A 72,089-nucleotide genomic window follows, 5' to 3' on the forward strand; every position below is an offset into this window, starting at 1 on the left:
CCAGGTTATTCTCGTTACTTATCCCATATGTATAAATCTAAGTCCTTTAATGCTTTCTCATTATTGTTCATCTTTAGAACGATGGTCTAATCTCATCTCGTACTTTGTGACTTTTATCCATCCATTGTTGATTCACCTCAATATTGATATACTATATACCACTGATAACTTGAAACTTCTTACGTAAAACCTTGCCACTAGGGCTTACGTTGCATCGAGGAATATTTGAAGTGATTTCCATAATCGTATTTCATAGTATCTCGATGTGATTCGCCTTATGGGGGTATTCTGATCTCATGCCGTTCGCGAAATCTTTTCTCCTTCTCCCCTTTATTTTTCTTTCTTCAAATCTTTATTCAGTCGAAGGCCCAACCGTTATCTTTTATCTGTCACAATTACACCTTCATTTCACTACCCGGGCAGCATTCCATCTCTTCTAAATGCTACTAGTCTTAGACTCCTTTGAGTTCATTCAGGCTATACTGAGCCTTCTATAACTTAGAGAACCCATCGGCTCTCATGTTTTCATAGGCTTAATCCCGAGAACTGACCTATTCTCGTCATTTTCTTACTCGCCCTTTCTCATCCTTACTCCTGTCATAAAACCTTGTCGCTTTACTATACTTTAGCTTGCGACCTCTACGTATCTATTTATACTATTCACAACCTTTCTTCAACTTGCTTGCGCCATTGATTCCCTTATGTTATTCTGGAACATTAAGCGAGACATCATATCATCTCTAACTCTTCTTTACTCTCTTGACTAGATCTCTCGGTACTTAGAAACCATAGGCTGGAAGGTACGCCACTGACGATGCTGCTATCGTTCTTGGATATTGAATCCCAGTGCTTCTAGCCTTCTATCCGAAGCATGGACTATTCACGATCTTCTACCTTTGAGTATCTTGTACGTTGTTCACCTTTACCTTACTTACCTTAAAATCTCGCATCGTATCTTCTATCTCTTTCATGTCCTCCCTTCCACATAGGTATAATTCACGTCCATAACTTGAAGCTCTATTATAATACTTGTAACTCTGGTGTATACACAATCCGGTAGGAGTTTCGTACTGACTTCTTATGAGGCTGGTACTTTTCTAACCGGCTTTATCGTAGGGCCGTTATAGAATATGGTTGTTGTACTATCCCTCTGCTACCTCTGATATTAAGAATGATCCTGTAATGTTCTCAATCACGATTTCTATAATTTTCTAGGTCCAATAATCAGATTCTTGATTTACTTTGTTGATATAACTCTTTAGTTTCCTCTTTCTTCTGATCAGCCTTTATGTAAGCTTCAACTATCTCTTGATCTACGGCTCATGGTATTAGTTATCACGTTTAGCATTTCATGGGCGCGGAGGAATGTCCATGATATAATCCTTTAATAATACAATCCTTCATCTATGACCTGGTCTCAATTCTTTCTTTTAACTTATACCGAAATCTTCTACGGCTGTATATGCTGCATGTATAAAACTTCCAAACTCTTAAGTGCGTTCATAACGTAACTAACTCTGGATCATGAATCTAATAATTCTTTTTGTTCCATCTCAGCTTTCTTCTCCTGGTCTTTCTGCCCCCTTTTTGCGTGCATACTTAGCTTATCTTCGTGCCCATGCATATTGGAATTCCATACAACTCATATGATCTTGAATATCACTTCTGATTTTACTTCCTGTTCATTAGCTACAATAGGTGCTATTTTCTTATGGAGTGCATACAATGTTGTTGTGAGACTGTTGTTATAAGACCATTTCCTCCTTAGGTCACCCAGCTTAGGTTAAAGCTTCCTTCCTTACTTTCTCAGCCAGTCTCTGACTCTTGTAAAGCTACGAGCTAATTACACCGAATACTTAATGTCCTTTCTCTCCTATAATTATCTGTAGTTACTTACTTTGACGCCCTTGTGCTTGTAGGGTTGTTCTGGACTGATATTTTGACTATCTTCCATGCCCTTGTGCTTGTGGGACTCTCTTTTATTTCCCTAACACTCATACGGTACCTTTACTACCCCGACTCCTATCTGAATATTTTTCAAGTATCACAATGTCATACTGCGAGACTGAAGTCCCCATGTTAGGATTCACTATATTCATCTTGCACAATCTGTTGATTCGTCTGTGTCCTCTTGTTTAGCCATAACTAGGCTCTTCCTGGATCAACTACTGACTACTCGTTGGCCCATTCTCATATCAATAATCCGCATAATCTTTCTTGGGTCATTTCCTTTATCTTAACTTACGTCTCGCACCTGCTCCTTATCTATCAATTACATCTTAGGCAGGAACCCTTACTTCCTCTCCTTGACGTCGTGCTTGCATAATATTCTGGAATCGTAGCACATCTGTAGGATTTGAATATGTGCAATCTCATCCCCTTTTTATTTTTGTCGCACTCTTCCTTTACCATTCCATAGTTACTAGAATTACTTAATTCCGACTTAATGCCACGTAATCCATATTCCCCCTTTAGGGGAGTACTAAGAGCTGAAGCCACGAGGATCTACCTATAGATGTTTTACCTCTTCATCTTTGGCGTCGTTTCACAACATCAATGACCCTTACTCGCCTTGCAGCAATCCTTCTGTACCAAGGATAACAAATTCCCTTACTCGCAATGTTGACACTTAGTGCAACAGGCACATACAATCCCTGAAGCTTAACTTTGCTCATATTGCTTGCTTTAGGGAAGCTTCTTTCTGAATGACCATTTTCTGAATTTCTCATGAATCGTCTTCTGTTGTCCATTCTATTATCGCCGGAAAGAAAATATGAAATTCTCGTGATGCTGACCATTATCGAATCATTCAGTCCCTAATTCATACTTACTTTATCTTTTTCACCAGTCCATACTGATTTTATTACTCCGAGATCTAACTTTTCCTTCTGTAAACCATGTTAGAGTTGCGAACTTATCTCTCGAAATGAGGATGTGACCGTATGGCCTATACTCTTTTATACCTCTCGTCTCTTTCTTTATTTGACTATAGATTCTGTAACACTCTACCGTTGCCATTCATGTATCACATCTTACTCATAATGCTTCATTATCCCTCTTCATACTTCCCTGCTAATATTTCTACCTATTACTTTATTCTGAAAACTTTAACAAGGCATTCTTTCGCTTTTACCTCCCCTTGCTCCATCTACTGGCTCTTCGGGCTGCCTAACATTCTTCCTTTACTAGGGACGGGATCCACATTAAGATAATATTTATCACTTCCAGGCTTTTCGTGCCTATCTTTGTAGTATTCATATCAAGTTGTACTATTTTAGAGTGCACCATTTGGGTGTCTCACAAGGTGATCTATTAGCACCTTTATAATATCCTTCGAAAATGTCAACTAACGCAAATAATTCATCCACATTTTGGGTTACTCTAACCCCAGCCAAATCCTGATATCTCATCCTTCTCTTATACTACTTTTGTTGACCCCCATGGGGCATAACTAGAATGGGTGTGACCAATTGTACATACCTCTGCTACCATTTAAGGTAACTCAAAATGCTTATATCTCCCGTCATGAATGGTAAATAATGATAGTCTTCATTAACTGGGCGCCTCGTACCCTTCTTCACCTTGCTGCATTTACTTGTTGAGACTTGTACTATCTTTTGAATTCTCATTGCCTTTCGCCAATAGGGGTGGATAGATATCCTTTCCTTAAGGCTCCTTATCAAGAGGCTTATACGTTTTAGTACACACATGATCTACTGAAGACCTTACATTTTCTCATCATAAGTATTATGAAAAATCGAGTTCCTCTGACTCAACTCTTTCATATCCGTATTCAATCTCTTACCAAATGGAGGTATCGTCATATTACGGATAAAATAGAAGCCAGGAGTTTGAATTCTTATAAATGAGCTCTACCACACGATCTAGAGTAAGGAGAAAGAGTGACAGTCCAAAATGCCCTGTAGCCTCCTGCTTATAAGTGTGGTGCACGACACACCCATAAACAAGACTCTACTAGACACGGCTTGTAGACTCTCTAGGACAGAACTGCTCTGATACTACTTTTCTCACGACCCAAACTAATGGGCCGCGACGGGCACCCGGTACCTTACTCAACCGAGTACCAACGTAACATATCTTTCTTATTACATCATCATATACACGTGACATACGGGCCTAATAGGACAACATGATCATTTATAAACTCAAAAAATAGGCCGACAAGGCCGTACAATCTTTCACGTACACGGCATATGTCTACAAGCCTCTAAGGATACAGAAATATCATAAAGGTCGGGACAGAGCCCCGCCATACCAAACAATACATATCTATATCATACTAACCAAATAAGCAACTCCGAAGCAAATGGAGTGCACCAACATCTTCCGCTGAGCTGATCGCCTACTTGGAGGACTCTCGGCCTGTCTATCAAGACCTGCGGGCATGAAACGCAGCGTCCCCAGGCAAAAGGGACGTCAGTACAAATAATGTACCGAGTATGTAAGGAATAGAAATCAGTAAATAATAGACATGAGAGAAACATGGAGTAAAAGACTCGACATGTATGTCTGCATAGCTATGTAAACCATTTCATATAATAATGTCGTGCATATGCGTATAAATGTCATACCATGCATGGGTATATGCGTTCATAACATCATCAAGCCTCTGAAGGCATCTCATTATATCATCTCGGCCACTGTGGGCAAATCATCAACGTATACCAGCTGATCAGGTGGTGGTACATATATAACGACGTAACCTTTTTCCATATCCCATATACATATATATACATATATACGTGTATATAACGACATCTGGTCATGGGTCAATGTATATGTATAAATGCATGAAATGCATAAGAAATACGTTAATAATATTTTCTCGGAATGTCATAAAAATAATATGCCTTAAGAAATACGTTAATAAGATTTTTTCGAAATGTCATAAAAATAATATGCCTATCGGATAAATTTTATCAAATATGTATTTTTCTGAGACCCATGAATAGAATATATAATAATAATTCACATGGAGAATCAAGAATATAGACACCCCTAATATTTCTATGAATAGAGTCATTTATGGAAATTGTACATTTGCTCGTTTCGTATAGATCATGACAAAAGAAAAGAAGGGATATCCTTAACATACCTGGAGTAGGAAAAAATCCGCACGATATTCTTGAAAAAGGTTGCACCTACTCCCTTGGAATCGCAAAATCCCATTGTTATTGTGCAGTGTAATTCCGTATGAATTGCTTTACTAATCTAAGAGTAGCTGTTGCTACTGTAACATGAAGTCTTATGTGAGCTTCCAACATCGCCTCCAAAAATGAATTTGATATCAATTGAATATCATCTGTAAAGATGACTAACTTGAAATTTCTTCTATGTTTTTTTAATGGCAAAGTGTAGTTTCCATGTGTTATCTTGATAGATTGCCCAACGACCCCTTAATGCCACCTATCCTAATGACTAATAAGTCATCAACTTGGACTTAATTTGCTTCCACCTTGAAGTGTAATGCTTATCCAAATGTGCTTAATTAATCACCCAATAATTTTTTAATTAACTAGATAATCTCCCATTACCCAATAATTAATCAATTTCTCATATAACTAAGAATTATCTCAAATTACTTAAAATACTACTTATTTTTAATACACCCTTATACATCATACTATTATGGTCATATGGTACCTTGTATGGCACTAGTCCATAAATACGAGGTATTATAGCTTGGACCGTATTTTATCCCAAATTGCCAAACTTCGGCGAAACTCATTTTCTTCTATTTGCTTACCTTCTCTCCTTCACGAATTTACTCATCACGTGTTTGAAATAGAATAATGCTTATAATCCCAAAATAATCTCAAAATAATCTCATTCCCGGACTTACGTCGAAACTTAAACATACGAAAATGCGGGATGTAACATCTCATTCCCGAACTTTCATCAATTCACTTATGGTATATTTTTACGTATGAAAACATGGGGTGTAACATGGTGTAACTAAATCATCAGGTTGACCATTCTGTTGAGTTGATGAGGATCGTCGCCTTCTTTGTAGAGAAGTTTCTCCATCATCGTCGATCATCACGGTGTCTATGACCGGCCCGGGAGAAGGGCTAGTCACCATAACTTTCGGAGACGACTCGAGGGCAGAAATCTTCGCCCTCTTATTCTTTTCCCCGACCGCGGAGCATCATCTTCTTTTTGGTTGCTTGTCCTCCGGCCAGGGACTCCGTGAAAAAAATACTTATACCCGAAGCAGGCCTGGAGACACCTGTTCGAGTAAGCGCCTCCTGAAGCAGCCTCGCCGGCTCAGCAGGATCAACCAAATCATCCTCCTCGGGGATGACAACCGAGCCCGTAGGTAGACCTGATTCCAGAAAAAAGGGAAAAAGGATCAATCAATTTCCTCGCATAGAAAGTAAAAACGAGACGAGTCTAAGTTATCATGATTTTTGGCCTTTCACCCGTATTTGAGTGCCAGTTCTTTCCATGTGCGGGTTTCGGGTGTAGTAACGTCCAAGATCTTCTAGACCTAATTGACCAAACCTTCAACCCTAGATAGAACCCATCGAGTTTCTGAAATAGGCGAAAAGAGAAGGATCGGTCTGGATATGAAGAAATTTCTAATAGAAGAAATATTTAAAAAGGAGCTTACGAGTGCGGTTCCATGATTCCGGAAAGGATGAAGCCGTTGCCGGAATGATATCATTGGTGGCAACTGTAACGAACCGTTCCATCCATCCACGGTCGTTGTCATCATCCATGCTAGATAATAAAGCATGGTGACCGCGTTTGCTGAAGTTTACCATTCCTCCGCGGAAGACTTTGGGGGAATAGAGATTCATCACATGAGCTAAGGATAGCTCCTCTCCCGTATCTTAGCACAAACGTCGGAGACAAAACATTGTCCTCCATACAGAAGGACTTACTTATGCCAAACACACCTGGTAGAGGAGGCAGAACTCCGCAATAACGGAGTCAAGCTCTCCACTCAAAGAAAACATACCCAAAGTAAAAGGATACGTGTAAAAATATGTAAAACCTTCCCTGGGTAGGATTACTCGTTCTGTTAGATCAGGAGAAACAATGTCCCAATCTTGGCAGCGACAATCTTCCTTCACAACAGAAATACTGGAAGGACGGATGGAAGAAGGGTATCTTCCAATGGCCCACGTGCGAGGGTTAGCCGAAGGAAATTTCTCTTCGAAGTTTTTTGTTGTAACAAGACTTCTTGGAATGATGGTTCCCACTGTTGGAGGAGCAGCGTCCTCGGCTTTGCTCTTGCTCTTTGAAGCGCTGGTGTTTTTTGAAGAAGAAGCCATTATATGTTATGGATGAAGGAAAAGCTTTTTCATTTGAAGGAAGTTAAAGAAAGGTTGAAGAACAAGAAAGATAGTTTTAGGAAGTTTAGAGAGTTATGAAGAATGAGTGAAGAAGGAGTATGAGTGAAGAAGGTTGATGCGTATAAGTAAAGGTTTAGGCGGCTAAATTCGTGGCCATGATTACCTTGATAACCGGCAAAAACTATGTTGAATGGTGGGATAACACGTGTTCGGGACATTAAATGTGGAGAAACGTGAATCTAATCAACCGTCAGAAGCTTTTCAGAAGGAATCATAGTAGTTCCCGCCAAAAAGAGTGTTTCTACCAACATCTCGGTGACACAAAGTTATGTCACCAGAAAGTAGAGGGACTATTTGTATACGGTAAAATATGCTATGCTAAGTTTTTGCTTAAGAGAGTGACACGTGGAACTTAAGGCGGGGGATAGTTAGAACCGAAGGCAATTATCCCATTTGTCACCGGAAAGAATGACACCAGTAAAGATACAACAAATACCCTTCGGCCGGTAGCATTTAATGAAGAATATTCCACAGCATTTAGCGCGTTGTCCGTTACAGAGAATTTGTCATTTATGCCCACTGTCAGTGTTTCAATAGGCGTTTTCGGGACGAGCCCCGAGGCGAGGCGTACCAAAAATGCCCCAGGGCGATGGTCTGGGGCGAAAGTTTCAAGAGGCGTACGCCCGGACGTTTGAGACACGTTTTTTAGTGAGGAGTAAGCCCCAGAGACTTTTTCAAATAAAAACAAAATTTGTTGAATAAGTCCTTCATATAATACCCAAATTCTCAAAAGTTTATTTGCTAATTACTCAAATGGTTTAAAAAGGAACTCAAAAGTATTAAATTGTAACCCTAATTCATGGTCTTTCCCACTCCTTTATCTTGTCCGCTAGTCTACTAATATCTACAACGAATATTCTCCATTCTCGTTCATAGCAACAAGTTCAAAGTTCAAATTACAGGTTAATCATCTTTTTTGTTCCTTCATGTAGAAAGCTTTATTCTTTTAGACTCAAGTTACTTGTGCTTGTAAGTAGCGTATAATAAATTATTTTGACTAGTTTTTTGAGGGGATGGAGAACAAATATATATATATATATACACACACATCACATATTTATAGTTTTCTTCAATTTTTATGCAATTTTACCTGTTTATGAATATTTAGTGTCATTATATTATTTTATAAAATATTAAAAATTAAATACCTATGGGGCTTACGCCCCATGCCTCGGGGCTTACGCCTCGCTGAGGCATATGTAAAACGCCTCGCCTTACGCCCACGCCTTTTAAAACACTGCTCACTGTTACACCTTCATCAATGGCCCTCATAATTGACATTAAAGAAGGGCACGGTCCTAGGACCTTGTTCCCTAGGCGTAACTATAAATAGTGAGCTCTGTTATCATTGTTGAGGATACGACTTCTCTGGCAAACTTACGCTATAATCGATTAAAAACTTTTTTCAATTTTACTTTTTTGTTCCTTGTTTCATCACTGCTGTGCCCGAAAGCTTTGCCCCCGAAATTACTATTTTTCGTAATTTTATCTTCATTTCAAGGCTAAGTATTGCGTATTGATTTAATTATTTTATTTTTTTCAGGATCAAATTAATTCACATGTCTAGAAATCACGTATAAATTCAAATGTAGCGTTTTTCGAGTAAACAATAAAGTTATAAATCTAACCCTTTTTTCTTTATATCGTTAATTTTGCCTAACTTATTTCTAAACCAAACGACGGCGTACTAGGATCTCAGTATGCCCACTGTGTGCGCTGTGCATCTATTTAAGTTCGGAAATACTTGCAACTACCTCCTGATAGCGACCTCTAGTTAAAGGTCGAACACGTTGCCTCTCACAAGCTCAAGCTCTTCCCCACGTAAACCCTCACTTTAGCGCCTTATACGCGCGTTACACTCGAGCACCGCTTCGCTTACGTAAAACTTGTTCGACTTTTACCCTCTTTCGAACGGAATCGCCGAACCAGTCCTCCAACCCTGTTAAAACTCGAACAATTTCCCCCGAATCTAACACCGGCCCAGTCAAAGACAAAAAAAAGCTACTACGAACCTCAGGTTCGGTACCTTACTTGACAGCCTGTTTTGCTATTTTCGGCTTTCTTCACTTTGATATTCGTTAGTTTTTCTCACTTTTTTATTTCATAGTTGAAGCTCTCTTCAGTAGGAATCTTTTACGAACTATGAATGATGAATTTTCTCGAAGAGGAAGTTGAATTTTGGAGTTGAATTCTTCAGAATTAGTGTCTGTGCTTACGTTTTCTCCCGTTGATTTTGTTAGAATTAATGTTCGATAAAGTGTAATTTGATTGAAGTTTATGATCGAGAGTACGGAATTCCTGATTGACGGTTTAATTTGAGCTTTTCTACTCGAATTACTCTTTCGTTGAGGTAATTTTCGGCTGGAGATTTTTTTTTCCACTTGTGTTTCAGCTTGTTGAGCTTGTGAACTGATTTTTGAATTCGTGAATTAGAATCCCTGCTGGTGTTACTGTATGATTCTGGAGTTGAAATTTTCTTATCGATGAAGAATTTTATTTTTATTTTATGAATTTTGTTAATTCTCTTGTTTTTACGGCTGAATTTCTGTGAATTAGGGTTCTTTTTGGGAGTTTTTCCTTAAATCAGCAATGCTGGATTTGATCTTCGTAACTGGTAAAGTATCTGCCTGAGGAAAATCGGTTCCGTTTATTCTCTGTTTTTGTTTTTCTTTTACTTGTAATTTTGTTGAACTTTTTTTATGCTAAAAAAATTGTAGCTCCGTGATTGCTGTGGATATCGTAGTTTTGCTGGGCGGAATTTCCTGCAGAAAGTGATCGGGTGAAGTCATGGCGCAGAGTAATTGGGAAGCAGATAAGATGTATGCAACTTCTTCCTGCGAGTCAGCTCATTGTAAATTTTCAGTTTCTTTGTTAAGGATGGAACGGGGACGTGTTAAACGTTTATCATCCATGCTTCACTACCAAAGATTAAAATATTGTATATTTTCTTTTATAAGTTAATTAAGTGCCAAATTCTCAAAAATAGTCGAAATAACAAACAAAACTTTCCAATCTTTCAAGTTCTTACTCGAGGGGGAAAAGTAAAATTCCTCCTCATTAAAGAGTAGTACTAGTTATGCGTGGGCAGAGTTACTCGGTACTTGTGCCGGTGGGAAGTAGCAGGTACCCTGTGGAGTATTCAGGTGCGTGCAAGCTGGCCCGGGCACCACTTTCGTAAAGAAAAAAAAAAGAGTACTACTTGTTTATAGTTATGACGTTATTGATTTTCATCCTCTGTTGATTTTGTTGCGTTGCTAGGCTTGATGTTTACATTCATGACTATTTGCTGAAAAGAAAGCTGCATAATTCTGCAAAAGCTTTCATGACGGAAGGAAAGGTTGCTACAGATCCCGTAGGTAATGATGTTAAACAATTCTCTACGTGTCGAGTTCTTTCTGCTCTAATTATTTCTATATATATATATATATATATCATATTATCTCTAGCTGTTTGGCTAATTAATCTGCAGAATGGATCATGCTTATTCTCATTTTTTGTAAATTCTACCCATATGAGGTGTTCATAATTTGATTTGTCCTATTGTAGCCATTGATGCACCTGGAGGATTTCTATTTGAATGGTGGTCGGTGTTTTGGGACATTTTCATTGCACGGACAAATGAAAAACATTCTGAAGCAGCAGCAGCGTACATAGAGGTTTGTTTTAACTTATGCAAAGTGCCATTTGTCACCCTAAATAACATTAGAAGAAATTATGTGGCTTTTTAATTATAACCAACCTGAAGCACCTTGTTTTTGTTTGGTTTGAAATCTAGACACAGCAGATGAAAGCAAGGGAGCATCAACAACAGCTGCAGATGCAGCAGTTGCAACTCATGCAACAGCGAAATGCCCAGTTACAACGAAGGGATCAAAATCCCTCCCTTGGTGGTTCTATAAATGCTATGAACTCTGAAGGCATGATGGGGCAACCATCTGCTAGTGTTTTGGCCATGAAAATGTACGAGGAACAAATGAAGCACCCTCACTCCTTGGACTCCGAGACATCACCTCTTATTGATCCCAATAGGATGGCTCTTCTCAAGTCTGCAACTAATCATCAACGGTATGAGTTTTGTAACATTTTCTGGCAACATCTGCTGTGTTTGTTGCATTACTTTAGGTAGCCTCAATTGACTTGTTGCATGCTTTTTCTGAAATTCTGTACCTGCATGTCTTCTCTGTTGATTCAGCCAGTTGGCACAAGGTAATTCGGGGAGCATGTCTGCAGCATTGCAGCAAATGCAAGGGCGGCCTCAGCTGGCAACGGTGACTAATTGAACTCTTATTTTAGTAGACAATATCTATTTATTCTTGAGTTTATTTTCTTGTCTTGGACCAAGCTCATCTCAATATCCTTGGAAAATATGTAGGATATTAAAACGGAAGTGAACTTGAGTGGTAATCAGAAATCCGTGGATCCGTCGTCAATTTATGGCCAAGCAATTCTACAGTCAAAGTCGGGACTTGGTGGTGCAGGTACTATAGCTTCGTTGCTTATAACACCCTATATGTCCACCTACTTAACTAATGATCTCTAGCTGATAATGTTTTATTTTTATATGAAATGCACATGGAATGAGTTTGGTATATTTTCTTATTTATCCTTGAAATGAAGCATGGAGTTCTCTTAATGAACTCTTTTAATCCGTACCTCTGCAAGGCAAACATCCTCATGAAGTATGGATTTTTCCGTATACTTTCCCATATCCAAGTAAGGCATTCATTTGCCATAATCTGAACTTTTTCAATTTTCCATTTGTTGGCTACCAGATAAGTGGATATGCCTCTCCTCTATGGTAACTTTCATGAATGACATTGCTCTTTCTTTTTCCTGTACTGCAAGTTCTAGAAGACTAAAACTTCCACTCTTAGAGGATTGGTCCAGGACTTCAAAAATGATTACTTCCAGCTTCAATCTGTTCTATGTTCAATCATATATAAAAGGCATAACTAATGCATTATCCAGCACCCACATTTTTCCCTTATTGATTCCCACTTTGGCCTAGCTGATTGTCCTAATATCCATGTTAGTGCTAGGTAATATTTTGGAGTCAATTGTTGGTCATGCTCCTTCAACTGGCATCATGCAAAATTTCGGACTCACATTTATTGTTGATTTATGTGTGTTATTGCTGTTTTTTTAGCATTTGTAATGGACATAGATCTTGAAATTATTGTTGGAATGTTTTAGGACGCTGTTGTTATGTCTGATTAATGTTTTGACTTCCTAAGATGACATTGTCAAATGTAGTTGGGACATGGATTTCCGATTTATTTATTTAGTTTTTCCACATCACATTTCGGCAAATTTTCTGGCATCTCAAGCTTCATTCGTCTGTCTTTAGCAGCAACAGTTGGCGTGAATGTAGGTAGGTTTGAGTGTTCTTTATGGGCATCAGTAATAAGTCCTTTTCTCTGTTTTTTATCTTTTCATTGGTTTGTTTTGTGGATTTGACTCGTTCAACACTTTCTTGAGACTCGTTCCAACACTTTCTTGAGACTCGTTCCAACACTTTCTTGAAAGTTCCATTTTTCTCTTTTTCCATTTCTTAATTTAATAAGGTCTTGCTCTTGAATTCTTTTTTTTTCTATATCAATTGTATTGATGATTATATTGGCGACCACTCAGGTAACTTGTCCTTTCATTTTCTCCTGGTTCTTTAGGTTTGAATCAAGGTGTGACTGGTCTACCATTGAAGGGTTGGCCGTTAACTGTAAGTTACTATTTCTTTCATTCATCTTGTATGTTGAATTTCTACAATTTTGATATTCAGCTGTTCTTCTCATTGATATTGACAGGGAATTGACCATTTGAGGCCAAGTATGGGTTTGCAAGTACAGAAGCCCAATATACAGACCCAAAATCAATTTCTTTTGGCATCACAACAACAGCAGGTTCTTGCACAAGCTCAAGCACAAGGTAACCTGAATTTGGCATCACAACAACAGCAGGTTCTTGCACAAGCTCAAGCACAAGGTAACCTGAATTTGGCATCACAACAACAGCAGGTTCTTGCACAGGCTCAAGCACAAGGTAACCTGAATTCCCCTAATTATGGATACGGTGGATTACCAAGAGGTAACTTCAATACAAAAGATGTTCAGCCACCAAGAAATGATGGATCCATATGCTCTCCAGTACAATCAAATTCACCGAAGGTTAAGTCTACTCTCCTAGAATGAAGAACAATATCTGCATTGGCTAATTATTTTGTGTATTGCCCATTATGCAATCTTAAAATCTATTTTTCACAGCTAGAGCGCACAGGTTGTTTTCCTCATCCATTCAGAAATTTTAGTGCGTTGTATTTTCAACTGTATTTTCCTCAAGGTGCCTGTACTTGTAGTTTTTCTTCTTAGAGTGAAAAATGAAGAGATATGATGCAATTGAAGTTTGTCTTTGAAGGCAATGCATACAAATATTGAGGTCGCTGAAGCCAATTCATGCTAATAATGAGGAAATAGTGTAACATAAGCTGAACCATGTTGAGGAATTTCCCAATCTGGACTAAAAAGTTTAAGAGGGAGGGAGGGAGGGAGTAATAATAAAGCAGGTAATTCAAGGAATAGAGTTTCCCTTGCTTAGGAAATCTTTCTCTTTGTCAAGGCCTCTCAGTCAGGATGTTTGCTTCAGTTAGAGTGAAAATTTTGAGGAACCTCTTTTCTGTGAGAATTACCTCACTTCCATGATTTAGAGTAAATTCTCTAGATCTGCGATGCTCTAGACCCAACACTGTGGGAATACATTGGGTATGTTGTTCTGTGGAGTTGCGATGCTTAAGGTTGGTTGAAGTTCTTACCTTATTACGTTCTCAAAAAAAGAAGAAGCAGTCCTTACTTACCTTTGCTGGTGCATTGGTATACATTGCTTCAACCTAACAACACCCCCCCCCCCTCCCCCCAAAAAATATAAAAATAACTAGCCCCTAAACTGTGACGGAGACCATTCAACAAGCGAGTAGCAGGCTGTGCTTCACTGGCTCCAGTTTCTTAAACTTTGAACTTATCTGGTTCACCTAGCCTTCACCTTTACTATACTACTATACCCTTTTGGATAACCACCATGTTCTGATGCAAGACAATCATCAAAAACTGAGTGGGAATTTGTGGCCAATGGATTCTACAAATAAATTTTCTTGGTTCTTAGCCACTGAAGTGCCAGGATTATATATCAAAAGGTTGATGCAGTCGAAACCAATTGAAAACAAATTATTAGAAATTTGAGGCTAGATCTCAACCAAAATGCAATGAATTGTACATCTTTCAGAATAATTTCCATCATCCCAGCTTTCTCGAGCAGTTGCCATGCCTTGCCTTGCCTTGCAGCTATCCTTGAGAGCTCCTCTTAAATTGATCCGCACTGACTCATTGTGTGTGATGATGTTTACGGCTTTTAAACAATGATGTGTCTTACTGTATATTCAAAAAGGCTCTCTCATTTTAGTTGCAACGACTAGAATGTTATACTCTAAACTGCTTGTGTACTAATTACCTGTTTTTAACAGATGAAAATGGCCCAAATACAGCAATCCTCCTCTCAACAACAGGACCAGATGCAGCAGCAGCAACAGCAGCAACTGCCACAGGTTGGCTTAACCTGATAGAGTTCACATCTGATTTTAGCTTTGGTTATATCTACCAACAGATTTAGTTTCTATTAATTTAAATAATCTAAACTATCAAAGCAATGGAAGAGAAGTTTATCTTTCTTCTTCCTGTTATTCAGAACAGCAGAAAAAGGAAGCAGCATTCGTCATCTGGACCTGCCAATAGTACTGGCACTGGAAATACTGTCGGCCCTTCACCAAGCTCACCAGCATCAACTCATACACCTGGTGATGGGATGACTAGTGCTAGTAGCCTTCAGCACGTCAGCAGTGTGTCAAAAAGCATGATGATGTACGGAGGAGACGGAACTGGTGGTATTGCATCCTCTACAAATCAGCTGGTAAAACTCAGTTTTTCATGCACATCCTTGTATATTGCAGTTCTGTACATCTGTCATATTGGTAATGAAGTACTATTTATCATATAGTTCCTGGATCTTTGATGAATAAGAACACTGAGTTAATTAATTCTTTATGCATTTTGAAGTTTATAATCATGTTACATTTGAAATATAGTATCTCCAATATACCTTTATCCATTGTACAGGATGACTTGGAGACATTTGGAGACATTGATAATGTGGAATCATTTTTGTCACATGATGGGGGAGATGGAAGTATCTATGGCACACTGAAGCAAACTCTTACTGAGCACAAACCTGAGTCTTCCAAAGGTGATAACTCAATTGTGACGTGTAAATGCTGCTTTAGCCGTTGTTTTTCTTGCAAGTTTACTAAGAGGATACTATATCAGGATTCTCCTTTGGCGAAGTTGGTTGTATACGCACAAGGAATAAAGTTACTTGCTGTCATTTCTCATCGGATGGGAAGTTGCTCGCTAGTGCCGGACATGACAAGAAGGTAGAATGCACTTCCTTAGAATCTAATATCTTTAGCATGTAGATAATTGGATGGAGTATTGAAAATCCATTCCATTGGTGGATGTGCTTTTCAGTGGCTAAATCTACTTTATCTGTAAATACTTCACTAATGACTGAACATTTTCTGCCGCACTTTTGTTTTAATTAGAGCAATTGTCCTTACAAGTTCTTTCCTCTGTATTTGTCAGGCTGTTCTGTGGAACATGGATACCTTGCAAACGGAGACCACCCCTGAAGAACATCAATACTTGATTACAGATGTCCGGTTCAGGCCTAATTCAACTCAGCTTGCAACTGCTTCATTTGACAAGTCTGTGAGATTGTGGGATGCTGCTAATGTAATTTAGAAACTTTCTGCTGAATAATTATTTAATGTTCACCATGTTGAAGCAGGCCTTACCTCTAGTTTAGTTGCATTCTACATGACACCTGATACTACGTGCATACTTCTTAGATAATCTGAGTGTCATGTATTATTCAACAAAATCAATCTATATTTTACCACTTATTTATTACACAATGACCCCTTGTTAAATTTATCTTTTGCAGCCTAGCTACTGTTTGAATTCATATACTGGTCATACTTCTCATGTTATGTCGCTGGATTTCCATCCAAAAAAGAATGATCTGTTCTGTTTCTGCGATAGCAACAATGAGATTCGCTACTGGAGTATTAGTCCATTCTCATGTACTCGGGTGTCAAAGGTTTGCCGTTTAGTATTCATTATGTTCTTTTTTTATTTGTAGTGATAATTTTGCATTGAACTATCTTCAATTTGTCTCCTCTTTCTATTTGTAGCAAGGAGGCAGTGCACAAGTGAGATTCCAGCCCATAACTGGTCATCTGCTGGCTGCCGCATCAGATAAGGTGGTTTCAATCTTTGACGTTGAAAATGACAGGCAACTACAGTCTTTCCAGGTTCATCGTTACCTTCCCTCTTTTGGCGGATTAAATTCACTGTTACTCGATCAATCTATGTTTCTGGCACTTTTGTATTTTCTGGATGTTCCAGCCATGTGCCTCACATCCCAAAGTAAATGTGTTTACAGGGACATTCTGGAGTGGTGAACTACCTTTGTTGGGATCTCAATGGTGATCTACTGGCATCAGTAAGTGAGGAGTCCGTTAAAGTTTGGTCATTGACCACCGGTGATTGCATCCATGAGCTAAGTACCAATGAGAATCAGTTCCACTCTTGTGTCTTTCATCCTAGCTATTCAGCTCTATTGGTGATTGGAGGAATGAGGGTAATTATTGCTTTCTTTGCCAATTACTTCTATCATTTCTGTAAGATGTCCATTTAGTTAGCTCATGTTCATCCAGTACAACTGTTGAAAGAATACCCAACAAATCTCCTTTAAAATCTTGTATGCTTGGTATTGAAATCGACTATATTTTTGTGAATTCATGCAACAGTCTTTGGAGCTGTGGAACATGGTTGAGAATAAAAGCATGACAATTCCAGCCCACGATAACATTATCGCTGCTCTAGCACAGTCACCGGTGACTGGAATGGTCGCTTCCGCAAGTCATGACAGTTCTGTGAAGTTATGGAAATAAACGAGTCGCCGCAACGTCACCATAAGAGCGGTGGACATTTACTTCTGCTCGAGGTGCTCAGGGAAAAAGTCCGCATTGATGTTGTAGTCTGTATTGTTTAAAGAAATATCCATTTTTCTGTTTGTTAGTCACATTAGAGTTATGGTTTGCTTAAAGCAAGTTGAGCACACTGAGCAAATGTTTCGGTAGTTCTAGGGGAAGCATAACAACTTCTGCATCTGTTCTGGTGATTAACAACAACTAATAACATGATATAAATTTCAGCTTATGCTGTGTGCGGCAAATGTGTCGAGATGCCATCCCCCGCAACATGTCCTATACCTGAGAAGACCCGATTTCGAGCCCTTCATAGTCGAACTAATGAAAACTAAGACGATTTAGAAAAGAATTCAAGAATTACTTTTAAGTAGAATCTTACGAGGTCAGCTTTTTTTAAAAATCAATTAGAGGTACTGAATAAGATCTTTAAAAAGATATTAATTTAAAACAAAAAGGCAGGTGGGGATAGGGAGAATCACAACAATTAACAAAGACGTGCTTTTAATTCTTGGAGATGAGATTTTTTCTCAGTGATGCATATTATATTATTTCTATCTTCACCCTTGGTGAGGCTGCATCTAAGCAAGGAATTGCTAGTCAAGTAAGTTCTCTAGAGATAAATTAATACATGGTTAGCTCATTATACCGTAATTATAACATTTTAATGTAGAGTTACTACAAATAAGCAAATAAACGCACATATCATGCTCTAGTCTTATTAATAATAATGCAAAATAAAGACGCTCATGGTCGTGTAATAGATAGAATATTTAAGTTTGTAAAGTGTATCAGCGTGACTGAAAATTCACACGTCAATTAAAAAGAGTAAGTGTTAGTGAAGGTTGTTTTTTTTATTAGGTTATAACAAAATTGAAGGGAAGTTGATGGTAAAATATAGCAAACTAAGGGTATGGCAGGAAAAATTGTAGGGTTAGGGGCAAGAGGCCGGTAATGACCTCGCCTAAAGATAAGATATATTGCTAATAAATATTAAGCAAAAATCAAGTGTATTTATAATCTTTGCATTGAATGAATGAATAAATGCATAACATATCTCTTCTATACAATATATTTATATTCTCATCAGAATTTGTGATAGATGTTTCTTCTCGAATACGATCAAATATCTCTATGACAACACCGTTATATAACAGTCATTTACTATAAAAGTAAAATTTTTTATGAAATCAATTTTATGTTATATTATATTATATGTTCTTTATAACAGCACTTCGCTATAACAGCCAAAAAAATTCGAAACAAATGAGGCTTGATTGTACTAGATATGCAAGCAAAAACTTATCCAACCAAAAATACAAGAAATATCTCATTTTTAAAAGCTAATACTATCATCTAATCTTAGCTATTCAAGATGAGTTTAGTGCGTCGTGTCAAATTAAAACTCAATAAAAAACGAGAATCGTTCGTGCTACTTTTACATCACTCCATGGTAGCAGCCTATAAAAAACAAGATAAAGCTACTTCTACCTAATCAGACCCCTCCCTATATACCTTCATTAATATTAGGCTTATTAGTCAAAAGATTAGGCAGATAGTTCATTAAGGGAATGGAATTGATGAAACAGAAAAGGCTAGGAATGGAACTGGTGAAACTGGAAAAGGTTACTTTCACTCCCTATATATATATATATATATATATATATATATATATATATATATATATATATATATATATATATATATATATATATATATATATATATATTGTATGAAGAACATGTGTTAGTAAAATTCATATACTACCCCAATTTTTGCTAAAAAAAAAAAGACCGAACGCCTTTGAGTTATTAGCTCATTGTTATTAATATAAGTAAACATGGCTTCACCCATGGATAAAATTGTTATATCCACTGAAGAGGAAAATTCAATGATGAAGGCTATGCATCTTCCTACTGGTTTATTCCTTAGCATGGTTTTAAAAGCTGCCATTGAACTTGGCTTGTTTGAGATCATAGCAAAAGCAAATAGTCAATTATCCTCCTATGATATTGCATCTCAACTTCCCACAAAAAACCCTAAAGCCCCACTTGTTCTTGAAAGGATTCTAAGGTTTCTTGCTAGCCAATATTTTCTCACTTCCAACATTTCCAAGGATGATGATGGAAAAATTCACACATCATACAGTTTGACACCTTTGAGCAAGAGTTTAATCTCCGATAAAAACGGATCATCTTTTGCTACTTTTTACTATTGGCGACTGATCCAGTAGGTATTAGTTCCTGGTACAATTTCATATTTTCTCATATTTAGTTCATTGAGTTTAACTTCTATACACTAACGTATAAGAATTTTGTACTATCAAGTCACATACTTGCTACAAGAAGACAAAATACATTGATTGTGTAAAGCTTTTGTATATTGTTAGTCTATTTAAGTTAAATCCTTGTTTCATTTGTGATTCGAGATCTATGTTGATTGGATATATTTTGACTTCTTGTTAAGGATTCATTTGAAAGATGCAATTCTAGAGGGTGAAATACCATTCAACAAGGCTCATGGAATGCATGCATTTGAATACCATGGAAAAGAAAGTAGATTCAATATGGTGTTCAATAAAGCTATGCAAAACATCTCTTCCATTGAAATGAAGAGAATTCTTGAGTCTTACACTGGCTTCCAAGGAGTAAAAGAGGTCATAGATGTGGGAGGTGGACTTGGGGTATCATTAGCTTCTATAATTTCCAAGTATCCTAATATCAAGGGTATTAATTTTGACCTACCCCATGTCATCAAAGATGCTCCTAACCATGCAGGTAATTTATTTTCCTTAATTATTAAGGATTTTTTTTACTTTTAGCCCGCACCAGAAACTATTTATATTTGGTAGCCGAAAAAGTGTATAAAATTTGTATAATTTTTGTATATAACATACATAATGTATATAGATATATACAAAAAATATACATTTTTCAGCTATTATTTTAAGAGTAGCTATACAATGTTATTTTCCCAATTACTTACTAATCATTTTAATTGAATATGGATCATATTCTTGAACTAATTATCTACTTGTTAGTCCCAAACAACACGTTTATATTTAAAAATTTAAAGCTGTATTTCATGGATATTGAAAGATCAAATTAAGCTTCAACTCTTGCTTGTTATATTAGGCATAGAGCATGTCGGAGGAGATATGTTTAAGAGCGTTCCTAAAGGGGAGGTAATCATTCTCAAGGTCAGTATTCTTTGTCATATTCATACGGAGATTTAACTTATATACACTGGTATTGTAAAGATTCTTTTAATTATATTAGTTGTGTAGTTTAATCTTCGATAATAACTTGGTTGTCATTTTTACCAAGTTACTGTTTAATACATATCATAAAAATTTACTTGTAATTTTCTTATAAGTGATCTGTGTATCATCAGGTTAAGTCTGTTTGTTACAAACATGATCTAATAACCAAGAAAATAAATAGAAGCAAATTACAAAATTATATCGATAATGAAATTTTTTGTACACTGTCAATGTATATGTTGTAGGCGACACTTCATGATTGGGATGATGACTATTGCCTGAAAATTTTAATAAATTGTTGGGGAGCTTTGCCAGAAAATGGTAAGGTTGTGGTAATAGAACAAATACAGCCAGAATATCCAGAGACTAATCTTCTCTCTAAGCATTCATTTGGTATGATATGTTAATGATTACTGTGTTTAATGGAGGGAAAGAAAGAACAAAGCAAGAATTTGAAGCTTTAGCAAAAGAAGCTGGATTTTCTGCTCTCAAAATTGCATGTCGTGCATATTATTGCTGGGTCGTGGAATTGTACAAATGTTAACTTATTATACTTAGTCGGAGGCTGGGCCAGGATTTGAATTGGTATTCTAGCCTTTTTATGTTATTGGCAACAAAGGTCAAGTACACTACTCCAAAGCAACCTCATTACAACCAGGACAAAACAACAGAGTTCATCGTCAAGCTCCTCCAATTCTTGGTTCCTCTGATTATTCTAGGTGTGGCTTTTGGCGTTCACTTCTACACCAAACAGTCAGCTTGAAGATTGATTATGGTGATCTCATAATAAGAATCCAAATTAGCGAGACGTTAGAAGAGCAAAGAGGAAGGGCAAAAAAGAGCTTTTACTTTGTTAACCAGGCAAATAATCTTGGTTAAGTTCTACTCTGGGAACAGTAAAGATATATTTGGTTTCTGTGTTAGTGAGGATGCCTTTGCTTTTCTTTGTTGCCATTCAACTAGTCTTCTTTTTTATTATCTTAAGTCTCTGAACTTGGATTCTTGGCTTTCGGTGTTTGCTTTTATAATCTTATTACCTGACTAGTCGTTGCACGTGTATGCCATATCGATATTTGCATAATGTATATTTATAGTTATAACTTATTTATATATAATCTAAAAATTAGATTTATAAGGATAGGAAATTAAAGAATAAGTTTAGAAAGTAAAACTCGATTTTATCTCCACTTTCTTCTTGATATAAAGGCGAAAAAGAGAAATCAACCACTCTATTTATCTTTCTCCATAGTGTTGCAAAAGTAAAATAATCAAAATGTTTAGCTTTCTACGTTCTTTGTCAAAGGTGGACGTGTTTCTCGTCTTCGTGCTTTTTTTATAACCAGCCAATTGCTATGAAGGTTAACATTTCAAAATTTTTTGTGAAGGTGTTTATTGATCTATCCTTCAATATTTGCTTGCAGTTTGTTGTGAACGTTTGCACTTTGAGTTCATGGGTAAAGCAGTAGAATTCTTTCTTTCCCCATGAAAAAAGGATTCTAATAGGAAAAGAAATAAATTTACATATTGGGATGGTACTGAACAAAATAAGACAATTGAAAAGAGACTATACTTATATGGAAAAATAGGAATTTCTGACAAAAAGAAGAGAAAAATGTTGAAGTGATTTGACATTTTGATGTGTGCAATAGAAGATATGAAAAGTCTAAACGGGGGAATTTCAAAGGGCTATTTGCACATTTTGAATCTCAATAACTACTGATAGTCTAAACAGTCCTCCCCATTTATTAAGCAAAATAGCAATATGAAAATGGGTTAAGCAAAATAGCAATATGAAAATGGGTTGAGACCTGTGTTTTATGATTATGAGATGAGGTGTCACATAGTGACTTTTATTTGAAAGATTTATATTCGAAAGATTTTACTTTGAAAGATTTATATTCAAAAGATGTTTATTTGAAAACTTATATTTGAAAGATTATATTTGAAGGACTTACATTTGAAAGGTGTATATTTGAGGGACTTGAATAATTGGTTGTACTTGTGTTCCTTATTTGTTTGAGTAATATTTATGATATTCTTGTGGCCTGGTTGTTCATATCCCTAATTGATCCTCGTTGCCATCACTGTTATTTGATTTCTATTATTTTTGTATACTGCTATATTGCACATGTTATTAGACTAGTGAGTGTCTTGATTGTACCTAGTCACTACTCTACCGAGGTTAGTCTTGATACTTACTGGGTACCGACTATGGTGTACTCATATTACACTTCTACACATTTTTGTACAAAGCCAGGTATTGGAGATATCGGATTCGGACAGAGATTAGAGTGTGATCGCAAGGATTCAAGATAGGGCTGCTTGGTCGGCGCAGTTCCTTGGAGACTTTCCATTTTATTGTACTGTCAACTCTTATTCGAACAATATTGTATATTCGATCCTTGAGATCATTGCATGTATTCAGTTGGAGTTCGTGACTCAGTATTACAAGTCTTGGGAGGTGGTTATATGTCATGACCCAAAATCTCATCTGTCGTGATGACACCTATCTCAATACTAGGCAAGCCGACAATCTCAATAAACTCCTATATCTTTTAAGTTTAAAAACAAAATAATTAAATTCAGCGGAAGAAAATTCACAAATACATATATAAACACTCCCAAAACCCGGTGTCACTGAGTACATGAGCATCTAATATGAATACAAGTCTGGAAATTCCATAATATTTTGAGACTAAATGCAGTAAATAAGAAGGTAGGGAAGGAGAGGCAAGGTCTGCGAAACACGACAGCTACCTCTGAATCTCCGAAAAGTCAATCGTGCGAAAGAATTAACACCCGCTATATCCGGGAACACCTCGATCTTACATTTGAGATGGAAATTTGAAAAAAATTGTAAAAATCTCATAAAATAAATTTTTGAGATTTCGATGTCTATTTGGAGTCGGATTCCGAGACGTGAGCCCCACTGACGATTTTTAGGTTAAAATTCGGATTTTGTTAGAAAAATTATATTTTCTTATGGAATTTATTCTTATAATTGGTATTGATTGAATCGAATAAATTATGATTAGAATCGAGCCGATCAGAGTCGGAAAATCGAGGAAGAGGCATACTACTTGACTGATTGAGCGTGGTTTGAGGTAAGTGACTTGTCTAACTTTGTGTGAAAAATTCGCCTTAGGATTTGTATGGATATGAAAATGTTGATGTGTTGAAAGTCGTGTACACGAGGTGACGAGTGTGTACACTGGCTAAATGTGAAAGATTTTATCTTTAAATTGTGTAGAGCATTGTTGCATATTAATTAAATTATTTTATTCTGTTATATTCATCATCATTAATATATTTTCGTATCTTAAATTTGCCTGACCTGATCCTGCTAAGTGTGTTACCTGTTTAATTGAAACTCTGTTTCTTTTGTTCTGTGCATTATTTGAAGGATAAATTTCTTAAATTTAAATATTATTAAAAATGAAATATTTTATATTTAAAATTATGATATTTAGACAAGGTGTTAAATTTGTGAAATATTATTTTTGCTGAATATATTGTGAAGATTTTTGTATTCATTGTGATTGAGCTGTGAGCTCCGTATTGTAGAAATAAGGGATATTATTCTGTTGAATATTTTGTGAGACTTTGTACTCATTGTGATTGAGCCGTGAACTCCTTATTGTGGAAAATATTCTTGTTGTTGATTTATTTTGGCAAGTTGAAATATTTGGGTACTTGAGGTGCAAATTGTAATATATTGTGATATTGATACGCATGCGGTAGTATAAGGTTTGGGTGTTGAAACGCATGAGGTGAGATAAGGGTGGCTTGATACGCGTGGCTAGTAGGGGAACAACTAGAAGTCATGCGGTGTGATAAGGGTGGCTAAAACGCGGGATGCTATTTCGGGAAAAATATTTTCTTTAAAATTAAATGTGAAGGCTCCCGCGGTGATATAAGAAAAATGAGATATTATGAATTTATTTATGATTTGGGACTACGAGACGGTACCTCGGGAGTACCCTTATTGATATTTCTTTATGGCTGCATTGCGTTTGGTTATTTTTGATGTTTTTCTTAAAGTTGTAAATTTCTGTTTTCCTTCCGCGAGGTGTTAATTGCCCTTATTCTGTGTAGTTAAATTATTACATACCATTTGCTTGATTTATCCCCATTGTTATTATTGTTATTATATTGTTAAACTTTTTTCCCTGTCTTTTATTATTCCAGTAGGGCTTGACCTGACCTAGTCACTACTCTACTGAGGTTAGGCTTGACACTTACTGGGTACCGCCGTGGTGTACTAATACTACACTTTCACGCACCTTTTTGTGTAGATCTAGGTACATCTTATCAGACCAGGCATCAGTGAATTGGCCATACGAGGAAACTTCGAAGTATATCTGCCAGTGTCCGCAGACTCCGGAGTCCCATTTTATCCTTATTATGTTGCTTCCTTATTTTCTTTAGATTCTGATATATAGAGATATTGAGGATAAATCCTTAAAAGCTTGTGACTTATTTCTACCGGGTTTTGGGAGTTGAAATTATTAAATTTGCAGTTCTTATATATTCGACTGTTGAGGATTAAATTTCAATTTACATTCAGTTATTCCGCATTGATAGGTTAATATAGTTTTAAAGACTATGTGCTATCACGACATCCTACCGAGGCATTCTGCCGATTCAGTTAAGTTCTTCGGATTTGGGGTCGTGACCGGAGGGGTCTGATTAGGTACGTAGAAGTAGCTTTATCTTGTTTTTTATAGGCCGCTAACATGGAGTGATGTAAAAGTAGCACGAACGATTCTCGTTTTTTATTGAGTTTTAATTTGACACGACGCACTAAATTCATCTTGAATAGCTAAGATTAGATGACAGCATTAGCTTTTAAAGATGAGATATTTCTTTGTATTTTTGGTTGGATCGGTTTTTGCTTGCATATCTAAGTACAATTAAACTTCTTTATGACATGCTCATTTGTTTCGAATTTTTTTGATTGTTATAACGAAGGGCTATTAAAAAAAATATATATTATAATATAACATAAAAATTAATTCCATAAAAAATTTGACTTTTATAATGAATGACTATATTCGAGAAAGAAACATTGATCATAAATTCTAACGAGAATATACATAAAAAAGAGGTATGTTATGCATTTATTCATTCATTCAATGCAAAGATTATATTACTAAATTTTGCTTAATATTTTATTAGTATAGCTTATCTTAAGACGGGGTCATTATTGGCCCGTTGCCCCTAACCCTACAATATTTCTTGCCAAACCCTGAGGTCTACACGTTTTACCATTCCTTCCATAATTTACCGTCAAACTTCCCACCAATTTTGCTATAACCTAATTAAAACAGAAAAGGGCCAAAACTGTCCCTAAATTATTCGCGTGGGTTTAAAAATACCTTTCATCCACCTATTTTGTAAAAACTGCCCTCACCATTAAAAATCTTGCTCATTCATGCTCTTATTTCTTACGGACCTTTGCTGAATAATTTTATTTTGTTATATAAGACGTGGCAATTAGTTATTGCTCAAAATTAAAAATACCACTCTAACCCAGATCTGATCTGTAAATAAGTCACCCACAATCCATCTTAGTCGTTCCAACCTGTTAAACCCCTTTTTGCCCCTCAAACACCCGATTCTATACACGACTTATGATCCAATCGTTATTTTGGTTTCATTTGTCAAAATTTCATATTTTTCTTTTTTATTAATTTATTATTTGGTACCCTATCCCTTTCCTTGTTCATCTTTCCCAACTTAATCATCGCCAACATTTTCCCAACCAAATCATCGCCGTCGAACTGTGAAGCTAATTTGCTCACATGATTTCAATTAACTCCAAAAAAGCTACATAGTGGCACAATAAATATCACTTTGGTAGAAACATAACTTATTAAACCATAAAATCTTAAAATAAACCATTAATTTAATTCTAAAGAATACGAGATTTCACTCAAAAAATTAAATTAAATAAAAAAATATTAATTTAAAAATTAAATTAAGGCCAAAAAATCTGAGTGTAAGAGGAAGATATGTGGGTGTTGAAGGGTGAAGATCTTAAAGTTGAAGCCGACAGTGGTCCTCAGTCGCCAATGGCGAGTTATTGTACTTTGGCCATGGAGTAGAATGATTAGAGAAAATGTAGAGTGGAAGTGTAGGGATGAAAGAGGAGAAGTTGAGAGGTGAAGTTAGCGCATTTTAAAAAGTGGGTCATGGGTCGAGTATGGATATTTTAGGTCATTGAGTGGGCTAATAGGATATGGGATGAGGTTTTAATTTAAGTCATTAGGAAATTGACACATAATAAGTAATAAAATATTATCTTAATCAAAATAGGACAGTTAGTTTTCAGGGTATGGGTGGGCCGGAAAATTAACGTTAGGGGCAATTTTTACAAAATAGATGGACGAAGGGTATCTTTAAACCTAAGCGAATAAGTTAGGTGCGGTTTTAGTCCTTTTCCGTAATTAAAAAAGCAACCTTTACTAACATTTAATATTCTTTTTATTGACATGTAAATTTTCAGTCACGCTAATACAAATTTTACAAACTTAAATATTCCATCGATTACACGACCATGAGCGTCTTTATTTTTCATTAAAAAGATTATCGCATGAGACGTGCGTTTATTTGCTTATTTGTAGTAATTCTACATTAAAAACTTATAATTACGGTATAATGGGCTAACCATGAATAAATGTATCTCTACAGAACTTAAATATAATATGCACCACTGAGAAAAAATCTCAGCTCCAAGAATTAACAGCACGTATTTGTTAATTGTTGTGATTCTCCCTATCCCCACATCCTTTTTAAAAAAAAAATTTAATATCTTTGTAATGATCTTATTCAACACCTCTAATTGATTTTAAAAAAAGGCTGACCTCGTAAGATTCTACTTAAAAGAAGGTAATTCTTGAATTCTTTTCTAAATCGTCTTAGTTTTCATTAGTTCGACTATGAAGGGCTCGAAATCAGTCTTCTCAGGCATAGGACATGTTGCGGGGGATGGCATCTCGACACATTTGCCGCACACAGCATAAGCTGAAATTTATATCATGTTATTAGTTGTTGTTAATCACCAGAACAGCTGCAGAAGTTGTTATGCTTCCCCTAGTACTACCGAAACATTTGCTCAGTGTGCTCAACTTGCTTTAAGCAAACCATAACTCTAATGTGACTAACAAACAGAAAAATGGATATTTCTTTGAGCAATACAGACTACAACATCAGTGCGGACTTTTTCCCTAAGCACCTGGTGCAGAAGTAAATGTCCACCGCTCTTATGGCAATGTTGCGGCTACTCCTTGTTTATTTCTGTTAAGATCGGGAACCCGGGTAGTGTGAAATTTAACAAAATAACGGTATAATGACAATAATAAAGACAATACAAGTTGATAACAACGACAATTAAAGCATATAAAGAGACACCAATTTAATATGGTTCGGTCAGTGTGACCTACGTCCACAAGCGGAGAGGAGCAATTTTACTATACTAACGAGAGTACAAAAGAGAGTACAAAATTAGAGTAAATACTCTAATTAATCCAAATACCCTAAGACAATAATCTCACAAGTTCACTCCAAAGAAAGAGTTCACACAAGTGCTTCCCAACACTAACTCTCATACAAAACACTCTTAATAAAAGAGGAAAGGAAGATATAAGAAATGAAGACTCAAGTCTTGTTGGTGTATTTAAAATGAACTAATGACCTTCCCTTTTATAGGCAAAAAAGTCTTGGCCTCTTAGGCATAAAAGAAGAGATACAACTTGTGCAAATGATGTCTACCACACAATGCAATATTTTTGGGTCACAAAGAATATTGCCAACAAAGTCTACACTTTGCAAAGATTCTTATGTTTATGTGAGATGGGCTCCATTAGCCAAAATATTGGCCATAATTACAAATCTCCACCTTGGCCTAATTTTGGCTGATATAGTAAGTTTGCTCCACCTTCTCCGCAAAAGCTCCAATGGGCATATGTCAAAATTTAATTCCATCAAAATTAGACAAGTTGTCTGATACCGAAACTGTAGTAGGGTCTATAACAGTGGATCCCAATAAAGTATACAACGAACCAGATCTGTGTGGTTTCATGATCACAAGAGCTCCTTGAAAATTTTTTAGAACTCTACTTTTACCAGTGAATTTGCACCCAAGGGATTCTAAAGTGCCCAAAGAGATAGATTTTTCTTCAACTCAGAAACATATCTAACGTCGGTGAGAGTTCTCACCACACCATCGTGCATTCTGATCCGAATTGTACCTTTGCCAATAACGTTACAAGTAACATTGTTACCCATTTGGACAACTCCACCTTCAACTGAATCATATGTAGAAAATAAGTTTCTGCTAGGACACATGTGATATGAACAACCAGAATCTAAAATCTACTCATTGTTTAATCTGAAACTAGTTTCAGTTGCTAAAAATATAGTTCCCTCAATCTCATCAGTTACTACACTAGCTTCGGCGGTGTCAGTATTTTTGTGCTTATTTTTTATTTCTTTATGCGTTTCTTTATTTTTCATTTTATAGCTTTCAGAGATAATGTGATCTTTCTTATCACAATAACGACACTCTAAATTATTGTATCTAGATATGGAGTCGGATTTGCCCCTAACAAACAAGTCAACTTCCACTTGAGTTCCATTAGCTTCCCCAGTAATATCACTATCTATCTGTTCTTTTGATTTTAAGATATATTTAATATCCTTATGAGAGATATTATCCTTTGTATAAAGCATAGTATCTCTTATATGCTTAAAAGATGGGGGTAGAGGACAAAGCAATAACACGTCTTGATACTCATCTTTAATTTCAGCATCTATATTACTCAAATCCATAAGAATGGAATCAAAGGTGTCAAGATGAGAGAGAATAGAGGTATCTTCACTACAACAAATTTGGCCTAAGACCACACTAATTTTAGACAAAGCTGGGAAAGTGTTGCCAATAGTGTCTATGGGAACGCTTTAAAAGTGTAGCCTTTATTTTGAGTTTTTGGCCACGGAAGTTTAAGCTACGTTTCTAAAGTGTACTTTCTAAACGTAAAGGCAACGTATTTTAAAGGTTGCCAAATCATAAAATATTTGGCAACACTTATTCACCTATATACAACGCTTTTAAAGCGTGCTATCTTTTTAATCACAAAAACAACACTTAACAAGTGTGCTCTAAAATAAAGAAAAAGATTTCATCAAAAATTTTCCTCAATTATTTCTTTCAGTAAATTTTTTCCCTATTTTGAAAGGGCAAAAGAAAGAACCATCGAAGTCTTCACCCTCTCTATAGACCCGTTAAAATCTCCATCTCCACCACTAAGCCGCTTGGTTCCACCGGTACCAAATCCAGCATCCCTGAAATTTTCTTCTCCATTGACCCAATATATGCGTCTAAGAAAGAGAAAATTTCAGCATTCAAAAGGTATAAATTATTTTATTTCTTTACATGTTCCTCTACAACGTTAATCCCTTTAATTCTTCTAGGTTTTTGCCAAAATTTCTCTTTATTAGGCTTTGTGGCTTCGATTTTTCTTTGTATTAGGGTTTTCAAGTGGTAAATCAACTAATTATTCCATGAGTGGGATTTATTTTTAATTCACATTCCCCTGATTGAAGCCCAATTCACATCACCTAGAAGATTGAAGTACGTTACCCTTCCCTGTAATTTTAAGCTTCTTCAAGAAGCAAAAGGGAACCATCAAAATTCAGTTAATTCATAGTCCATTTACTCACTAACTCTTTTATTATAATTTCTTGCATTTTGTTCTTGGGTTGTATTGTTAAAGGTCACTTGGTTCAGAAAGGTTAGTGGGTTCCTCTTATTTTGTATTTTTTCTCAATTGGGTTTCTTAAAGTTTCTATATTTTGATGTTCTTTATCTGAATTTGCATCCATGATAATTTGCTTTGCTTATTTCTGCATTGTTTATACAGAAAGTGAGTTTCTTTCTCTTGTTATGTATTTTCCTCAATTGGGTTTCTTAATATTACTCGCAGTTTGTATCAATTGATCATTTGTTTCACTTATGGCTGCGTTGTTTATGCAATCTTCTTTTTTTTTTCATTAGTTACAGAAAGTGGGTTATACAATTTTTCTCAATTGGGTTTCTTAAAGTTTGTACCTTTTTGAGATTTTGATCCAAATTTGCATCAATTGATTATTTGTTAGTTATCAAGGGAAAAATAGGTGAGATTTCGAGAAAATAAATCGGGCATAAACTTGTTTGATCAACTATTCTTCACTCTCTCTAGGAGGAGCAGGGATGGTGCTACAATACAATTATTTAATAAAGTTGTAACTTATGTTGTATGTTTATTTAGGTTTTCTTCTTCAGAGAGTATCAAATTTTAGGCTAGGAGTTGTGTTCTTCGACTAGTTATCTGCTAATTGAGTGTCTTTAATTCACCGAGCCAGGTAAATAAGATGCTCTTATATGGGCATTGAAAGGTTGTCATTGACATTTTGCAGTAAATTTAAACATATTTGATAAACAGATTTAACAAAGGAGTCTTGGACAAAAAACATGAATAATACCTAAAGATAGTACACAATACTAATTTGGAGATGTCTATTTTTGAAATTGTCAATTGGTAATGAAGAGGAGTTATTAGCCCATGTTTTCCTTTACTTCCTTGATTTTTATCTTTCATGGCGTCTCATCATTGTCTAATTACCGAAATGCAGTGCACTTATATTTCATCTTCTTGTGGACTAGCAAACATTGAGCAAGCATACAGATATTGAGCAGGTATTTCGGATTTCTGAAAAGCATATCTGCATTTTTTGTATTTTTGCACTGTGTTTCAGCATTTCAGCACATCGTTTCCGTGTTTCTGCAGTTTCGGCATTCCTGCACTGCGTTTCTGCATTTTCTGCTCTTTGCACGGCGCTTTCTTTATTTTTTCACAACATTTCGGCATTTTCTGAATTTTTGCAGTGTTTCAGCATTTCTGCACAGTGTTTCTACATTTCTGCAATTTTTGCACATTATTTTTGGGTTTCTGCACAGTTTTTGAAATTTCTGCATTTCTGGACAGTATTTTTGTATTTATGCAATGTTTCTGTATTTCTGCACAGCATTTCGGTAATTTTTGCATTTTTGCACAGTTTTTCCTCATTTTCTGCATTTCTACACAGCGTTTCAGAAATTTCTGCATATCTGGACAGTGTTTTTTGCGTTTCTTCAAAGTTTTTCTGTATTTTCTGCATTTCTGCACAGTGTTTCAGCAATGTTTGCATTTCTGCAGTGTTTTTGCATTTCTGCACAGTTTTACTGCATTTCTGCACAGCGTTTCGGCAATTTCTGCGATTCTGTACAGTGTTTCTGCATTTCCTATGCAGCATTTCGGTATTTCTGCATAGTATTTCTGTATTTTCTGAACAGTGTATTTTATGCACATTATTTCTGGGTTTCTGTGCTGCATTTCAGAAATTTCTACATTTTTGGACAGTATTTTTTGCGTTTCTGCATAGTTTTTCTGCATTTTCTGTATTTCTGCATAATATTTCGGCAATTTTTGCGCGTGGCATTGGTAATGTTTATTCGACACTTTGTTAAAAATATGACTTTCATTTCTTTACATCGGATGAAGCATTTAGTGCAGTGTTTGGAAAGGAGCAGCCTGGTCGAATACGATGGTATGGTAGATCAATGACAACAAGTACTCTGAAAAAAGATGAGGAAATCAGCAAGCTCCAATAAAAGCATAACAATGAAGTCTCTACTTTGAAAGAAGAAATGCAAGAAATGAGAGAAGAAATGTAAGAATTGAGGCAATTGCATCATTGCTTTAATCTATTGGTGTAAAACAATCCTGGACTAAATGTTCAAGATATACCAGCATCTGTTGGATCTAACCAACCTTCTCCAGTTGATGTAAGTAGCGCACAGGCTGTAAGAGGCCAAAATCTTCCACACTCTTTTGGATCAACCCATAGGAATTCGTGAAAAGGTATTTAGACTCTACATTTCCGCCAAACTTAAATGCTTTCTGCTTTGTATTGAGTTTATTGTCGAAATTTTTGGTCTTGAATTAGGTGATGTAGATCTTAGAGTTATTTTAGCAACTATAGAAAGATTAGACACTAAATGTGGCGAGTTTTAACTTATTGTTGTCTTTGCTCTATTGTCCTTCGAGACGACTGTTAATGACCAGTTTGCAAGAAGGCCTGCAGAAGAGAGTGGACTTTTGGTTGCCTGGTTCTTTCTTAACACCAGATCTAAGAACTAAACTATTTACCCTCTGTTGATTAGGACAATAATAAGTTGAGTAGCAATGTATCTTCTTTTGTCAACAAAATTGTGTTTCCACTGTTCTTACTTTAAAAATAGGATCTAAAGTTTAAGAAGTAATACTTCCACATAACATGCAACTATGTGGATCAGCTTTTGAACACACTCATCAAAAGCCACATCAAAGTAAAACTAAATGTCGACTTCTTCTCTTCCTAAGTTTTTATATAGTGAACTGGTAATTATAAGTTTTCTTGTATTGCATGGTTACTCATTGTTCAATTTTTATTTATATGTGACTGAAAAATATGCAGAACATGGTGTTACTATATGTTATCCTAGTCTTTGTTCTTCTTGACGAACGATCAAAGATCAATTTCTATCTTATTATAGTTTCTTTTTATGTGTAGGAGAATGTGGGTGATGCAATTCAAAATGGTGGCGGAAAGTCAATTTGATCTTAATGTGAATGCAAAGAATTTTTGAATAATTAGGATGTCTAATATTCATGATACTATATGAATATATTCACTTTTGTAAAGTTTATTATTAATGGGCATTTTGACTCATTATTTTATTAGTATGTGTATTCATTTGCATTATCTTTTTTGGTACTTATTAGTTAATTTAGTTTTTTATATCATCAAAATATATGATAATAATGCATATGCTTGAAATAACTGTGATTACAGGATATATGCAAAATGTAAATTTTAAAAAAATTAAAATATAAATTGTATACCCTAGGCAAGATTGCCACACTTTAAAAGTGTGGCCATATATTTGTACGTCTACCATATATATAAGCAAAGATTACGCTTTGTAAGTATTTCTTTAGAAGCCACGATTAACAAGTGTGGCCTATAAGGTAACAAAGGCCACGCTTTCAGAGTGTAGCTGTAAGGTACAAAAGTGTAGCCATATGGGGTGTAGTAAGCGTTGTCTTTGTTATCTAATAGGCCACGCTTTTAAGCGTGGCTTGTAAGATAACATTTGAAAAGCGTGCCCTTAGGTCAAAGGTTACGCAAGTTTTGGCCACCCCCAATAAAGCATTGCCTAAAGTCGAAAAGTGTGGCCTTTGATCAAATGCCACATTTTTTACTAGTTTAGGCCACACTTTTCCGGGGTGGTCATACACCTAAAATATTGCAGTGCTTCACCCATACGAATTGTATATACCTTCTGCTTAAGGTAAAGTCTATTTTCCACCGTCCTCTTCATATATAAGGTTTTTAATTTTTTCCACATGCCTTTGGCTGTGGTTTCTACAGAAATTTCACGTAAAACCCCATTTGAGAGATTTAAGATGATACCTGATTTTGCCTTTTTATCTATGATGGCAAACTTCTCGTCCGTTATTTTATCCACCATCTTCTCCTTTCATTTTGGCTATTGAAACTATCCCGGTTAGATTCGGCTCTGATACCAATTTGTTAGGATTGGGAACCCAGGCAGTGCGAAATTTAACCAAACAACGGTATAATGACAATAACAAAGATAATGTAAGTTGATAACAACGACGATTAAAGCATATAAAGAGACACCAATTTAACGTGGTTCGGTCAGTGTGACCTACGTCTACAAGCGGAGAGGAACAATTTCACTATACCAATAAAAGTACAAAAGAGAGTACAAAATTAGAGTAAACACTCTAATTAATCCCAAATACCCTAAGAGAATAACCTCACAAGTTCATTCCAAAGAAAGGGTTCACACAAGTACTTCCCAACACTAACTCTCATACAAAACACTCTTAATAAAGGAGGAAAGGAAGAAAAAAGAAACGAAGACTCAAGTCTTGCTGGTGTGTTTAAAATAAACTAATGGCCTTCCCTTTTATAGGAAAAAAGTCTTGGCCTCGTAGGTATAAAAGAAGAGATATTTTTGGGTCATAAAGAATATTGCCAACAAAGTCTACACTTTATAAAGATGCTTATGATTATGTGAGATGGACTCCATTAGCCAAAATATTGGTCATAATTACAATTTGCATAACTTCACAGAGCTGTCATGACTTGCGGAAGCGACCATTCCAGCCACCGGTGACTGTGCTAGAGGAGCGATAATGTTATCGTGGGCTGGAATTGTCATGCTTTTATTCTCAACCATGTTCCACAGCTCCTAAGACTGTTGCATGAATTCACAAAAATATAGTCAATTTCAATACCAGGCATACAAGACTTTAAAGGAGATTTGTTGGGTATTCTTTCAACAGTTGTACTGGATGAAAATGAGCTAACTAAATGGACATTTTACAGAAATGATTGAAGTAGAATTGGCAAAAGAAATCAATAATTACCCTCATTTCTCCAATCACCAATAGAGCTGAATAGCTAGGATGAAAGACACAAGAGTGGAACTGATTCTCATTGGAGCTTAGCTCATGGATGAAATCACCGGTGGTCAATGACCAAACTTTAACGGACTCCTCACTTACTGATGCCAGTAGATTACCATTGAGATCCCAACAAAGGTAGTTCACCACTCCAGAATGTCCCTGTAAACACTTTTACTTTGGGATGGCTGGAACATCCAGAAAATACAAAAGTGCCAGAAACATAAATTGACCGAGTAACAGTCAATTTAATCCACCAAAAGTGGGAAGGTAACGATGAACCTGGAAAGACTGTAGTTGCCTGTCATTTTCGACGTCAAAGATTGAAACCACCTTATTTGATGCGCCAGCCAGCTGATGACCAGTTATGGGCTGGAATCTCACTTGTGCACTGCCTCCTTGCTTCAAATAGAAAGAGGAGACAAATTGAAGATAGTTCAATGCAAAATTATCACCTATACTTGATTCGAACGAGGTCGAATATAACATATACTTAGTTATGGCTGAGGGCCTGATAGATGTTAATTTGAACGATGTCGAATATAACCTATATTTAGTTATGGCCAAGGGCCAATTATGTGTTAATTCGAACGAGGTCGAATATAACCTATATTTAGTTATGTATGCCTCTAGGTGCGGCATTTGTCGACGTTGTGAACTTTAAGGCAATGTTTCCTTGGTTGTACATTTGGAGAAATAGAAATAAACTTCATGCATTTGTGCATTGTTCATACACTTGGAGAAATTTACATATATATTTTTTTTGTCGTTGGCTGGTTGTCACGACCCAAATTTCCCCCCGTAGGATGTCGTGATGACACTTAGTTTTAGGGACTAGGTAAGCCTAACACTTACTGAATTAGAGATGACTCAACCAACAAGTATTAAATGTAAAATAGAAATTTCCTACAATCCCAAAACTGGTAGTACAAGTCACAATCAGGCCCTCGGCCTCACTCAGTCATCAATCTCTCCAGTCTCTCGGGCCCACAATGCCATGAAACTAGCCCAAAAATGATGATAGGATGTGTCAATATATAACAACAGAGGCTGAGATATAATATGAAATGAATAAACATGAATGAGTATGAAATTATAATTTAAACAAATAATTCAACAACAATACGACCTCTGTGGGTCTCAATAATACCGGCATATAGATTCAACATGATTTTTAGCTCAATTTCTCTAATACATAAAAGTACATAGAAAATGTCAAGATTTATTTGACTACACAATTTCACGGAATCAATTACGTCATATTTTCTACGGTGCATGCCCACACACCCATCACCTAGCATGTGCGTCACCTCCAAACAAATCACATAACACGTATATTCAGGGTTCATACCCTCAGTTCCAAGTTTAGAAATGTTACTTACCTCGAACAAGCCGAATCCAATGCCGACCAAGATAACCAATACTCCGGAAATTTCCTTCCACGCTTATCAACCTCCAAACGCCTTCCTATCTCCTCAATTCAAGCCAGACGAGCGTATCTATTCAAACAGTGTGCGAGTTAATCACAATGTACTCTAATGCTTACAATTTAGCAATTTATAAAATTTTCAACTCCGCTTGAAAAGTTGACAGTGGGGCCCACATCTCGGAATCCGACGAAAATCATAAAATTCGATAACCCATTCAACTACGAGTCCAACCATACTAGTTTTACTCAAATCTGACTCCAAATCGATATTCAAATCTCGAAAATTCATTTTATGGAATTGTAGTAAATTTCTCCGATTTCTCTTGAAAAATCAATAATCTAACGCCGAAAACGAAGATTAATTCATGAAATATAATCACAAGGGAGTTAAGAACACTTACCCCAAGTTGTGTGGTGAAATTTGCCTTTGAAAATCGCCCAAACCGAGCTCCCCAACTCTGTTTTTGTAAAAAAATGGCAAAACCTCCCGTTTACAGGGATTTTAATGTTCGAGCGCCACAGGTGGCGTGGGGCGCTGCATGTGGCGCTATTTCCAGAACCTCTAAACATCCCAGCGCCAGGGCTAGCGCCCCACGCTACCCTGGGCGCTAGTGACGGGATTTTATTTTTTCCGACACGGAAATGGGCTTAACTCTGTCATACGATGTTCGAATTCGACGATTCTTTTTTATATGGCTCCGTAATTTAAATACGAATATAATGATTCAATCAAAACTTAATATGGATCTCATTTTCTTAATGTGATACCACGTATTCTTGAAGAATCGACGTCGAAACATTCTAGAAATATCCAAATTAAATTCCGTTAACCATCCGAAATCCACCCGAGGCCCTCGGGACCTCAACCAAATATACCAACAAGTCCTAAAATATCATACGAACTTAGTTGATGCTTCAAATCACATCAAACAACACAAATAAACAAGAATCACACCCCAATTGAAGCTTAATGAAACTAAAAAATTTCAACTTCTACATTCGATGCCGAAACCTATCAAATCATGTCCGATTGACCTCAAATTTTGCACACAAGTCATAAATAACATAACGGACCTATTCCCATTTCGAGAATCAGATTTCGACCATGGTATCAAAAAGTCAACTCCCGGTCAAACTTCCAATCTTTCAATTTCCTATTTTTGCCATTTCAAACCTAATTTAACTACGGACTTTCAAATAATTTTTCGGACACACCCCTAATTTCAAAATCGCCATGCAGAGCTATTGGTATCGTCCAAACTCTATTCCGGAGTCGTTTGCAAAAAAAGTCAAACTCCGACCAACCCTTTTCATTTAAGCTTCCAACATGAATTTCATTCGTTCGAACTAATCCCGAACACATAAAAAATCAAAACCGACGATTCACACACGTCATAATACATCATATAAAGCTATTCAAGACTTCAAATTGATGAAAGGTCTGGTCATTACAAAGAGCATGTTTGGAAAGCCACAAGGGAATTGGATTTGTGTGTAATTATACAATTTGGCATGTTTGTTTGACCAAGTAATTACTTGGTTAGTGAGGAATTAGATGTAATTGAGAGGGGGTAATTACACTCTGCAATTCTCAAGGGGGAGTAAAGAATTGGGTATAATTATATGATGTAATTATAAGGCAACCTTTCAAATTCTTTTTTTCCTTTTAAATATATTTTTCATATGAGGAAACAAATAAGACATATTTCTCATCATGTAATCCGACCTTTTCATGTTGCATATAATTAATTTATTGCTAGCTGATTCATTAATTTCATTTGGAATATTAATTCTAGCTTCTTCCCATGGATCGTAATCCTTCAATGGACTAGCTATGCTTTATACGGCTTCTCCAAGTTTTGTTCCTTCCATTTAATTGCTAAAATAACCTTCATTAATAGACTAATAAGCACCAAATGAGCTTATCTTATTTGTTGTTGAAATTTGACATGCATTGTTATTATTAAATTATGCTATATTTTCATTGTTCTCTTTCAAGTTATAAAATTATTTATATGGAGAATACCAATTATTTTATTATGATATTATTTACTATTTTATAATTATTTAATATATTTTCTTACAAAAAATATGTATTTAATACATAATAATAAATGATATTTAATATTTGTTATTACATAAGTATTTTCATAGTAAAATTTATTTATATGTTAATATGAAAAAAATTATTTAACTATGTAATTACACTAGTACAATCAAACACTGGTAATTACACTGTAATTACATGACGACAAACAACCAAGCCATTATAATTACTATACTATGTAATTGTCAGATTAAGTAATTACTACCCTAATAATTACATAATCAAGTAATTACACATGACTTTCCGAACAGAATCTAAAGGCAGACAAAATGACCATCAAAGATGTACATCACAAATCCAATGACAAGAAGAATACGAGGAACCACTTCATCTAAGGTCCTATGCTTGTAATCTCCACCACATTTTTTTGTCAGCTTATAAAAGCTTGAAATGCATGTTTTAGAAAGGGCCATATGAAGTATCTCATATCCCTCCCCTTAGTTCTTTTCTCTGTAGCTTAACAATAAATCAGACGAGGCAAAAGATTAGCCAGGTGCACTAAGTTCGCGCTATGCGCGAGGTGTGGGGAAGGACCAGATCACAGAGGTCTATCGTACGCATCATTACCCTGCATTTCTGCATTTCAATAAACCAGATGAAACCTGGCAAAAACTAATGGCATATTAGAAATTTAACTTCACTAACGGAGAAATATAATTTTTACACAATCACTATGGGTGTCGTTTACATAATATATTTTTAATTATCATTTTTATTAGGTTACTAATTAATTCTTATCGTAATAATTTATTAGTATTATATTATAAATGACTTGACAATGCAAATATTTTTTCTGTAATCACTGCATACAACTTAAGCTCTTATATAAAATGTTTATCAAATCATGACTTAGTTAATTAGTAACTTTTCGTTAATTATGCAACAGTAAATTTGGAAAGAAGATGACAACTTAAATAGTAGCGAGTTAAAGTTGAAGAAGAGGGGGCCGAAAAATGGTAGGAAAGGCAGGGTTAAAGGGTTTGGCAAGAATAGTGTAGGTTTATGGGTAAGGGTAGGGTCACTCAAGATAGACACAATTTGCAAACACTGTTTTCATTTTGTTGATATATTTGATACGATGAAGCTATTTTTCGAGAAGTCATTTTCCATAAAGAAGTAATTAATTTTCTGGTGTTTGGCTATCGATATAAAAATGGTAAAAATTACTTCTCTCACATATTACTGAAGTTATTTTTCTTAAAACTTTCTTAACTTTTAACTTCATATTATTTGCTCCTATTAAAATATAGAGATTATTATTAATCGTTTATCAAAAAACTCTCTGACTTTGTATACGGGTAAAACCGGGGTAACCTACACCCCGATTTTCCGGTGGGTCAAAGGAAGCAAAGGAATGATTATATGGGGTCAGAATCGAAGCCGAAATGCCTCGTACTAAGGTCCGAACGGAGTGGTCGCCACCGGGCTTGATAAGACATTACTTCTCCGATCCCAGAACGAGCTCCGAGACCTCGGAAAATACGATAACGGTTACACACGGCCAACATAGGGCCGTGATATCCGCACCCTATCGGATATCACGGCGCAGATCTCGGCCTGTATCGGTAGCGGATCAGTGATTAACGAATTTTTTTTTTTTTTTACCTTTCTTAGAATTGTACTAGGGGTGAAACTCTTCTACTATATATAAAGGGGGTAGTTTTTATTTAATAGACACATTGTAACACGTATATCAAAGCAATATAAACTTATTTCTCCGTTTTCTAGCTATTGAAAAGTTCTTATTTTGATCATAGTTCTTCTTACATATCTAGCCTCGAATCGAGAATTCGACCGAGGGAAGAACTATCGTTAAGATTAAATCCGAGCCTACGCTCAACGTTACTACTGATTTGATTATTTATTTTTTTCCTTAATTCGTTGATCTAACATCCTTAATTACTGGTATTGAATCAATCCACATATTCTTAAAACTGCGTATAAATTTAATTATTATCCGTTTCAAGGGTAAATAGTATGGCGCCCACAGTGGGGCTAAGGATAATAGTGGTGGTTTGATACAAATTTCCATAACACACCTTATTTTACGCTTATTCTTTAAGGTTTTAATTTTAGGATAACTTAAAAATGTCAAACTCTCAGTCTGTTCACTTGGAATTGGGATTAGAAGGTTCCAACAGGTTCGTATGATAATTTTGGACTTGGGCGTATGTCCGGATCGAGTTTTAGATGACCCGGGAGAGTTTCGGCACCTATTATGTAAGTTGGTATTTTGGTAGAATTTCATAAATTTGAGTTGAAGTGCATTTCAATGTTATCAATGTCCGTTTGGGATTGCGAGCCTGGGAATAGCTCCGTATGGTGATTCTAGTATTGGGAGCACGTTCGGATGTGGATTTGCAGGTCCGTAGGTCATTTTGAGGTCATTTGGCGAAAGTTCGAATTTGGATGATTTTTGAGAAGTATGATCAGGAGTGTACTTTTTGATATCGGGGTCGGATTCTGATTCCCAAAGTTGGATAGGTCCGTAATGTCAAATGTGACTTGTGTGCAAAATTTGAGGTCAATCGGACGTGATTTGATAGGTTTCAGCACCGATTGTAGAAGTTGAAGTTTCAAAGTTCACTAAGTTTGAATTGCAGGGTGATTCATATTTTTAGTATTGTTTGATATGATTTAACAGTTCAACTAAGTTCGTAATATGTTTTGGGACGTGTTGGTATATTTAGTTGAGGTCCCGAGGGCCTTGGGTGAATTCCGGATGGTTAACGAATCGAGTTTGGACTTGGAAGAAATGATAAGGCAGCTGATATCTGGTGCAATCGCACCTGCTTGAAAAGGACCGTAGGTGCGAGCTCGCAGGTGCGAGCCATGAGTCGCAGGTGCGAAGGAGAGGAGGCTGGCCAGCAACCGCAGGTGCAGAGCATTTGGGCGCACCTGCGAAGGTGCAGGTGCAAAGAAAGCTCTGCAGAAGCGGAATTTGAGGTGGCAGCTGGACTCGCAGAAGCAGAAGGTCTCCGCATGTGCGAGACCGCAGGGGCGCGTTTGGCATCGCAGGTGCGGAGTCGTGCTAGGCAGAGGGCATGTGCAGGTGTGAGGTTTTGGCCGCACCTGCGGGACCGCAGATGCGGTAAAGCAGCCGCAGGTGCGAAAGTCGCTGGGCAGGAGGGTTTTTTAAGAACGGGGATTTGGCCCATTTTCTTTCATTTTCTCTTGGTTTGTGCGATTCTTGGAGAGATTCAAGTGGAGGTTTTCATCATTAATGGCAAGGTAAGTTATCCCCACCTATTTTGTGTTAAATACAAGTTTTATACATGGATTTAAACATGAAATTTAAAGGAATTTGGGATTTTGAAGAAAAACCTAGAAATATTATTTTTGGATTTTGACCACGAAATTGGACATGAAATTTGGAATGGATTATATTTTTGCGTTCGTGGGGTGATGGGTAATGTTTATCTTCGAAAACTTTCGTAATCCGGGCACGTGGGCTCGAGGGTGATTTTATCGACTTTTCGAGCGGAGTTGGAAATTGATTAATTATGAGTATTAGAGTATATTTTGATTGGGTTGCATCTTATTTGACTAGTTTTGGAGCGACGGGCATCAGTTTGAGTTGTTGGAGAGGCTTTGGAGCCGGTTATGGAATTTCAGAGCGAGGTAAATCTCCTTTCCAAACCTGTGAAAGGGAATTAACCCCATAGGTGAATCAAATTATTATGTGCTTCTATTATGCTTATGTCCGGGTAGTCTAGGACCCATATCATATTGTACGTGCGATGTTGCGCCCTACTTGTTAATTTAATTATTTAAAACATTTAGAAACTCGATAAAGGAAATTGTAAAAAGGTTAAACTTCATTTACTTGACCGTTAAATGGGAATTTATAATTCTTGGAATATTTGCCCATTAATAAATTTTGAATTGGCTGTTTAATGTGTTTTTGTCTTTTGTGGAGCGGGCCGAACGCCTCGGTAGGAGATAGATGCATCTATGGTTTGCGCCGTTCGATCCTCGGCAGTGCACAATTTATATTTATGTTGGATCGGGCCATACGACCTCGGCATGATTTGCGCATGATTGAATTGTTTGCTTTGGAATTTATGATAATTGATATTGCTTCATTGGCCTGCGATACGAGATGATAAACAATGGACAATAAATTTGGAAATTCCTTATTAACAAAATAATTGTTTTACTTATTTCATGATATTGAGCTTACATCCGTTCTACGTAATCCATGCTTAATTGTATCATTGGTATTTTATTTATAGCCCATAGTAAGTGTCGGAGCCAACCCCTCGTCACTACTTCTTCGAGGTTAGGCGTGATACTTACTGGGTACCCGTTGATTTACGTACTCATACTACACTTGCTGCACATTTTTGTGCAGGTACATATATGTCTTGTGGCCTTGTAGGCGCAGAGGCACTGTTATAGTGGGGAATTCGGTGAGCTGCACTCTATACTATGATTCGCAGCCAGCAGAGTCTCCTTCAGAGTATTTATATTTTCCTTTCCAATTTGTATTCCGGACAGATGCTGTATTTTATTTTACATTCCTAGTTGATGCTCATGCACTTGTGACACCGGATTTTGGGGTGATTATGGGTGTCCTGTATTGAAGTTGTTAAAAATATTATTTTTTATTTTTTAAATTCCATCTTTTACTATTCAATTGAGGGAAAATATGATTTCAAAATATTAAAAATGAGAACCAAATTGAGTATTTATTGTTGGCTTGCCTGACAGCGGTGTCCGGTGCCATCACGACCTTTAATGGATTTTGGGTCGTGACAACATGGTATCAGAGCACTAGGTTCACTTAGGTCTCACGAGTCATGAGCGAGTCTAGTAGAGTCTTGCGGATTGGTACAGAGACGTCTGTACTTATCTTCGAGAGGCTACCAGGCTGATAGGAGCACTTCCATTCATGATTCCTCATCGTGCGATTTGATTCCTTTGAGGCTTATGCCTTCATTTCCTTCCTATTCAATCTTATGCGACGCGAAGCGCTTGTTATAAATTTGGAATCGAGGAATTTTAGTGGCACTACTGATGTAGAGCAGGATGTTTCTCCCTGCATATTCGATAGGGCTAATGTCGTCGCCTTGTGGAAGGATGTTCTGTCATCTGAGCTCAGTAGCTGTGTTTCTGATGGTGCGGCTATGCACCAATTGCTATGGTGTTCATGAGTTGTTATCGCACAGTATTAAAGTAATGGTAGGCTACTTGTCTACGTGTAGTGGCAGTGAATGAAGTGAAATGAGGTTTTTCTTATTGCGTGATTTAGAGGTTCAGTGTTTTATTTCAAGCGAAGGAAAGGCAATCGGACTAGGAATGTTCAGGTTGGATTGATGGGGTAACGAGACTTGGTATTTTCGAGTGTGGTGGAATCTTCATCCGAGATGTGGTGTCGTCGTCCTTGAGTGAATGTGTTAAGTTCGCCGATGTTATGGCCTTCTTCAAATCGCCTTTGGGGCAGAGTACGGTGAATGGTGCCGGGGAAGCGGCTGTCAGATGTCGCGGTGTGCTGTGGTTCAGGATCGAATCGGTAATCCTAATGTTGATGGCTCAAGGAAGATGATATTCGGGGAGGTTTAGAGTTGGCGGCGATCTGTTGGTTCGGGTGCTACAGAGATGGATTTTGAGTTAAGGTAACAACTGAGCAGCGAAGGATGAGGAAGGACATGTGGAAGGTGTCTTGTGGTGGTTAAACTTCTAGAAGGCCAAGTGTAAGGAAACAAAAGTCGAGTAGTTACTTAAAAGGGAGGGTTTGACCAAAGTGCGAGAGTGGCAGAGTAGCATACGGGTTCTGTGGTAGGAGAGCCACACACCTTGGGGGGAGTTAGAGTGATTTGGTATTCATGGTGGACAGTGACTAGGTCTACGGGCTTAATTTGGAATATTGGTTGCTATAATGAGGAAGATTGGGTGTGACAGGAGGGAGTTGCTTAAATATGAAGCAAGATACAACATGACTTCGGATTTGAAATGTATTGTCGCACCTTTAGTTGGTGTCCATGCAGAGTGAACGGACTTGTACAGCTTGTGAATGAGCACGGGCTCAGGATGGTTTATTGACTTCGTGGTAATTGTACTCGGTGCAGCGTTGTTGGAGAATGTCGGCATGGAATTTCCACAGATGGGATATCTCATGTGAGCAAGTTAGCGATTGTGTGGTGTTGATGAAGTTTCTATGAAGAATTTTACTGGCTATCTAGTAAGAGGTCGAATATGTGAATGTGGCTAGTGATTCAGAATGTTCATGAAATGTTTAACATAAGGATTTCAGGGAAATTTGGAGGGATGATTGTGCAAGATCATGTCAAAAGGGGATAAATAAATCTTGGTAGGTTCCAAGGTTATGTAATTATAGCTTCAAGCTAAGTGGGAGAGCCCCATCGTCTATGATTGGATTGCATAGTTGTTAGCTTGTGCAGTTTCTAGTTATCGGTGTATTAGTGGTTATTACGGCTAAGGGAAGAAAACATCAGTGGTAAGTTGAGCAAAGGATTTGAGGAATGTGTGCTATCTTTGTCCTTATCGATTCATGTTCAGGTTTTGGGAAGACTCAGAGTCTATGCTTCATGTGGATGTGATGTATAAGGAAAGGAATTCAGCCGATTGCTTCTTTGAGAGGGTGTTCATGTACTAGCAGGGCCTTGGAGTTTGATTACATTCGGGGACAAGTCAAAGTGGGTGACTCTCAACAATGGTCCTGGCAGGTTCAAAATTAAAGTGCGGTGCCTAAGGATTTCGAGTCTGTAGTATGGTTAAGCATCGAACTTTGGGAGTGGATTATGAGAGGGGCTTAAATTGTTCTATGTTATCTACAGTCAGCGGTGCAGCATCGGAGGAACGGGAGAAAATAACTTCGGATTCATGGAAGAATTATCAGGATGGGTGTACCCGTTGAAGATACGATTATGCGCACAAGGAAAGTATGTGATGGTTCGTGGGTTTTGGAGACAACGTTGTCTCGTGAAATAAGGTCACTCAGGATGAGTGCGGAATTGGTTCATGATGTTTTGAGTGGAGCTATTATTATTCCTAAGGCAAGTTCGGAGTAAATTAGGGGAAGTTAGCTCGGTTAGCAATGGTTGAACTGGCATGATGGCAGCAATGATCAATTCCTTCAGCATGTTGAGTTATACATGTGATTTGTGGCGGTACGTGCGAGGCCTGACGACCGCCGTAATTGATTTTATTTGAGGGCATTCGAGTATTATGGCCTGTTATGTTTAGATGGAACCTGGAAGAATTATGGTGGTTTAGACCACTACTCGAGGTTTGTATTTTTCTGCGGTTTGAGAATTTAGTTGCGTGTTGCATTGGTTCTTCTAGAATGAGCTAAGTAAAAGGTTTGTATATGATAAAGTGTTTATTCTATTAGTGGATCAGGGGTTATGGAATTCTGGTACTGTCACGTGTTGGCATGTTAGGTGCAGTGAGCAGCATGGGAAATTGGAAGCTGAGGATCAAGGTTGCAGTTCGGTGTTGACAAGAATGTCAAAAGCTCGGATGAGTAGGGAAGAATTCAAATGTTTAGAGTAAGCTGGTATTGTCTTTAGCGTCACCTGAGATTCGTGTCCTGTGTAAGAGGCGCTGTGTACTGATTTGCGGATTCTTGATTTGCTTTACAGCATTAATGTGGCCGACAGTATGGAGGCGCAAACTTGTTACCTGGTGCGGAAGGTCGTGGGAGTGCATCCCACAGGAAGATTGTATAAGTATGACATGTAGTCACCTGATTGATTAAAGATTTAAAACCAAGTATGAAGATTGTGGTACTATCGCTAATGTGAGAATTTATGCCTGAAGGGCGCTCGGTTTATTTGGTTGTGAGTTGTGGAAGTTTGTTCCGGATTCGACGGTTGTTCTTGCGTGTCATGGGAAAATGGTCATTGTGGATCTTTGAGAAGTTATTTACCCAAGTATGCTATGATCAGAATTGGTTTGAGGTCCGTTGATGGGTCCAAATGTAGATGTGTACTCTACACCAGCCTAGGTGTGTTCATTCAGCATAACATTCCTTATGGAAGAGTATTCGGGCGTGGGGTGTTGATTTCGTCGCCGGCTATTTCATGTAATACTATATTGTTCCATGTGGGTTGTGAGACGGCTTGATTATTTGTACAGTGTGTTGAGGTCCCGCATAGCGGTGGTATTATGTGAGCATGATGGCTCTCGAGATGCAGATCATATATCGCACCTTAGTTTTGCTTGAGTTTTATAGCGTATCATGCTACCCATTTCCCCAGGATTTGTATTATGCACTTGGCGTGCTTATGGTTGATATTCGGGAATTTTGTGAGTATAAGCATCACTGCTCGATGTGTGTTTTCTTTAGATTATTATGTGTGGATCGGGTGGCACGCCGCCACGGGCATATGATTGTATCGGGTGGCACGCCTCCACGGATATGTTGCTTGGATCGGGTGGCACACCGCCATGGGTATCATGTGTGGATCGAGTTGCACGCCGCAACAGTGTGTTATTGAGTACAGTTTCCCATATCTATTATCGTGTATTTTGCTTCTCATTTTCTTAGGAAGGTTCATAACACCCTTTTGGTTGTTTAAATTAGTTACGTGGGTTGAGTAGTTCCTTCCAGAGTCCGTTTCCTTATGTATCACATACGAGTTTGTAGCTTGTTGGCACATTGTGTCATCATATGAGACTTTTGGCAGTGTCTGAGGTGGCTTATTGCCTGAGCAGCTTGTACTGGGTGAGACGAGATTATTGGACCTAGGACCAGTGTGATCAGATTTATATAAAGCATATTAAAGAGTAAATATTGTTATTCAATCCAGAATGAGGTAATAGTTTTTGTCGGGATGAGAGACTCCATAAATTGTAATTCGGTAGGTGGCTATGAGTTCTACACATATTCTCTGTCGTGGAAGTATTGCGAGAGTTTAAGCATGGCTTAATTAGTCATGAGGTACACTACAAGCTTCGGTCAGTGGAAATTTTAGCTGATGTCTTTGGATAGATTGCCTTGGGCAAATGAGTTACGTGGTGCATGGTAAGAATTCAGTGAGAGTATACAATCATGTATTGGTGCATCGTGTAGTGATTGAAACGATGTTCGTATATTGGAAGCAGGCCTAGTGGAGAATTGCGGACGTTGGAATCTGGCTCTAAGGCTTATTTGCCTAAATAAGGGGGAGGATCTTCAAATTTGCTCGAGTTAATGTTCTCAGCTGGGTTGTGGTAGCACGGGTAGGTGCACAAGGTGTTAAACAATGATTTCAGACAACTCCAGAGCAGTTCTTAGCACATTCGAGGAGGAATGTATGTATAAGTGGGAGAGAATGTAATGATCCGACCGATCGTTTTGAGCTCTAGCGTGTCGTTCAACAGTTTGAGGCCCCGAGCAGCTTCACTTCAGGTATTATGACTTGTACGCATGGTCAAAATTTAATTTCGGGAAGTTCGGAGTTGAGTTGGAAAGAAAATTCTAATTTCGGAAGTCTTAAGTTGGAGAAATTGACTAAAGTGTGATTTTTGAGTAAATGACCTCGGAATCGGGATTTGAAGGTTCTAACAGGTTCGTATGATACCTTTGGACTTGGGCGTATGTCTGGTTCGGGTTTTGGATGACCCAGGAGCATTTCGGCACCTATTATGGAAATTAGCCTTTTAGAAGAATTTCATAAATTTGAGTTGAAGTGTATTTCAATGTTATCAATGTCCGTTTTGGGATTCCGAAACTGGGAATAGCTCCGTATGGTGATTATGATATTGGGAGCACGTCCGGATGTGGATTTGGAGGTCCGTAGGTCATTTTGAGGTCATTTGGCGAAAGTTGGAATTTGGATGATTTTTGAGAAGTATGACCGGGAGTGGACTTTTTGATATCGGGTTATTCCAATTCCGAAAGTTAGAGTAGGTCCGTAATGTCAAATGTGACTTGTGAGCAAAATTTGAGGTCAATCAGACGTGATTTGGTAGGTTTCGACACCGATTGTAGAAGTTGAAGTTTCAAAGTTCACTAAGTTTGAATTGGAGGGTGATTTGCATTTTTAGCATTGTTCGATGTGATTTAAAGGTTCGACTAAGTTCGTAATGTGTTTTGGGACGTGTTGGTATATTTGGTTGAGGTCCCGAGGGCCTCGGGTGGATTCCGGATGGTTAACGGATCGAGTTTGGACTTGGAAGAAATGATTAGGCAGTTGATATCTGGTGCAATCACACCTGCGTGAAAAGGACCGCAGGTGTGAGCTCGCAGGTGCTATCCATGAGTTGCAGGTGCGAAGTAGAGGAGGCTGGCTAGCAACCGCAGGTGCGAAGCATTTGGGCGTACCTGCGAAGGCTCAAGTGCGAAAAAAGCTCCGGAGAAGCGGAATTTGAGGTGGCAGCTAGAGTCGCAGAAGCGGAAGGTCTCTGCATGTGCGAGACCGCAGGGGCGTGTTTGGCATCACAGGTGCGAAGTCGTGCTAGGCAGAGGGCATGCGTAGGTGCGAGGTTTTGGCCGTACCTGCAGGACCGCAGATGCGGTGAAGCAGCCGCAGGTGCGGGAGTCGCTAGGCAGAAGGGTTCTTTAAGAACGGGGATTTGGCCCATTTTCTTTCATTTTCTCTTGGTTTGGGCGATTCTTGGAGAGATTCAAGTGGAGGTTTTCATCATCAATGGCAAGGTAGGTTATCCCCACCTACATTGAGTTAAATACAAGGTTTATACATGGATTTAGACCTGAAAATTTGTAGGAATATGGGATTTTGAAGAAAAACCTAGATATTTTATTTTTGGATTTTGACCACGACATTGGATATGGAATTTGGAATGAATTATATATTTGAGTCCGTGGGGTGATGGGTAATGTTTATCTTCAAAATTTTCGGAATCCGGGCACGTGTGCCCGATGGTATTTTATTGACTTTTCGAGCGGAGTTGGAAATTATTGTAAATTGATTAATTATGAGTATTAGAGTATATTTTGATTGGGTTGCATCTTATTTGACTAGTTTTGGAGCGATGGGCATCGGTTTGAGTTGTTGGAGAGGATTTGGAGCCGGTTATGGAATTTCGGAGTGAGGTAAGTCTCCTTTCTAACCTTGTGAGAGGGAATCAGCACCATAGGTGAATCAAATTATTATGTGCTTCTATTTGTGGGGGCTACGTACGCACGAGGTGATGAGAGTCCATGCGTAGCTACTATTATGCTTATGTCAGGGTAGTCTAGGACCCATATAATGTTATACTTGCAATGTTGCGCGCTACTTGTTAATTTAATTGTTTAAAATATTTAGAAACTCGATAAAGGAAATTGTAAAAAGGTTAAACTTCATTTACTTGACCGTTAAATGGGAATTTGTAATTCTTGGAATATTTTCCTCTTAATAATCTTGAATTGGTTGTTTAATGTGTTTTCCTTTTTGTGGAGCGGTCCGAACGCCTCGGTAGCATATAGATGCATCTATGGTTCGCGCCGTTCGACCCTCGGCAGTGCACAATTTATATTTATGTTGGATCAGGCCGTACGACCTCGGCATGATTTGCACATGATTGAATTGTTTGCTTTGGAATTTATGATAATTGATATTGCTTCATTGGACCGAGATACGGGATGATAAATGATGAACAATAAATTTGGAAATTCCTTATTAACAAAAGAATTGTTTTACTTATTTCATGATATTGAGCTTACAGCCGTTCTACGTAATCCATGCTTAATTATATCATTAGTATTTTATTTATAGCCCATAGTAAGTGTCGGAGCCGACCCCTAGTCACTACTTCTTCGAGGTTAGGTGGGATACTTACTGGGTACGCGTTGTTACATACTCATAGTACACTTGCTGCATATTTTTGTGCAGGTACATATATGTCTTGTGGCCTTGTGGGCGCAGATACATGGTTATAGCGGGGACTTAGGTGAGCTGCACTCTATACTACGATCCGCAGCCAGTACAGTCTCCTTCAGAGTATTTATATTTTCCTGTCCAATTTGTATTCCAGACGGATGCTGTATTTTATTTTACATTCCTAGTTGATGCTCATGCACTTGTGACACCGGGTTTTGGGGTGATTATGGGTGTCCTGTATTGAAGTTGTTAAAAATATTATTATTTATTTTGTAAATTCCATCTTTTACTATTCAATTGAGGGAAAATATGATTTCAAAATATTGAATACGAGAACCAAATTGAGTATTTATTGTTGGCTTGCCTGACAGCGGTGTCCGGCGCCATCACGACCTTTAATTGATTTTGGGTCATGACAGGGGCCATTAAGGTCAAGACTAGAAAATCGGATCTTTTCAAGGTTAAGCAAAGGGACAACTAGATGATCAGCGAGTTCGTGTCAAGATTCCAAATAGAACGAATGGACTTACCTCCGGTTGCGGACGATTGGGCCGTTCAGGCATTCAATGAGGGACTTAACCCCCAAAGCTCCTTGGCTTCTCAGCAACTGAAACAAAACTTGATAGAGTACTCGGTAGTAACTTAGGCCGACGTCCACAACAGGTACCAGTCAAAATCAGAGTCGAAGACGACCAACTCGGAGCCCCTTCCGGGTCCGTTTATCCCATCAGAACTGACGACAGGCCTAAGAGAGTCGTCGATCATGAATCAAGGCCGGCCCGAGATTGGTACCAACCATACAGTGCATATTGAAGGGAAAACGGGTCCAGGCACAACTCTACAAGGAACGAAAGAAGAAGCGATCGAGGTCCCAATAGTCGAGGCCTGATGAGAAAAAATGGTTTCGACAGGCCGCTCGAGGGAAGGGAAGCTCCGATATTATGAGATTATAACTTCAACGTTCATGCAACCAACATCGTATCTGCCATCGGGCGCATCATGGAGACAAAGTGGCCTCGATCATTGTAGTCCGATCCTACCCAAGGAGATCCTAACCTAGTGTATAAGTATCATGGAACTCATGGCCACAGGACCGAGGACTGCCGACAATTGATGCCCGGTTATTTACTAACGGACACTTGAGAGAATATTTGAGTGATCGAGACAAAAACCACTTCAGAAACAGGGAAACCAGCACGAAGACTGAACAAGTTCAAACCCCAACACGTCATCAACACGATCATGGAGGGGGGGGGGTCAATGTCCCTCAAGAAACGATGATAAAACGCACTAAAGTGTCAATCACAAGGGAGAAATGCACCCGAGATTATATCTCGAAAGGAACCATTTCGATCAGTGATGAGGAAGCAGGGGGCATCATATAACCTCATAATGATACACTGGTAATTTTTGTACTTATCAATAAATCTCAAGATAAACGTGTGTTGATTGATCCAGGTATCTCGACCAACATCATCAGATCGAGGGTCGTAGAGCAGTTGCGTTACAAGATCAAATAGTACCAGCAGTCCGGGTGTTGAACGAGTTTAACGTGGCATGTAAACCCACTAAAGGAGAGATAACTCAACCTGTGAACACTACCGGGACCATCCAGGAAACAAATTTCTATGTGTTTGAAGGGGACATGATATATAACGCTATATTATGGATACCATGGGTTCACAACATGAGGGCAATACCTTCGACCTTACACCAGGTGTTAAAATTCCTTACTCCGGGAGGAATCAAGATGGTGTATGGAGAACAGACGGCTACAAAGGAGATGTTCGTAGTCGATGAAGTACTCTTGGTGCCCATCGTCCCAACATTAAGGAACACAAAGCCGATCAGAAAGGCCGAAGTCAAATAGCAACCACCGATGCCGGTCCCAGTCGAACCAGAGGATCGAGGATCTGACGAGGAAGATGATTATGGAATTCCGAGATCCTTCATAGCTCCTGATGATACAGACACCACAAAATAGATAGTCGAAGAGCTGGAGAAAGTCATATTGATCGAACACCTTCCCAACCGGAAGGTAAACCTGGGCACCGGGTTAGCTCCTGAGCTCAGGAAAAGCCTCATTGAATTCCTTATAGCTAACACAGATTGTTTCGCTTGGTCCCATCTTGACATGATAGGGATCCCGCCATAGGTAACCATCCATTAGCTGAGTTTGAACCCTAAGTTCCATCCGGTTAAGTAGAAAAGGAGGCCGCAATCCTAAGTCAAGCACACCTTTATCAAGGACGAGGTATCTAAACTCCTTAAAATAGGATCCATTCGGGAGAAGTGTGCATTCGGGGTCAGATCGGGAAAGTTCCTCAGATTTATGGTATCCAATCGGGGGATCGAGATTAATCCTGAAAAGATCAAGGCCATAGAACTCATCACCATAATGGATAGCGTCAAGGCCGTTTAGAGGCTGACCTTGCATATAGCCGCACTGGGTCGGTTCATATCAAGGTTCTCGGACAAAAGCCATCGGTTCTTCTCACTGTTGAACAAGAAGAATAACTTTTCCTCGACCCTAGAATGCCAATAAGCTTTGAAAGAATTCAAACGATACCTTTCGAGTCCGCCCTTGCTCCACACTCCGAAAGAGGATGATCACTGTACCTCTACTTGGCGGTGTCCGAGGTGGCGGTAAGTGGAGTTTTAGTCCAGGAAGAGGAAGGTACGCAATTTACTATTTACTACTTCCTCTGTTTCAAACTAGACGAGGTACTTTCCTTTTTAGTCTGTTTCAAAATAAATGACACATTTCTACATTTGGAAATAATTCAACTTTAAACTCTTCATGTTACCTATTTTATCCTAATGAGAAGCTTTTACAACCACACAAATGTTATGACCCCACAAAGCTTTTACCCTTTAAGATTTTAAGACCACAAGTTTCAAAAGTCTTCTTTTTTTTCTTAAACTCCGTGTCGAGTCAAACTACCTCACTTGGAAAAATTAAAACGGAGGGAGTATATCAGTAGAACACTAGACGAGGCCGAAACAAGGTATCCTCACTTGGAAAAATGAGCGCTCACTTTGCTTAGCGCCTCCAGGAAACTAAAATCGTACTTTCAATATCACCCCATATGTGTTGTAACCTCTTACCCACTGAGGAACATCATGCACAAGTTCGAGCTCTCGGGCTGATTGGCCAAATGGGCAGCGGGTACAATATCGAGTATCAACCCCGAACTACCATAAAATATTAAATTTTGGCTGAATTCATGGCCGACTTTACGCCGGCCTTAGTGCCCGAAGGTGAAAGAGAATTATTGCTACCCTCGGGGACTACCTTGGTAATCTGGACCCTTTTTACAGACGGTGCCTCGAATGCAAAGGGGTCCGGGCTCGGTATCGTGCTGAAGCCTCCTACGAGGAATGTAGTTAGGCAGTCTATTATAATAATGAAATTGACTAACAATGAGGCCGAGTATGAGGCCATGATTGCATGTCTCAAATTGGCTAAAAGCCTTGGGGCCGAAGTGGTCGAAGCTAAGTACGATTCGCTCTTTGTGGTAAATCAAGTCAATGGGACGTTCAAAGTAAAAGAGGAATGAATGCGAAGGTATATAGATAAGTTACAGCTAACGCTACATCAATTCAAGGAGTGAAACCTACAGCACGTGCCTCGAGATCAAAACAGCGAGGCAGATGCTCTGGCTAACTTGGGGTCCTCGGTTGATGACGATGAGTTCAGCTAAGGGAAAAATAGTACAACTCATGAAGTTGGTGATAGGTGAAGGTTACGGTGATTTAAATTCCACGATTTTAACTTGGAATTGGAGGAACAAGTACATAGATTACTTGAAAACTGGGAAATTGCCCTTGGATCCTAAAGAATCGAGAGCTATGCGTATGAAGGCTGCCGGGTTTAGCTTGAAATGTTGGGCATATTTCGATATATGTTGATGTTACTTTACCCATGTTTTAACCACTTTTTGATGCTATTTGATCTTTAAAATGCCCAACATGGTTTAATTATTGGTTTTATGACTAATTGAGTTGTGTGTGATGATTTAAGGTGTTTGGAGTGCAAAAATATGAAGAAAAGGTGCTCTAGGTAGAGGAAGAGGGGTTGGATGCGTCGCATCCAATCTAGAAAAAATTTAGATTTCGTGCACCCTTAGCAGTGAAGTCGGCCCATAGCATCCGCCTTAGCATCCGCACCTGGGCAAAGCTGAGATGGAGGAACAAAGGGTGGATGCTTCGCATCCACCCTGGCATGCGAAGCTGAGAAGTGGAGGACGAGGTGGATGCGACGCATCCACCTTAGCATCAATCCTTGAAGCTGATTTGGATTAGAAATAGGAGAACTTTGGCCCACGACTTTTGTACGCAATATTTAAGAAAAAATACCTCTTTTAGGTCATAAAACACATTGGGAAGGGGGAAAAAGTCACGACAAAGCTTGGGAACCACGGAATTCATCTTGAGTTCTTATTTTTCCTTCTTTTATTGATTTTTATGCACTCTTGTGAATTTCTTGATGATTGCATGAACATGAGTGGCTAAGAACCCTATTATTCTAGGGTCATGGGTATACATGAATGTTGACGTTTGAAGTTTAATTTAACAAAGTTGATTTTATCATATTGGGTTATTTATTTAATTCTGTTTTTAATTAATTTGCTGAGTAGCTAACAGTGAATTACTATCTACGAATCTAGAGTTGAACTCGAAAGTGGGAATTCTAGATTGCATATAGAATTAAATAAAGCAAGTTCTTGAACCCGGGCATCGGGGAACAGATTCGCAATTAGGATAGAAATGTACATAATTGTCTTGCTCGGTTGAAATACAGGATGTGTAAATGCATTCTTATTAATCTTAATTCCATAGACATATAGGCATTAAGTTAGCTTGAATAGGCGAGTAAGAACTCGAAAGATTCTTATGAATAATATCAACCATGTCAATCAATAATCCAAATAAATCAATTAGTTATTTTAAGCTAAGGATGCAACATGATTGTTAGATAACCCGTGACCCTGGAATATTATCTCATATTGATTGTTATTCGAAATCATTTAAGTGTTGTGGTTGATCTCTAGTATTTCATTACTTGATAGGTTTTAGGTAGTAAATTAGAAAATTATCTATTTTGTGAGAAATCACTTGAATCGATAAGTTATTTGAGTTTGAGTTAGTCAAAAGTTAATCATAAGTCTTCGTGGGAACGATACTCTACTCACTACTATATTACTTGACGACCACGTATACTTGCGTGAGTGTGTTTGGTTGCAACACGTTTTTGGCGCCGTTGCCGGGGACTTAGAAATTAGCTATTTTTCTAGATTAGACATTTTTTTTATCTATTCATTTTTTGTTGTTTTAGTTTAGTTAGTATTTGTTATTTATTTTAACATAGCATTTTGGAATGAAAATTATTCGAATGATGGTTATTCTTATTTTGATGATCCTTGTCCATATTGTGGAGGACCCCACTGGTGAAAAAATTGTCAGAATATTCCCGGGACCGATTTATGTGCACAATCTCAATTCTTTGAGTTGAATATTTGTAATATGTGTGGTGGTCAAGATGGCCACTGGGATGGTTGTCCTAATCCTGTTCATCCTTCTCTGAGCCTTTATTATGATCTTTCTAATGATGTTTCTGAGTTTGATAGGGGCAATGAAGTGCAGGATATGGAATCTGATGCATATATTAGGGATATTCTGAGGCAAGTAGCAGAGCAACAGGATGAACTCAAAAAAGATATGAAAAAAATGAGGGCAGCAATTACTAGAATGAAAGCCAATATGGAAGAATTGAATGAAGAAAGCGAGTACGAGCAAGAGAAGAGTTTTGAAAAAGAGGAGATTTTGAGCCAAACTTGGCTGGTAGAACAGGCTGAAAAGTTAGAAATATATGAGGCTCAACGTGAGGAACTTATTGATGGGATGAGACACTTTATAGAGGGAAGATCTAAACTAGGACAAGGGATCGATAAATTTGGCACTACTATTCGCGACTTGCAAGATCAATTAAATGCAAAGGTTATTGCGTCTAACGCCCAACAAAATAGTATAGTTGTCAGAAGCTAAAAAGGAGCTTATACGCCAAATTGAGGACTCTGTTGATGATGCCCATGTTGAGAAAAGTACACTAGAGCCATGCGAGGTAGCAGATAATGTAACATTTGAAGACTCTAGTGTGTGCACATATGAGGATATAAATAGTAATACAATTCCATAGTTGGGGCGTGTTGGTCCTCATTCTAAATATTTTTCGACATTGTATTTGGATGATGACATGGAAATCGAGTCATCTGAGCCTTTGGAGGAGTCAATGGAAGAGGAACAGGATGCTTACATTCTTGGATTTGTCGTGCCAGAGAGAAAAAATTACATTCCTCATATAAAGGCCGAGAAGTATAGAGTGAAAAATTTGTTACTTGGCCTACTTATTTTTGTATCCCCACCAAAGGAGCATAGCCACAGACTGGATGCCATGTTAGGGGTATAATTCATAAGTTCGAGGTGGAGGCAGAAAGTGGTTCAAGTCGTGCCGTGACGTTAAATCAGGCGCTTGTTGGGAGGCAACCCAGCTTTACTGCTTTCTTTTATTTTTTGCTTACTTTTTATTTTATTTTATTTTTATTATTTTGTAGTATTTATTTTTGTTTTGTAGGATTATGAGCATAGGAAGAAAAGCCATTAGAAGAGTGCAAAAGCGAGCTAGATGGTGAGGACTAAGTATGGGGTGCCCACACAAAGGACGATGCCTGGGGGAAGTCTGAGTACCTCGTGAGCCGCTATTGCTTCGGCCTTTGGCCTACCAGGGAGTCTCGTTTACCCTCTTATTATTTATAGTGTGCATTAAGGACATTGCAAAATTTTAAGTGTGGGGTGAGGAGATCGTTTGGATGAGTTTCTGTGCTATTTTAGCTTAGTTGTAGTACTCATTTTAAGTGTAGTAGCTTTTGTGAAAAAAAAGAAGAAAAAAGTTGAAAAATTGGACTTTTCCCGACGATTGATCTCCTAGACAGTTTTCTTGAGGGATTAAAGTCTAAACAAAAATCCAAAAATATGTCTTTTAGCTTTCTTTAGGTAGTAATAATCCCCTGCGGTTTTTCTTTGTGCCTCGGTTCTTTTCCATGGGATGTAGTTTGAACCGGGTCGCTTTTTTCTTTCCGAGTAGATTAGGAATTTAGGAAATAAAAGGAGGAAGAATGATGAACCTAAGCGCCCTTGACTTGTTTCATAGTAGCGTATTTATGCTTTGACATGTGTAGTATCTCCCCTATATTTTGATATTAATCTTGATGCCTTTATATATTGGATAGCATGTTTTGTGGCGACTATTTCTCGTTTTCTTGACTTGTGTTCACTTTGCGCTTAATGCTTAATATCTCGTGGCTCCATGAATACTTGCATTATTTGAGAGTCGGAATGGGACCGTCCCTTAGTGAGTCATGTGCCATGTGTGGTGAGATTTTTTGTGTATTCCATGTCATTGTACTTGTGTCTAGAACTTGCCCGGTATATGAGTTGAAGCGAAATTTTAGGTGATGCTCGGTTTGAGAATTGATTTTAGGCTTTATTTGATCTTTTTGAGCTTAATTGCTTATCAAAAATAAAATTTATCCCTAGTTAACTCTTTTGAGCCTGCAGACCTATTATTTGGTACCCACATTACAAGCCTATACCCTTTTTATTCTTAATTGACATTGTTTTGATCTTTTTACCTCTTAAAGCACTTTAATTGTGAGATGAGCGCTAAAATAAGTAAGAAGGGTCTAAGTGTGGAGTGACTTTTGAGTGGAACCAATGAAAGGAAGAAAGGTGCACTTGTTTTGTAAAATAACACACCACTAGTTGTTGAAAAAAAATGTAGTTGGGAAAAAAGAGAGTAAAATCTGGAAAAAAAAAGAAGAAGGAAAAATAGAAATGAATAAATTGTTGTCTTGTTCTTGCTAGTGGGTATGAACTAAAGTAGTGCTTAAAGAAGAAGGGACTATTTTTGGGGATGATATTGTTTGTGGAAATGAAGTGAGGTTGAACAAAATACGCTTACAGTAATTTTGTGATGTATTATAGTGCTTAGGAGAGTGAGTCACTATTCCTTAAATATATCCTACCCGTCCCTTAGCCCACATTACAACCATGAAAAAGTCTTAATTGATTTTAGATCGAGCGAGCTTACATTAGTAGAGATTTACATTAAGGGCAAGCCTATGGTACTAATTGCATGCATGTGACTTCTTTGTGAGAGTGAGCGATTTTCTTTGATATATGTGAGTCATTAAAATATATTTGAACATGAGATTTGAATGTGTGGATTGAACTCACTCTCTTGTTCTTGTTGTGAGGGCATATGGTTTCAAGAGAGATAGGTAACGTTATTAGACTTTTCTATGATGTTGGGTGTTCAAGCCATTAGTGCATTGTGACATTGAGTCGGTTTTTGAGGTTAGGATTTTTGTGAGCATGTTGTCTTTGTTTGAATATTTTTAAAGAATGACATAAGTAAAGGGAAGTGTATGTGATTCATATTCTAGAGCCTAATAGTTGCAAATAACCATGGTCATAGGTGTAGTGTGCTTTGAATGATAAGAGCTTAATTTTGTTTCGTCTACTATAGTGATGGGTTGTTCGAGGACGAACAAAGGTTTAAGTGTGGGGTGGTGATGTTGGGCATATTTTGATATGTGCTGGTGTTACTTTACCCATGTTTTAACCGCTTTTTGATGCTATTTGATCTTTAAAATGCCCAACATAGTTTAATTATTGGTTTTATGACTAATTGAGTTGTGTGTGATGATTTAAGGTGTTTGGAGTGAAAAAATATGAAGAAAAGGTTCTCTAGGTAGAGGAAGAAGGGTTGGATGCGTCGCATCCAATCTAAAAAAAAATCAGATTTCGTGCACCCTTAGCAGTGAAGTCGGCCCATAGCATCCGCCTTAGCATCCGCACCTGGGCAAAGCTGAGATGGAGGAACAAAAGGTGGATGCGAAGCATCCACCCTAACATGCGAAGCTGAGAAGTGGAGGACGAGGTGGATGCGACGCATCCACCCTAGCATCAATCCCTGAAGCTGATTTGGATTAGAAATAGGAGAACTTTGGCCCACGACTTTTGTATGCAATATATAAGCCAAAAACGCCTCTTTTAGGTCATAAAACATATTGGGAAGGGGGAAAAAGCCACGACAAAGCTTGGGAACCACGGAATTCATCTTGAGTTCTTATTTTTCCTTCTTTTATTGATTTTTATGCACTCTTGTGAATTTCTTGATGATTGCATGAACATGAGTGGCTAAGAACCCTATTATTCTAGGGTCATGGGTATACATGAATGTTGACGTTCGAAGTTTAGTTTGACAAAGTTGATTTTATCATATTGGGTTATTTATTTAATTTTGTTTTTAATTAATTTGCTGAGTAGCTAACAGTGAATTACTATCTACGAATCTAGAGTTGAACTCGAAAGTGAGAATTCTAGATTGCATATAGAATTAAATAAAGCAAGTTCTTGAACCCGGGCATCGGGGAACGGATTCGCAATTAGGATAGAAATATACCTAATTGTCTTGCTCGGTTGAAATACAGGAAGTGTAAATGCATTCTTATTAATCTTAATTCCATAGACATATAAGAATTAAGTTAGCTTGAATAGGCGAGTAAGAACTCGACAGATTCTTATGAGTAATATCAACCCTGTCAATCAACAATCCAAATAAATCAATTAGTTATTTTAAGCTAAGGATGCAACATGATTGTTAGATAACCCGTGACCCTGGAATATTATCTCCTATTGATTGTTATTCGAAATCATTTAAGTGTTGTGGTTGATCTCTAGTTTTTCATTACTTGATAGTTTTTAGGTAGTAAATTAGAAAATTATCTATTTTGTGAGAAATCACTTGAATCGATAAGTTATTTGAGTTTGAGTTAGTCAAAAGTTAATCATAAGTCTTCGTGGGAACGATACTCTACTCACTACTATATTACTTGACGACCACGTATACTTGCGTGAGTGTGTTTGGTCGCAACAGCTTGTCTGAAGGGACTCTGTTCAGAAGAACGTTAACGATCCACTGGCCATATGCTTGGGCCAGGAGATACCGAGTATGCCTTGAGAGAAGTTCACGAAGGCACTTGCGGGAACCATTCGGGAGCGGAATCTTTAGTTCAGAAATTAGTTAGGGATGACTACTACTATATTGATATGGAGAAAGACGCGAAGGACTTTGTACAAAGATGCAACGGGTGCCAGAGACATGCGTCGATGATCTATCAACCGAGAGAGCTACTCCATTCAGTCTTGTCCCCATGGCCATTCATGAAATAAGGAATGGACATTATCGGTCACCTGCCATGGGCACCTGGTGAGGCTTAATTCATACTATTCATGACCAATTATTTTTCTAAATGAGTCGAAGATTAAGTGTTCGAGAAAATACGGGAAAACAAAAGTCAATGACTTCATTTGGGACCACATAATATGCCAATTCGGGATACTGGCCGAGATCGTATGTGACAATGGGAAACAGTTCATCGGCAGCAAGGTAAATAAGTTCTTCGAAGATCACAAGATTAAGAAAATACTATCAACACCTTACCATCCGAGTGGAAATTGGCAAGCAGAATCTACAAACAAGATCATTCTCCAAAACCTCAAAAAATGTTGACCGATGCCAAAGGGAAATGGAAGGAAATCCTTCCCTAAGTCCTTTGGGCGTACCGTACGACCTTGAAATCTAAGTACCGGGGCCACCTTGTTCTTACTGGTCTATGGTGTCGAAGCCTTAATACCGATTGAAGTGGGAGAACTGAGCCTCAGGTTCCAATATGCGACCAAAGAGTCAAATGGCGACGCCATGATCATGAGCCTGCAACATTGGATGAAAGGAATGAGGCCGCCCAGAAACCATGGATAGAAAGATACTATTACCAAAGAGCCAACCTTCGACACTTCAAGATCGGGGACTTGGTGTTGAGGAAAGTAACATTACACACCCAGGACAACGAGGGGAAGCTGGGATAAAATTAGGAAGGACCGTATTGAGTTTTCGAAATCACCGGCCAAGGCTCATACAAACTCGAAGCAGGAAACACTGTGCAACTACCGAACAACTGGAATATAACTCACTTAAAAAGATACTACTTCTAAGGTACGATCTCAATTACTCTTTAATAATATTATGAATCAGACTAACACTTGAAGGCAATGGCTAAGAGAGAATGTGACTATTAGGTCTGAAAGCACGCGTTACACTCTTTTTTCCTTGAACCGGTTTTGTCCCAAAATGGGATTTTCGGCAAGGTTTTTAACGAGGCAAAAGTAAAACGTGCTAACTTAGGTTCGAAGGCCAGTCTTAAACCAGAGTCAATGGGTGCATCAATAGTAGCCGAGCCCTCTCATGCTCGACCTTGAATACTGGGGGCCATCATCCTCGGGTTAAGGTTCTTAGCAAGGAAAGGAGGATACTTCGTGCTTGAGTAGCTAAGGTGCGGTGGTTAGGATACATTGTAAGGGCCAAACTCAACCGTGCCCACGTAGCCTACATTAGCCATGATACAAATTCTTATCATGTACTTTACATATTGAAATGAAACTAAGTTCTGCCTTGCTATTATACATTTTCTTGCCTCTTAAAACCTGGATCTTAAGAGCCCAAGGGATATCCCTACTCAGGGAATATCGAGCCAAGAGCTACCCCTACTCGAGGACTATAGAGCCCAAGAGCTACCCCTACTCGGGGACTATAGAGCCCAAAAGCTACCCCTACTCGGAGACTATCATTCGAAAATATTTCAGATAAATCGAGCTACTAAATACCGGGTGCACCAAACCTATTAGACGATACCCAAAAACAAAAGGCCACGGCCACCCAAAAAATGGCTCGGAGACGTCAGAAGATCGTAATCTAAAGAAAGGCCTTTATAAAAATTCAAAACATGCTAAAAGGTTACCCTCAGTAAAAACATTGTCTAAAATCACTTAAGCATCTTGAAAAAATTTCCGGTCGCTCTGAGTTTTCAAAGTCTCGAGAAAACTAAGTTGTATCGAAGTCAGGCTCCATTCGAACTTCTGAAAAAATGGATGCCCTATAACTACATTGGATTCTATGCTAAGACACTAGGAACATTGCAAGAATAAAAATTATTAAAAGATGCTACAAAAGTAAAGACTCGGAATTGCCAGAAAGGAAAGTTTTTATATATATTCCGGAATATACTTACAAAGGCCCAATACAAACGTCCTCAAAATGAACAAAAATGTACATAAGACAAAAAACTAAAAAAGTAATAAGGCACCTATGCCTAATTGTCTCCAGGGCCCGACTCTTCGCCAGAGCTGTCAGAACCTTCGGATCCCTCCGAACCCAAGATCCCTCAGAGCCTTTGACACCTTCGGGCTCGTAAAGCTTCTTTGCCTCGACCTCGGATTTTTTGGCTTCTTCGATCTCAGCCGATAGGTTAAAACCTCGGGCGTGGATCTCCTCGAGGGTCTCTCTCTTCATATATCTAGCCTTTGCCTTCATGCGGGCTTCGGCTTCCTCCACACCGGCCTTGTATTGGGCCACCATTTCATCGGCATCGGCATCGGCGTAGGTTGTATCCAACTTGGACTTCACTACCATGTATTCTCTACCGAAGGCGTTCCGCTCTACGACAACGGAACTCAGATGTTCTCGGAGACCGTCATTCAGTTGAGACCACTTGTTAGCTTTATCCTTCACTACTCGAAATTGGACCTCCACTGATGCCAGCTTTGCCTTGGTAGTTTCCTACTCCGAAGCCAGCAGGTCCATTTTACTTTTCCACCCATCGGCCTTGTCTTGGACCTCGTTCATCTTGATTCAGAGTTGGTCGATCTGGTCAATCTTCAATTGGACCTGCGAGGTTTTGTCATTAGTCGCCACGACTAGCTCGTTATGTTTTACTCCAATGACTTTTACCTTTTCGACCAGGTCGGCATGTTCCCACCTCAGGGTAGAAGCTTCCTTTTGAGCCCTATCGAGCTCGGCCTGAATATCCTTGATGGCCCCGTCTTGTTGCTCACTGAGGAGCTTGTACATATACTTCTTTCATGCTTGCTCCTTAAACTTGAACTCGAGCTGGTTGATCTCGGAGTGGTACCAGAGTTAGCTCTCATGGTGAAGTATCGAGGCCTACAAAACAACAAAAATAGTGAGAAATATCAAAACCTAACTGAAATTTAAGTGGGAGTACTGATTTCTTACCTGGTTTAGCGCCTGTTCCGCGTCACTGAAGAGACACCGTGCGCCCACCTCGTTCATCTTTGCCTGGTCCTCCTCGGTCACCAGGCATTGGAGGTAAATGACTATGCCTACAGGAGCGGATAGAACCCGAGCGTCCTCCAAGACAGTAAGAATAACTGCTCTCTTATGACCAGGGTCCACACTCAGAGCGGGAAACTGATTAACTAATTTTGGGCTCGAACTCGGCCCGCCAGCTTCCGAAGATACATCCTTCTTCGGGACTTCTAGGTCGCCCATCCCAAAAATATCTTCTAAGGTGGACGAGTCCACACCATCAAAGAAGGAATGAAGGGGGTCATCCGCACCATGAACCCCTTCACTTGACTTCTCTTTTATTGCTTGGGCCTTCTCAAGCATGGACTCGGTGTAAAAGGACATATCCATGATGTCTATTACACCGGTCACTTCCTTCGGAGCAGAACCGACTTCTCGGGGGGTCTCAGCCCTCGTCTCCATCTCAGCCTCTCGAGTCGGAGAAAGGTCGGCCTTACGGCTCTCCCCCTTGGCTGCCGCCCGCTCCTCAGCAAGGGTAGATCCGTGGGAAACAAAAATATCATCTTCTTCAGACTCATCCCTAAGCCGGAGAAGCAAGTCAGAATCCGGCACCTGGGAGTTGGTGCTCTTCTTAGGTTTACGAGCCCGGGAATTCGCCCTCTTATTTGGATTTACCTCGGGACCCGAGGAGCCCAAAGAATTTTTTTTTGTCTTCTTCTTTTCCTCCACGGCAGCCCCGAGCTGTACTGCAACAGAAGGATCAATGGGTAAGGACCCTCCTCGTCCCCTTTCAACGACCTAAGTTCTACGGTCTTAGATAAACCTGCGAAGGAAAGAGAAAGGGTCAACATTATGTAAGTCCAGAGCGTAATACTAATTGTTCTAAGAAAAGCCTTACCATGAGAATGAGCCTCTCACCAGCCCTTCAAAAACTTGTGCCACGAGCGCTAAAAATATGACATCTGCTTGCACATGCCCTCGATCCACTCCGTGAGCCGTTGGACCACATTGAGAACCCGAGCAACAGCTGCACGATCATAAATACTGATGGTGAGAGAGGGAACAAAGAAGACTCGACACTTAAGGAAATATTACCCTTATGGGATGTATTTCACTTCTCTAGGAATGGCAGAAACTCAGGAGGGATCAAATCTTCACTCTTCACTCGAACGAAGCGCCTCTTTTAGCCTCGGTCTCGTTCCTCGTCAATGCTCAAAAAGGGGGCCTTGGTGGTCCGGCGAATGAGCTTGATTAGTCCCCCTCAAAAAAGTTGGGGATTGTATAGACGGATCAGGTGGTTGAGGGTGAACCGACGAGACTCGATGTTATTCACAAAGTAATAGAGGAGGATCACAATCCTCCAAAGACACAAGTGGATTTGGCCAAGGCACACCTCGTATCTCTTGCAAAAGTCCAAAACAATAGGGTCTACTGGGTCTAGTATGAAGGGCTAAGTTTAAACACTTAAATACCCCTTCATATGAGTGGTGATATCATCCTCGGGCCTAGACACTACCACGTCTTTACCTCCCTAGTAACAGTCCTCTCGGACAATGGGAAGGGTATCTTTGGTGACAGAGCATATATAACTCGACGCCCCTTCACCTCGGTCATGTTTGGATGAGGCCTTCTCGACTTTGAAGTTGTCTAAGATCAAACATCCCAAGAATAAAGCTTTTCATGGGGGGCTCTGCGGCCGATTCGGTGGCAGACACTTCGGGAAAACCACTTCGGGAGCAACCTCCTCGGGATCAGCTATCTCGAGAACAACCACTTCAGGAACGACCGCCTCTGTACCTATGGCCAGGTGAGAAGATGAAGAGGCAGCCTGTTGAGGAACTGATTTTGATGTTTTTGCCATTACTATCTGAAAAAGTTTGAAAATTTAAAGAAAAAGTATGAAGGTTTGAAAGAACAAGTTTGAAGGCTGAAGAGAAGAGTATGAAGGTTTGAAGGTTGGATAAAGATCTTGGTAAAAACCTAAAAACAATTATGAAGATTCGAAGATCAAAGATGAAGATATGAAGGTTTGAAAGAGTTGGTAACAACTAGAAAATTTGAAGGTGGAAGCTTCGATCAAAAAGTGGAAAAATAGCAAAGGATAGAAACTTTTATAGGGGAAGTACGCAACGTTTCGCATTGGGGGGCGACCAGCTGATGGTTGACACGTGACAGAAGTCAGAACGACAAGACTGATGGGACGTTTCGGCTTCTTTATCATTTCGGTTGTAACGTACAAAGGAAGGAACCGGGAAACATCTATCGTTTCGACAAACCTACTATCTGAGAAACGAAGGGACTATCTGTATACAGGTAAAACCGGGGGTAACATACACCCCGATTTTTTGGTGGGTCAAACAAATCAAAGGCATGATTATATGGGGTCGGAATCGAAGCTGGAACGCCTCGTACTAAGGTCCGAACGGAGTGGTCACCACCGGGCTTTATAAGACATTACATATCTGATCCCGGAACGAGCTCCGAGACGTCAGAAAACACGATAACGGTTACACACGGCCAATAGAGGGGCGCGATATCCGCGACCCAGCAGATATCGCAGCGCAGATCTTGGCCCGTATTGGCAGCGGATCAGTGATTGATGAAAAAGAAGATTTTTTACCTTTCTTAGAATTGTACTAGGGGTAAAACTCTCCTACTATATATAAAAGGGGTAGTGTTTATTTAATGGACACATTGTAACACTCATATCAAAACAATACAAACTTATTTCTACGCTTTCTAACTATTGAAAAGTTCTTATTTTGATCATAGTTCTTCTTACATATCTGGCCCCGAATCGAGAATTCGACCGAGGGCAAAACTATCGACCAAGAATTCTTACATATTTATAAATCTCATGTTTTTCTAGGCAATGCTTGCGAAACATTCATCATAATTTAATAGTAAAGAGATTTAAATTATATTTAACAATCATAGAATAGCACAAGTTTTTATGTTATAATAAAAAAAGAAATTATAAAAATTAGATTTGTCTCAATCCAAAATTCCTATCAAGACCCAAGTTTATTGATTTTGAAAGAAAAATTAAAAGATTTGAGATTAAGAGAAATGCTTCATTTATGAAATTTTTAAACTTTGGATGCTCCTTTTTGAGTGTTCTAGCTAAAGATCACAGATAAAATAATAGAATACAAAATAAAAATATTAAAATAATAATAAATAACAAATAGAAAATTGGAAGGTAGCCAAAAGGGAAAATGACTGGGACAAAGGAAATAAAAAGCACAACGAAAAGAGAAAGTTAGACAAGGTTCAAGATAAATTAACTTGCCTTTTTGCACACGAGAAAAACTTTCAAAAATATCTACCAGCCATGATGTAATGACCCGATCGGTCGTTTTGAGAGTAATAGCCCCTATCAACTGTTTACTGCTTCCCCCGTATCTTTTTCACTTATGTGACTTGCCGGAAGGCTATGCTTGTGGTTTCGGAGTTGTTAGGCATACTTAGTCCTTAAAACGGAAGTTTAAGTTCTAGGATTTTGACCGTAGTTGGAACTGCGTAAAGACGACTCCGGAATGGATTTTCGTCGGTACCGTTAGCTACGTTGGGTGATTTTGGACTTAGGAGCGTGTCCGGATTGTGTTTCGGAGGTATGTAGCTGAATTAGGCTTGAAATGGCAAAAGTTGAATTTTTGGAAAGTTTGACCGGAAGTGAACTTTTTGATATCGGGGTCGGATTCTGATTCCAAAAGTTGGAGTGGGTTCGTAATGTCAATTATGACTTGTGTACAAAATTTGAGGTCAACCGGACGTTGTTTGATAGGTTTCGGCATCAGTTGTAGAAGTTTGAAGTTTCAAAGTTCATTAAGTTTGAATTGGAGGGTAATTCATGTTTTTAGAGTTGTTTGATGTGATTTGAGGGCTCGACTAATTTTGTATAGTATTTTAGGACTTGTTGGTATGTTTGGCTGAGGTCCCGGGGTCCTCCAGTTGATTTAGGTTGCTTAACGGATCGAAATTGGACTTGTGTGAGTTGCTGAAGCTTTCAAGCTTCTAGTGTAATCGCACCTGCGGTGGGGTGACCGCAGGTGCGAACTCGCACTTGGAGAAGGAGGAGCGTATGTATGGTTTGAAGAGGCCTGGCCTATTGGCGCAGGTGCAAGACTAGGACCGCAGAAGCGGAGCCGCTCTTGCGCAGAAGGGATCGCAGAAGCGGAAGGCGAGCTGAGTGGGGAGTTCGCAGAAGCGGACAAATATCCGCAGGTGCGCACGCGCAGGTGCGGCCCCCTCATTGCAGAAGTGGACCAAGCCCTCTTAAGTCAATTCTGCACCTGCGATGGAATTTCCACAGGTGCTGCGTCGCATGTGCGACTGAAGGTCTGCAGAAGCGAAATCGCTGGGCAGAAAAGGGCCAAGTTCGAGGGTTTTATCCCATTTTTAATTTTGGGACTTTGAGAGCTCGGATTAAGGCGATAATTCAAGGGGTTTTCATAGAGAATTGGGGTAATGATTCTTAACTCATTTATTGTTATATTCCACTAATCTATAGTTGATTTCATCATCTAATTAAGGAATTTGGTTGAGAAATTTTGGGGAAAATGGGATAAGTTCTTCAACTAAGTTTTTGAGTTTTGATTGGGATTTTGATATCAGATTTGGATGATCATGGTACGAGTGAACTCGTGAGTGAATGGGTGTTCATATTTTGTGACTTTTACCTGATTCCGAGTCGTGAGCCCGGGGAGGACTTTTAGGGCGATTTTCGATTTTCTTGTTAATGTCTTGATTTCATTTATTAGATTAGTCTATTATAATTGTATTTATGATATGTAATTATGTTTGGCTAGATTTGGGCAATTCGGAGCCAGATAATCGAGGAAAAGGCATTCTTACGGATTGATTTAGCTTGGTTCGAGGTGAGTGGCTTGCCTAACCTTGTGTGGGGGAAATCCCCTTAGGATTTGGTACTGTTGTGATATGTGAGCGTCGTGTACATGAGGTGACGAATGTGTACACGGGCTATTTGTTGTAAACCCGATCTTTTACTTAGTAGTAACATGTTTTCATCTTAATTGAGTTATACCAGCATGTGTAGTTATCATGTTTAGTCTAATATCACATGTCAACGTGCTTTAACTGTTTATTTGAACTTTGTGCAGCATGTCTAGTTGATTTTCCTGCTTTTCCTTGATCTTTATCAGTCGTAACTGTAGAATTCTTGCTGTTAACTGTTGTACTTATCAGTTTGAGTTGTGTATTTACTTTTGAGACTACGAGGCAGTACCTCAGGAGTTCTCCCTGCACATTTACTTTTGAGACTACGAGGCAGTACCTCGGGAGTTCTCCCTACATATTTACTTTTGAGACTACGAGGTGGTACCTCGGGAGTTCTCCCAGCATATTTACTTTTAAGACTACGAGGCAGTACATCAGGAGTTCTCCATGCACGTTTACTTTCTAGACTACGAGGTGGTCCCTCGGGAGATCTCTTTGCATATTTACTTTGGGACTACGAGATGGTATCTCGGAAGATCCCCTGCTGCTTAACCCTGTGTGTTATACTACTACTTTGTTGTGTTTTCCTTTTTGTTAAATTCCAGTGTCTTATTATATTGCTTCATTCTCCTGCTTTATTTACTATATACTAATAGGCCCTGACCTGACCTCGTTACCACTTTATGGAGGTTAGGCTTGGCACTTACTAGGTACCATTGTGGTGTACTCATGCTACTCTTCTGCATATGTTTGGTGTGCAGATCCAGGTGCTTCTTATCAGCCTCGCTATTAGCTGAGAGTGTTTTGTTGTTGTAAGGAGACTTTAAGGTACATCTGCCACGTTTGCAGACCTCGGAGTCCCCCTCTATTCTCCTCTATGTAAATTACCTTTTGTACTTCTTTTATTAGACTCTGGTGTATAGAGATACTAGTTTCCTTCTGTAGCTTGTGACTTATGATGTTCCGGGTTTTGGGAATACTGTGTATTTCTAGAGTGTTGGTTATTGTACATACCGAGAAGCATTATTACCAGTTATTTGGTTATTTGTTGCAGTTAGTTGCTAAGTTTTACTTCCATTTTTGTTATTTCCGCAATTTGATAGGCTTACCTAGCGTAGAGACTAGGTACCGTCACGATATTTTACGGAGGGAATTTTGGGTCGTGACAAGTTGGTATCAGAGCTCTAGGTTAATAGGTGTCGTGAGTCACAAGCCAGTTTATTAGAGTCTCGCGGATCGGTACGGAGACGATGTACTTATCTTCGGGAGGCTATGGAACTGTTAGGAAAAATTTCACTCTTTGATCTCCTTGTCGTGCGAAAATTGTTGACTTCAAAATCTAAACTTCTGTATTCTATTCTCACAGATGGTGATGACACGTACAGGCGGATCTGATGACTAGGCACCCGCGCCCCCTACTAGAGCCGCGAGAGGCCGGGGCCAGGGTAGAGGCCGAGGACGTCCACGCGGTGCATCAAGAGCACCCGCATGAGTTACTACAGAGGAGCCCCTAGTAGCTCCAGCGGGAGGGCAGGCACCTGAGGTACCTATTGGTGCACCAGCCCTCCAGGAGACTCTAGCCCAGTTTCTGAGCATGTCCAGCACTTTGGCTCAGGCAGGATTGATTCCACTTGCTCCTGCCACATATCAGGCCGGGGGAGGAGCACAGTCTCCTGTTGCTGGTACTCTAGAGCAGTGGGTTCAGGTCGACCAGGTTCTAGAGATTATACCGATGCAGCCGGTAGCTCCACCTCAGCCCGAGGTTAGGACAACAGCTTCTGAGGTGGAGCAGCTCAGACTTGAGAGGTATAATAAGTACCACCCTCCTACCTTCAGTGGATTGGCGTCAGAGGATGCCCATGGTTTTCTGGAGGAGTGTCACCGTATTCTCCGTACTATGGGTGTAGCGGAGTCGAGTGGGGTTTATTTTATTACATTCTAGCTTAGAGGAGTAGCCTATCTGTGGTGGTATGCTTATGAGTTGGGTAGTCCGGCTGAGGCAACTTCACTTACATGGACTCAGTTCTCGGACATGTTCTTGAGGGAGTATGTTCCTCAGAGTCTCAGGGACGCATGGCGCGCGGAGTTTGAACAGTTGCGCCAGGGTGCTATGACTATGTTAGGATATGCAGTTCGCTTCAGCGATTGGCCAGACATGCACCAACCTTTGTTGGTACAGTTCGAGAAAGGGTTCGTCGGTTTATTGAGGGACTCCACCCCAGTATCAGGATTAGCATGGCCCGGGAGTTAGAGATGGATATTTCTTACCAGCAGGTTGTGAGTGTTTCTAGGAGATTGGAGGGTATACTTGCTAGGGAGAGAGAGGAGAGGGAGGCCAAGAGGTCTCGAGAGTCTGACACTTATAGTGGTACTCGTGCCCCATCTGCAGCTCGTCATGGTAGGGGTTATGTGAGTCGCCCCGTTCATTCCGCACTTCTAGCTGCCAGTGGTATTTCGACCCCTTCTAGGCCCCAGGAGCATTATTATGCACCACCAGTATCTAGTGCACCTCCTGCACGGGGTGCTTTGAGAGGTCAGTCCAGCAGACCTGGCCCGAGCCAGTCGCAGCAGCCACGCCCTCCGAGAGCTTGTTTTGAGTGTGGCGACACTCGCCATATGGTGAGGGATTGCGCCAAACTTAGGAGAGGTGCACCTCCACAGACTTCTCAGCCACAGCGTGCTCCCCCGGGTCCTCAGGCTATGATTACAGCACCAGCTACCGCCCCACCTGCTCAACCAACTCGAGGTGGAGGTCGGGGAGGTCGAGGTAGTCCTAGAGGGGGAGGCCAAGCCAGATATTATGCTCTTCCTACTTGTACAGAGGCAGTTGCTTCCGACTATGTCATTACAGCTATTGTTCCAGTCTGTTGTAGAGATGCGTCGGTTTTATTTTATCCAGGCTCCACTTATTCCTATGTGTCATCTTATTTTTCCCCGTATTTGGGCGTATCTCGTGATTCTTTGAGCTCTCCTATTTATGTATCTACACCGGTGGGTGATTCCATTGTTGTTGACCATGTGTATCAGTCATGTTTGGTTGCTCTTAGTGGTTTTGAGACCAGAGCTGATTTGTTATTGCTCAGTATGGTAGACTTTGATATTATTTTGGGCATGGACTGGTTGTCTCTCTATTATGCTATTCTTGATTGTTACGCTAAGACCGTGACGTTGGCTATGCCAAGATTACCACGATTAGAGTGGAGAGGTATTTTAGAGTATACTCCCAGCAGAGTTATTTCATTTCTTAAAGCTCAACGAATGGTTGAAGAGGGGTGTGACGCGCATCTAGCTTATATGAGAGAT

General features: G+C 38.7%; 1 protein-coding gene, 2 long non-coding RNA genes and 1 pseudogene across 6 annotated transcripts; 3 read left to right on the forward strand and 1 right to left on the reverse strand.

The window, feature by feature from the left end:
- The first annotated feature begins 9,141 nt into the window (after window positions 1-9,141).
- LOC104105333 (transcriptional corepressor LEUNIG_HOMOLOG-like) lies at window positions 9,142-17,701 on the forward strand. Of its 3 annotated transcripts, XM_070192448.1 has the most exons (20): window positions 9,481-9,732; window positions 9,939-9,996; window positions 10,100-10,201; window positions 10,641-10,738; window positions 10,929-11,038; window positions 11,158-11,447; window positions 11,575-11,650; window positions 11,755-11,860; window positions 13,049-13,098; window positions 13,184-13,279; window positions 13,406-13,543; window positions 14,890-14,970; window positions 15,111-15,332; window positions 15,539-15,665; window positions 15,746-15,852; window positions 16,061-16,210; window positions 16,422-16,577; window positions 16,672-16,791; window positions 16,923-17,120; window positions 17,290-17,701. In XM_070192448.1, exons 3-20 carry the CDS (start codon window positions 10,170-10,172, stop codon window positions 17,431-17,433), a joined length of 2,301 nt encoding a protein of 766 aa, XP_070048549.1. In that variant the 5' UTR covers window positions 9,481-9,732; window positions 9,939-9,996; window positions 10,100-10,169; the 3' UTR covers window positions 17,434-17,701. The 3 variants fall into 3 exon arrangements, with proteins under 3 accessions (XP_009611892.1, XP_070048549.1, XP_009611891.1); XM_009613597.4 differs by lacking the exon at window positions 9,481-9,732 and adding an exon at window positions 9,142-9,399 and having other exon boundaries at window positions 13,184-13,543; XM_009613596.4 differs by having other exon boundaries at window positions 13,184-13,543.
- A 1,512-nt stretch (window positions 17,702-19,213) lies between these two features.
- LOC104105331 (myricetin 3-O-methyltransferase 3-like) lies at window positions 19,214-21,560 on the forward strand (annotated as a pseudogene).
- Window positions 21,561-29,787: 8,227 nt separating this feature from the next.
- Window positions 29,788-33,531, forward strand: LOC104108459 (uncharacterized). Of its 2 annotated transcripts, none has more exons than XR_011413190.1 (4): window positions 29,788-30,143; window positions 31,406-31,469; window positions 32,314-32,673; window positions 33,348-33,531. It is a non-coding gene; the product is annotated as an uncharacterized lncRNA (long non-coding RNA). The 2 variants fall into 2 exon arrangements; XR_011413189.1 differs by having other exon boundaries at window positions 29,790-30,143; window positions 33,365-33,531.
- Window positions 33,532-34,945: 1,414 nt separating this feature from the next.
- Window positions 34,946-35,713, reverse strand: LOC108947246 (uncharacterized). Its single transcript, XR_001971683.3, has 3 exons — window positions 35,572-35,713; window positions 35,254-35,451; window positions 34,946-35,081 (listed from the first exon to the last, which is right to left on the reverse strand). It is a non-coding gene; the product is annotated as an uncharacterized lncRNA (long non-coding RNA).
- Between the last annotated feature and the right edge of the window lie 36,376 nt (window positions 35,714-72,089).

Source organism: Nicotiana tomentosiformis, unplaced genomic scaffold (assembly GCF_000390325.3).
Source record: "Nicotiana tomentosiformis unplaced genomic scaffold, ASM39032v3 Un00101, whole genome shotgun sequence".
Classification (NCBI taxonomy): Eukaryota; Viridiplantae; Streptophyta; class Magnoliopsida; order Solanales; family Solanaceae; genus Nicotiana; species Nicotiana tomentosiformis.

What these genes read in the sequence shown, in the direction of transcription:
- LOC104105333 (XM_009613597.4), top strand. Translation starts at nt 10,170, where the DNA reads ATGGCGCAGAGTAATTGGGAAGCAGATAAGAT. An exon ending in AACAGCAGCAACTGCCACAG is followed by an intron (nt 14,971 to 15,110) that starts GTTGGCTTAACC and finishes CCTGTTATTCAG; the next exon opens with AACAGCAGAAAAAGGAAGCA. An exon ending in CATGTACTCGGGTGTCAAAG is followed by an intron (nt 16,578 to 16,671) that starts GTTTGCCGTTTA and finishes TTCTATTTGTAG; the next exon opens with CAAGGAGGCAGTGCACAAGT.